At 40.3% G+C, this 60,948-nt stretch overlaps 1 protein-coding gene across 1 annotated transcript; it reads left to right on the top strand.

The window, feature by feature from the left end:
- The first annotated feature begins 5,733 nt into the window (after nucleotides 1–5,733).
- SIX6 (SIX homeobox 6) lies at nucleotides 5,734–15,580 on the top strand. Its single transcript, XM_070931624.1, has 2 exons — nucleotides 5,734–6,305; nucleotides 15,403–15,580. Exons 1-2 carry the CDS (start codon nucleotides 5,734–5,736, stop codon nucleotides 15,578–15,580), a joined length of 750 nt encoding a protein of 249 aa, XP_070787725.1.
- The last annotated feature ends 45,368 nt before the right edge of the window (nucleotides 15,581–60,948 follow it).

The raw sequence follows: 60,948 nt of genomic DNA, 5'->3' as shown, positions 1-60,948 counted from the left end.
GATCCATTACCATTGCTTTGGTAACCTTTCAGAAAAGGAGAGGTTGAAGAGCAGCCATGACTTACCTAGAACTTCAAGATCCAAAATTGGCCTCCTAGAAAGGGGCACACCCTTTCCAGTTTGCTGACAGTTTCCTCTCACACAGGGAGGTGTTAACAAATTCATATTCATGCAATGTAGTCTCTTTAACCGCACCATTTCTTTGAAATACAATGTCAACTAATTTTTTTTAGTTCTTCCCACCATGATCTAACCTATACCGATGGCAAATACAACCAGATAGGACCAGTCTTGTTTTTTGTTCTGTCAATGCCTACATGTTGGTATTACTTCTTTGTAAGGCATTCATGGAAAATGGGGCTATTCATGAATTGCTGACTGAAATATATTTGCAAGGCATTGTGTAGAAGGGTAATACAACAGGTACAAGCTTGCATTTACCAAACATCCCAATAAATGTCCGCTGAATCATTTCTCTGCTTCATTTAACAAATGTATAAGAAAAAGATCTTCCAGTTCCAGAAACAGTTAAAGAAAAAAATGGCTGCCAGTGCAGAAACTGATTTAAAGATGATATATGTATATCATCCTTGAGGAAGAGGTATGTCCGTGCACTCACCAGATATGAAGGGTGCCTTCCATACTATTAGTCAAATTTGGCATGCTATATTGAAATAGGCAAATTTATTAGACTGTATTATGCAAATACTTAATGCAACCACTAGGGTCTATTTAACCTAGATAAGGGTGGGGTCCTTGGTGCTCTTTGAGCTTGGTTGGTTTCTTGCAGATATTTCATTACCAAATTAGGTAATATCAACAGTGCTAGTAGGGAATGAGATTTGCCCTGGAAAGCCACTAAAATATAAAATGAGAGCAAACTTGAATAAATGTGCTCTGAAAAGAAATACTAGGTGGTTAAATTGCAACATTTTGAACAGGAGCTGAAAGTCTTTCAGTCAATCCACTGCCTCTTTGGTTGCTTTCATAGTGATTGAAAAAAATATAGCACTAAAAGGCTAGTTCCCAAAAATTAATCAGTCATTTTCCCCACATCATAGAAATAAATAGGATTTGAGATTACTGGCTCAAGGTAAGATCCATTTATTTTAACAGGAAATTTTTAAGATGAGTTTATTCTTTCATATAAATTAATGTACTGAAATGCTTATAGTGTAGTTGTGCACATGCCTACCCTGTGTAGTATATTAGAAAGAATTTATTTCTAGATAAATATGTATACACCTGCATCCTTAGGCTGAAATACTGTAAATATGATCAAGGTTTTATATCATCACTTGTCTTACTCTATGCAATGATAACTTTGCCTCTGTTTTCTGAATGATCAATGTTTACAGATAATTATCCATACCTCCAAATGTTTTGTTTCTTCTTAATCTGTTCCTGGTGTTCAGAGATAGATTACATCTTTTAATAGAGAACATTCAGTACATTTGATGAAACAAATCATAGTCCACCAAAGCTTATGCCAAAACTTTATGAATAAGATGTACCAAGGTTTTGTTTCTGCTACAACAGACTAACATGATTGAAGTGATATAGTATACACACAAACTGCCCACAGGGGGCTTTTCTCCTAGTCTTAAACTCATTTACTTCAAAGTCCAGTAAGTAAGGTTTAGCTAGTTCAATGGATCCAGTCCCAAAGGTGAGAGTAAATAAATAAATAAATTGTACTGGTATCACTTCTACTGAGGTATCTCTCAGTGCATTTCAGATTGAAATTAATTAAAATCTCCAGAGTAATATACTTTTTCAAAGTGGGAATTCTTATGGAAGAATTTACAATAGGCAGTATATTTTTCATGTCTCCCTTTTTATTCCTCCTGAAAATCACCAATATCTAATCCATTCACAATAAAACACAACATGAATTAGTTATCTGCATCTCTTAATTAAATTAACCCCAAGGATTGCAATTCTATGAATATTTGTGGGAGGTGGCAAAAGGCCATTAAAATGTTTAGTTTCTTCCTCTTTCTTGTAAATTCAGCTTTGACTATTCAATGGATGCCATGAGTTTACTATTGAAAAAAAAAAAACGTTTTATAAATCTTTTTAAGGCTGCAGCCCAATAGAACCAAAACCTGAGAATAAGCCTTCTTGCCCGCAGTTTGAGGTTTACCACAGAATCAATTAACATGCCCAGGACTGACATCTCTGTTTGTTTTAAATCCAAATACATCTGTTTTAAACGAATCGGATCAATGAACTGCCTAGCGTGGGTCTGGCGCTTCTGCCTCCAAGAAGACTTTTCCAAAGTATGGGTTAATCCCTCAATATGCACCCTTTCGTTCTTGACTTTTGCTCTAGCTCTCCTGACGGTGTTTATGAAAATGAGCGATACTGAAAGGCTTGCCATCCCGCTAGTTGCAAGCCTCGCATAAACGATGACAATGGCTCAGAGGGCTTTTCCCCCCGCAAGCGAACAGGGTAGATCTGTGAAAATAATATCAGGCTTATCCGTCAGAATGAACGTCGGCGCATAGCCAGGCGTGCAGTAATCTGACCCGACACCTCCAAACTATCTGCGCTATGTATCCGCCGCCTGATTTGCCAGAGCTTCCCGAGAAAAAAGTCGCCGTGTGCTTGATACCGAAGAAAAAGCGGCGGAAGAACCTCCCTCCAGCCTCAGATTTCTCTCTCCGGATAGAGATCGCTGCTCGCATCTCAAGCTGGAGGTTTTTTTTTTTTCACTGCAAAAGGAACGCGCCAAATGATCTGCACTAGGATTGTTTATAATTCGCATTTCTAAGGCCTTCCAACTCTTCCACGATGAAGAAAGAAATCTCCCCAAGTCTCCCGTTAAGAGAACATCCCTTTTGAGAATTGCCCCCTCCCACCGCTAAGGATTAATAATAACCAAGGCAACGTTGGAGGAAAAGTGTTGCTTAAAGGTTCTGCCTTGAGTTACTTACTATTCAATTCCTTTCCAAATATTAAGAGGTGGGTGTTAGTTTTTGAACGCTGTTCTTTAATGTTCTGGGCAGGGAAAAGAAGTGTCTTGGATTTGCCCTTCAGAAGAGCCTTCCCGCAACCTAAGGACGCTCGGATGTGCTGAAATACAAATCCTACGGTCCCAGCCAACTCCGTTAACCACCACCAATCTAGCGAGTACCAGCCTGGGGGAGGGTGTTCTGGAATAAATCGGACACCTTGGGCAGTTTTCCTGCACCATCTTCCTTCTCCTCCTAAAGTTGCAGCTCACATCCCTCTAGATAAGGAAAACACCGAATACAAAATGATAATTATTTTTCTTTTGAAAAACAACTTCCCTAAGCATTATAGGAAATGTGGTGGTTTTTTTTTTTTGTTTAGTTCAAGCGAGGGACTGTACCTAATACTTAATTTGTAGAGGGAGGAATTAACCTTTATCTCTAAGAACTACTCAATACTGAAAAAAAAATTGTGGAAGTTGCTTGTCCTGACCTACAAATGACTTCTCACTTCTTTCCCGGATTTTTCTGAGTGTTTATTCAAGGCTGCTGGAGCGCAAAAATGAGATCTGAAATGGTGGGGTTGGCGATTGGGTGCAAATTAAGGAAGCAAATGAATGGGGAGGGAAGATCCGCTAGCGGAGTCCTGGATGCCCGATAAAGAGAAAGAACGGAACTACGAAATATTATTTCGCAGTTTTAAAAATAGATTTTAATAATTGAATCCAGTCAGAAACCCCCAACTGGTCGGGAAGCGAATTTCAGTCTCCTGGACGGCTTCTATCTTCCTCACCCTTGGAAGTAAATCTCAGCGTCGATGAGGACTCTCAGTCATCCAGGCAAAGGTGTCTGAAGATTGAAACATCCTAACTGGACAACTTTTTGTTAGCTTCATCAAACAGAAATTTACACAACGCACATTTACACAATGCAGTTAACCCGGATACCGAATTAGCCGTTTTCTGTGTTCCCACTACAAAATCGAAGTATAAGGTAACTGGGTTTATACACTATGCTTTCACTACAAAAACCTAAATAACCTAAACAAACCAAGTTTAATATATTCACATATAGCCAGCAGACTTTTACTTGTCTTGTAATTCATGTTCTATAATATGAAGAAGACAGTACATTCATTGAATCTTAGGTCTAACTTTTGTTCAGCAAGAATTAGAATGATTTACATTGATGCCTTCCATAACTGATTTTTTTAAAAAAAAACTCTTGACCGAGGACCCTGTTGTAGGCAAGTGTGTGTGTGTGTGTGTGTGTGTGTGTGTGTGTGTATGTGTTCATTCATTACCTCCCCAGTATGGGGGGGGGGGGAAACGACCTTCTAATATTCCAGCGATCCGCCACAGGTTTCCAGTCCATTCCACGCCTGTTCATGCAGAACCAGGCGTTAGAATCGATGCCATTTACTCCCCAGTTCAGTACGAATGGGATTCCAGACCGAGAGAAAAGCTGAAAACGAAGAGAAAGAGTTTCATTGCCAGGACTTTCAGGATGTGTGTTCGTGTGCCCACTATGTTTGGAAACGGACCTGGGCACAGTTTTACACAGCCCTCGCTTTGGCATGCAGGAGTTTCAAATTCAGGTCCTGCCACTGGCAGGTGCAAGTATAAAGTGGTAAATTATGAAAAAGTACTTTTTCATCGCCGGGTACCCTGGAGAATGCTACTGGGCTAGAGTTCTCCTATACGGTTACACCCTTGTAGCGGGCAAGTTAACTGGCTGGGGAGCCTCGTCCTCTCTTGTTCTCACCTTTTCTCCTACGGGATCTGTGGTAGAAACCGCGGCTAACCCCGTTCCGGACTATTTCTTCCTTGTCCGCATGCCAACGCCCCGCTCGTTTCGCTCAGCCCGCAGACCCCTCTCCTCGTCCTTCGGTTCGACCTCGCACCCCGCGATCTTCTCTTCCCCCAATCTCCCCCCCCCCCCAGCGGAGCGCTCTCGACCGCGCTGGGAGAAACAGAAGGAACGAACGGGGGAAAGCCCATCCTTCTCTCCCAGCTCGGCCGGCGCTCCCATGTTGGCTTGTTTTACAGGCGTTTGATTGGCAGAAGGTTGACAGTGATGGGCAGGCGCCCTTTCCATGGAAACGGAGGGGCAGCCAATCTGGCGAGGCCAATAGCAGCAAATAAGAAGCAGAAAAGGCGACGACGGCGAAGAATGCGCGCAAGGAGGTGGGGGTGTCGTTGGTTGGGGGCATCTGGGGGCTTTCCCCATCCATCCATCCATCCTCCTTCCCTCCCTCCTCCTTCGCTTCTTTTCCTTCTCCTCCTCCTCACACACATTATCCTCCTCCCTCCCTCCCAAACTTCAGGCCGCCGCCGGAGCGCGGGCCATTCTGCTTCCAAGCGCCCGAGCGCAGCACGCGTGCGACGGCGGCGGCGGCGGCGCTGCAGCTGCTGCTGTTAAAGGTTCTCCAAGCGACCGTCTGAAGCGCGGCGGGAAGGGAAGGGAAGGGAAGGGCAGAATTAAAAAGAAACATAAAAAAGCAAGGCGGGAGCGGCGTTTGATTCCTCAGCTGGAGAGCCACGCCGCCGCCGCCGCCGCCTTGCCATCTCCGCGCTGGTCCTGGAGAAGAAGAACGAAGAATCGGCTCAGCTCCGCCGCAGCTCGAGATTAAGGGGACAAGAGGCGGGCGCCGAAGTCGAGGAGCCCGACACTGAGGGAGGCGAAGCTCTCGAATAGCCTGAGCCGCGGCTGACAAGAGGCGACTCGGCCCAGGAGCCCGCCCGCCCGGCCGACCCGGCCCCGCCCGCCCGTCTCCATGTTTCAGCTGCCGATCCTCAACTTCAGTCCTCAGCAAGTGGCCGGGGTGTGCGAGACCCTGGAGGAGAGCGGCGACGTGGAGCGCCTGGGGCGCTTCCTGTGGTCGCTGCCGGTGGCGCCGGCGGCGTGCGAGGCGCTCAACCGGAACGAGTCGGTCCTCCGCGCGCGCGCCATCGTGGCCTTCCACGGCGGCAACTACCGCGAGCTCTACCACATTCTGGAAAGCCACAAGTTCCCCAAGGAGTCGCACGCCAAGCTCCAGGCTCTCTGGCTCGAAGCGCACTACCAGGAGGCCGAGAAGCTCCGCGGCCGGCCCCTGGGCCCCGTCGACAAGTACCGCGTGCGCAAGAAGTTCCCCTTGCCCCGCACCATCTGGGACGGCGAGCAGAAGACGCACTGCTTCAAGGAGCGCACCCGGCACCTGCTCCGCGAATGGTACCTGCAGGACCCTTACCCCAACCCCAGCAAAAAGCGCGAGCTGGCCCAGGCCACGGGACTCACCTCCACGCAAGTGGGCAACTGGTTCAAAAACCGGCGCCAAAGGGACCGGGCCGCCGCCGCCAAGAACAGGTCAGTGAGTAGCTGAGAGCCGGGACGCAGGAGGAGGAAGGCGAACGGGGAAGGGAGGGTAGTTCAGCTCCGCCCAGGCTTTCTGCGCGCTGCGGCTGGCCGATTCACACGACAGCCACCTTCTAAACCTGGGTCAGCCGTGCGGTTGTTGAATGTCAAGGAACACGCCATACCCTGAAAAATAAATCTTATTGTGTCCTAACCTGATGGACTGCTTGGCACTGCTCCTTAAACCCACTGAATCTAAGCGTTTTCCGGCCTCATTTTAGGCTAGTCTCTCCTGTGACGGAGACCCCAGTGAGATCAGCCAAAACGATTTGATTTTGCAAATACGATCCGAGTTCTATTTACACGTTCGGTGAGGGTGTCCGGTTTCTGTGAGTCCTGCTCCAGAATACACATGTTTGGAACCCGGTTGTAATCCTAAACATATTTATCTGGAAGAAAGACCATGCTCCTAAATCTTAATCAGAGGTCAGAGGAATATTCTGCAGGCTTGTGATATTACTATGATTAAGGTTGCAAACTCAGTCAGTCGGTCAGATGTTTGGACTGGATTTTGCATTTTTGACCACCTATTCAGTCCTCCTTCAGGGCCTGGGATAGGCAGATTTTTGTTTAAATTATTATTGTTGTTATTATTTGCCAAAGGTCCTCAAAAGAGTTTTATTTGAAATCCTGTGTCAAAGATCTTAGCTGGTTCTACGGGAACAGGAAGCAAGGAGATGGATTAGGCTCCCTTCTATCATGCTCATAACATAGATTGATGTCTGTTTTGTTGGTGTCGAAGCTTAGCTTTTATGATATAGTTGTCAACATGGAATCAGAAAGTTTGACTTTTCAGGAATAGTTCCAATTCAAGGAAATATGGTTTGTGGTAGCCTCTGGGATTTTTATTTTACAGTCATTTTTTTTTTTTTGAGAATTGCAAAGGCAAATGTGCTTGACAATCACAGCTTTTCACTGTTGACATGTGTGCAGGAGTAACCATTCTACCTGCATCCAATTCATCTATTTTCAAAGTAAATTTTATTAATTTTAAATATCTTTATTTTCTACTGTACTAATTTAAGGAAGAATTTTTAAAAATAATTTTCAGGTGTACATAAATATTCCCCAATAGGGAGACATGAGTTACAGATTAACATATTGCTATCTGCTTACTTTTAACAATTAAATATCAACTATCCATAGGATGAATATAAAAAACTGAGAATTAATGAAATTCTAAGTAAGTATATAATCAGTTATTTTTATATATAATGTTTTAAGGCAATGATTTGACATAGTAGAATTCCATTCTGAAACATCTTTTAGCAGCAGGTGAAGAGATGCAGTTAAAAAACTGCAAAATGATTTTTTAAATTAATTGAAAATTCAAAGAAATTATGGCAATGGTGTAACATACAGTTTTAAAGTCCAATGAAACAAAACATTTACAATTATAATTTTTATAGTTATAATTTTCTTTGACATTTTTCATTTCGACTATTTATCCAAAATATACTTTGAATAAAAGTAAAAACTGAAATGTAAAACATATATGGGATTCCAACTTAACTTGATTTTATTAAAATGTGGCTTACTTAGGTTTAGGGTACAATTTTGCATTTTGTTAGACAAATAAAGCCTTATGATATACCATGTATATTCAACTGCAGCAAAATTGACTACCAACAGAATTAAAAAATAATTATATTGTACGTTTTAAAGTTTTTTATTTAAACGGCTTCAGTATAAGGCGTGCACCTTTCTTATGAAGCCAAATCATTATCCTTTGTTCCATTTCTGTGAAGATAGGTTGCAGCTAGGTCATATGCCCTTTTGGAAGAATATTAACTGTAATGGTTTATAGAATGTAGGTGAGAATTTATGTGGCTATATGATAAAACACTTTAAGGTATGCATGCCTTCATAGGAATAAATAAGGAATAAACCAAGAAGGAAAAATGTGTTTTAAAGGAAAGTCTTGCTCTAGTAGAAGAGAATTTCTGATCCATTTAGACATGTTAATTAGCACAAATGACCTCTATTTTTCAGGAGGCAAACAATGGCTCCCCATTCATGAGTCTGTTGTGTCAAAGTGCAGGAATGTAAAACAATTTGGTCTTATTGACTTCCACAATACTCATCTTAAATCCATGAGACATGATACGCAGCTAGGGGTTATACTAAACTACTATTTTTTTCCTATATATTTCCTGGAGAAATTCCCTTTTAATCAGAAGTTTACTTGTGCAATATGAATTTTTCCAGTATTCTTCCTTGGAATCAGGTTTAAGTGGAATGTGTTGTTCCTGACATGTAAGTGATCTCAAGGACAAAATGTATGGGAAAATTAATTTGGGGTAATACCATCATTTAAATTCCTGAATTTTCATTAAGATGATTAATAATTAGCTTATTAATTCATAACAGAACTGGGTAACCAAATATTGACTTTAGCATTTCCCTAAGTGCAGCCTTAAGTAGCAAGAAATGGTTTCCTTAAATCTTCTAAGACCACAAAAGTCAGTGAAGCAAAACTATAATGAAGGCTTAGATGTTTGGTGTGGTTAGGATAAAGTTAGGACAGAGATGAGGACAGACAAAGAATACAGCATACATTGCTTAGTTAAGTAATCATTTCCATAATTTGTCCTCACCTGTTTTTCAAAGTAATTAAAATAAAATATTTTCTGTTCTGTACGTTTGAAAGTAAAACTAAAATGGGTTATTTTCAGTCTGCCGTCTTGAAAGCTATGTTGAGAAAATAGTCTTTCTTTTTCTATGGGTGTTCAGATTTTATAAGTATAATGAATACAAATAAATGTTATGTAAAATAAGAGGGAGCATAACAATAAGGGTTTAGAAGGGTTATTTGTACAATTGATGAGCAAGATCATTTCATAGGAAGAGGTAATTGAATGATAGTATTTTTACAGTAGAAAAAAATGTCTTCTTAAACTCATATACACCCACGTCCAAGTTCAATTTTCATTTAAATAGTTGGAACTGGGAAGATAAACAATAGTTTGAAATAAAGAATGAAAAACATAATGACTTCAGATAAGATGATAAGACCTCCTTCAGATGCATACACGTATTTTTATTTATCCTTAGTACAAACTGGAATAGATTTGTAAAATGTAATTTCAGGAAGAAATTACCCAATCAAATCTTATTTGTAGTATTCTGTTATTATTTGACAGTATAAATGTGGATATTGTGTTCACTCTCATTGTCTACTTCTGCTAGATTCATATTGTTATCTTCTTCGTTCTAAAAGCAGTAGTCAGGCATAACAGCAATTATAGCTTGATAAAAGTGTGAGATAATAGTACTAGAAATGTATTTTACACATATATTTTATTTCAGCTCTGAATACTTTTCCCTAGAAACAATTTTTACACCATTTTCTTAAATACTTTTATAGGTATATTTTTTTAAAAGGTGTTTCATATTTTTTGAGGTAGCATACATATTCCTCAGACATATCTATAACTTGAAGTTTTGTTAATACTGAATTTACATGTGGAGTAACTGTTACTTGGAAAAGAAAAAGAAGGCATCTATATTTATATATCTTCTTGTGGGCCATGTGTAATTGGCATAACAAATAAAATGTCATATTGTAACAGGTCTGAAAATGTATTTTTAATATTTCTTCATGTATCCTATAATAAACCTTCTAGATATTCTAGATATTGCTGACTTTCAACCTTCTAGTATTATATAGGAATTATTTCCAATAAAAAGCAGATTCTTATATAAGATCTTAATTCAAATGAAAAACATAGTAAAACTATATAATTATATTCATATATAATTATAATCATATAATTATATTCATATAATTATATAATGAAAAAAGAAGAGGTTGTAAAACAAAGCATTTCTAGTAAAATCATTTCTATAAAGCGAGAAATGCCTTCTAAAAAGAAGCAGCCAAGATATTGTGACACTGCTATAAATACCAGTTCAATGCAACAATCAAAACTTACATCATTTGAAGATATAATATAAATATTTGGAGAGAATAATTTAATTCTTAAAATAGCATAACAGGGACTGTAAAATGGTTAGATGGGTGAAGTATTTGAAAATTAGGTGGGGAGAGCAAATTTAATTCTTTATCTGTGATGTGTTTTAACACATTTATAAAGATCTACATCCCCTGATATCTCCATTGATCCACAGGTCTAAAAAAGTGACATATAAACATTCTTCCCATCAGGTTCTCATATCCACATAAATCTCATTTACAAAGTAGACAACAGGGTAAGGCATAGAGAGTAACTTGGAGTTTACTGTTGATGGACAATTTAATCTGGGGGGATGTATGGGTTACATTTGCCTTCTTAATTATCTGCATATGGCACCTGGACCACAAATTGAGGGCAAGCATGGTATAGTAGTTAAAATATTGGAAAAGATTTGGGGACACTAGGTTCTAGTTTACTCTCAACCAAAGAGGCTGACTAGATGGATGACTTTGGGCTAATTGTTCTTTGTCTGCTATCTCAGAGAATTATTGTGGGGAAAGAAATAAGAGAAGGAAGATAGAAGTATGCTGCCTCGATCTCCTGAATAAAAGACAGAATATAAATCAAATATATAGCGTAGACTCTATAGTTTAAATCCACAGTTGTATCAACCATACTCTCTCTTCAACGCTCTCTAAGTTACTATAGCTTCTTATTTAGGACACTGTACCATCACTGATATTGAAATAAATTCAGCTATTATGCCAGTCATCTACATAGTGGAGGTGTACCATCTTCTCTCTCACCTTCAATGGCAAATTGATTTGACCCAGTCTCATGGGTAAATATCAAATGGTGGGGGAGGGCGTAGTTAATAGACTTCTATGCTCAGCAACGTATTTGTAATAGACGAGAGCTATACCTAGTCAGAAAAGCCTGCAAGAATATTCTCTATATTATTTATGCCCTTCCTCTGATTCTCAAACTCTAAATGAAGAAATTCTCTTTCGCTATCTTAGCCACAGATATATTTATTTTTCATATAATGATTCATTTTTGGTCTATTCGAAACTTACTATAGAAGGAGAGAAATAAGAGTTTAATATCTTCCTTATATAAGGAAGTGTGAATATGGTCTGTCTTGCTTTGAAGTTAAGAGGTACAGTAGACGTTAGCAAGGGTAGAGATTATAAGTGAGAAGGCAGAGAAAATGAACATTGATAATACACAGAACTCTATTGTGTAAGAGAAACTGGTGTGGGGAAAATGTGGCAGAATGTAAAGATATTTGTGATGCAAAGATAAGTTGATACATTGGTGAGATTTTTTTTGCAAATGAGGTCTGTAAGGAACATTAAGCACCTTAAGAAACTGTATGCATATGGGATTCCAATAATGACTGGCAAGTATTAGAAGTGTAGGAAAATCTCTCTTCCCAAAACAAACATCCAAGGAGCTTAGCTGGAAACACTATTTACTATGGGCCACTCCCCATCATTGAGTTAAAGTGCTATCCATCTACCCTTGAGCTGGCATTTAACAACATCAGAATAACAACAACTGACCCTGATGTCAATCCCTATTGTACTTTATTGTATCTGTTCCTAGGCGTTGCCAAATGATGCTCAAATCACCTGATTTGAGGGTGCCAGTCATAATAGGATTAGTGACTGGAATGTTCTGCTTTTGGTCCACTTTCAGCATGTCATCAGCTAGCGGGAGAACCATCCATCATTTAGGGCACTATAGCAAAAAACCATTCAGTCTTGTCCAACTCTGGCAATTTTATAGGCAATTGCACTCCGTGCTATCCTGTCAAGCACAACTTCTTTCAGTTGTTGAATGTTCATCTTTTTATCACAGCAAAGATATGTGGTGGCTTATTTCAGGATTCTGGATTGTTTTCTCTCCCACTCCCAACCAGTCATCCCATTTGATCATCCCATCCCCCCAATAAAATAAAATGAAGGATATGGGAAAACACCAGGGTGATATTAGTTGCAGAAGGAAGACACCAGATCCTGATATAATTCTTCAACTGGCTGGGACTGATAGAAAAAAATAATTAAAACCAACTAACTGCTGGGCAACCAAGGGTGGACAGAGGAGGAATTAAAATGGGCAGATACAGGGAAACTGCAAATAGGCAAACAAAACCCATTTCAACAGCCTTCATTCTTCTCTGGAGGAAGGAAATGCAGGGATGCTGCATCTTAAAGGTACATTTCAGGATATTACTGTAGTAAAATGAGTTCATGTAAATGAGGCATTCTTATTCCTGGATTAAAATAGGAGAACTCTGCTCTTCCTTATTTTTTGGGGTGCCAGGAGAGAAGTTAACTGTCAGAAATATGGAGGGAACTGACAGGTATGGGAACCTAGAAATAAAGTGATGATGGAGACTGGGAGTTGGGAGAGAAATGACTGTAGTAAAGTCATTTACTACAAAAAATGACCAGTGACGTAAGGTCAATCCTGATAGCTGTGCCTCCCAATGCTTACAGTGCAGACCTTCACTTCCACAAAACATTATCTTTGTCTCCAATGTCTCCAAAATCATTACAGGTTTAACACAACCGTGGTGGTGTAATGTTGGCTGCATGTACTACTAATGAAAATTTAAGACTTCCTGCTGATGAGGTTAATGTCATGAAGCCAAGGAGAACAACTGGTGTTGTCAAGCTATGATTGTGCCATTGTAAGGGCATGTGGGATTAAGGCCAAAAACAAATTAGGTGATTCATTAAAACATTTTATTTGGTCTTCAATCTGTTTTCCTTGACCTGGACTTTATCTTACCTCAGAGTGTGAGTATGCCTGTGGGGATGGGGGTGGGGGACGGCCAGGCATTTGAGTCACTATTGACTCCCGATGACTGTCTGGTCAAGTCCTCCGCAGTTTTCTTAGCAAGGTTTTTCAGAAATGTTTTTCAATGCCGGTTTCCTAGGGCTGAGAGACATGACTGACCTAGGATCACTTTGCACCTAAAAAGGGATTAGAACTCAGTCTCCTGATTTCTAGTCTGATGCCTTATTCACTACATCAAACTGACTCTCCTACTTATTATCAGGTATATTCTCAAACTATCCCTGAAAAATCATGTTGCAAATATATACTGAGAGCAACTGGAAATACTTCGTGAAAGATTTTCAAAGTGTGATCAAGAATTAAGATGTAAAAAAAAGGGTTTTGTTATGAAATACGGCTGTGATGTTAATATACAAAGTTGTTTTATACGGCTGTTTGCTGCCATGATGAGAAATGCTAGTATAAAACAACTTTGTATATTGTCATCACAGCCTCATTCCATAACAAAACCTTTTTTCTTATTTAGGGAATAAAATAGATTACATGTCGCTAGATATGTTGACACTTTTAAAAGTTTAATTATTATTAAACATCAAAGTATTTCTTATATTTTTTCAAATTCTTGAAACTTAATGTAGTTTTACAATGTTTACAATATTTTACTTTACTAAGATGATTATTGTTTTATGTGTAGCTATTTCTTTACAGCATTTTCTAAGCGGTTTAGAGAGTCAACATTTGTGTCCTCATTTTACAGGACCCAACAATCTGGGTCCTTATTTTACAGACCTTGGAAGGGTGGAATGCAGAGTCGACCTTGAGCTGGTCAGGATCGAACTCCTGGCAGTTGGCAGAGTTGGCAGAGTATTAGAATGTAATACTGCATTCTAACCACTGAGCCACCATAGCTGGAATTGTTATTTGGACTGCAATTGATTTCAAAAGGAATCAATATTTAGAATTCATAAATGGTTGCAATATTTGAAGTAAATTAATGATTAAAGTTTCATATTGAACAGGAAGAGATAAAAGGAAAAGCCGTCAAAATGTAGTTGTGTGGAATCTTAATATTTTACACTCTCTTTTGTTTATGTTTATTCCAAAATCCTATTGTGTTCAATACATCAGCGTCTAAGATAAATATAACATGCCAGCTTTTATTATACTTGTGCTCAGACTTAGTAACCCTAGGGCCATAGATATCTCCCATCGACTGGCCATGGTCCTTGCCCCATCTGATTTATGATTATTTTTTTAGGCACTGAAAAAAAGGGAAAGCACATATATTTCCTAATCAAAAGGCTTCCAGGATGTTAATTATCTCCAGGGCTAGTTGCTGAAAGGACCAAAAATATATCATGTTCATCTCTATCTCACTATGCCAAAAACCACTGTATAAATAGCAGTTCCAAGCCAGCCTTATCCCACCAATAATTAATCAGGCTTAGACCTAATTAATAGTGGGATAGGGACTATAGGAAATCTAGTAGGATCAAACAATGCTTTTTTTTAAAGAAATCTCCAAAGAAGCAGTGGCAAACTATTTTCTTAATGTTGTAAAGAAGGGTACTGGGAGTCATTGAGATTGACTGTAAAAATGCAGCCTATTTGATAATAAAAATATACATTTTTGTGTATAATCTCTGTATGTGAGACAAAAAATTCAGGGAAGGTGTTGGACCTTTGTGCTGGAAATAAGTTTCTGCAGCCTCCTCTCCGTAGCTGGGCCATGTTTGGGGTTATATTGTAGCTGTCATTAAGAGGGGAGATACTGTGGAGGCTTATCCTAAGGTGGGAGGGGGCTATGATTTGGTAGAAACCTTGAAGGCAGAATGCTAAGTGAGGGAAGGGAAGGGGAGGATGTGGCCTTTGGCTGAAAGGAAGCTGCTCTTTGGACTTTTCAACATGGAGGGATTGTTATCAAAATTATATCTGAGTCCTGAAATCAATAATGTTTCATTCAACCCAAAGTGATTAGTGAAGACATAATGGCGGAAGACAAAACAATATCTTAGTCTTTCCCATACAATCCATGCAGTTGACTTCAACGGAGAAACAACAATGGAGGTGGGGAACAATAACGTTGACATGGTATGAGTGGAATATATTCCAATGGGAGGTCTTAACTCGGCCCTGGATCCGAACACCGGCGCAGAATTCCGCGGGCCGGAAGAGGGGCAGAACCAACACTGGGGAGCGGGATTCGTAAGGCAGAAGCAGGGAAAGGCCGGGCGGCCAGAAGGGCCTGGCGGAGAGCGGGCTGCCCTTCGTAGCGACCGCCGCTTGAGTCACGACCGTTTGTCTTCTCCTTTCCCCCCTCGCAGGCTCCAGCAACAGGGACTCTCCTCGCAGGGTGCGGGGCGGTCGCTGCCGTCGGAGGAAGAGAGCGCGGGAGAGCCGCCGCTCGGCGCCGCCGCCAGCCCCGCCGCCAGCCTCTCCAGTAAAGCCGCCGCTTCCTCGGCCATCTCCATCACCTCCAGCGATAGCGAATGCGATCTGTGAGCAGCAGAAGGAAGGCCCCGCCGAACCTGCGTGGAGTACAGCGCCGAGTCTGCGGACGACGAGGGGGTGTGGGGGGGAAACCTAGCGAGGACACAGCGGTACCCGAAGGGCGGCTCTGGAGACGTTACACGGCCAGCTTCGTGGCTCGCCGCCTTCAGCCCTTTGCCTTGTCCGCAGTCCGGGGTCTCTGCGCCTGAGAAACTCCCGGCAACAGGACTCAGTCCGACAAGGCCCTGCCGAAAGAAAGGCTCCGAAGCCTTGAATTCTTCGAGCAGGAGCCATTGGAACGTGTGGAGTCAAACATCAGGCTGTAGAAAGAGTGACACCTGCCTCGCCTACTGCCATCTTTTATTTTCCCTCTGGAATATCGGATTGCAAAAACAGTGATTTTTGTTTATTTTGTTTTTAGTTTTGTTTTTATATATATCTATAAATATAAATATTTTATATAATGTTTATTGAGTTATTTAAATTGCTCCGTTGGTAGATTTGTCTTATTTGGTGACCATAATCAATATTAATATTATTGTTATATTATAATGGGGCGGTGCCTATGTGAATAACTGATACTGTATTTCATTTCCTCCATTTGTGGAGCATGTGCAGGATCTGGTATTGTATGGAAAAGAAGGGCAGCCAGAAAACGTAAGGAACAAATGAAACCAGTATAATAATATATTCGGTGAGCAAAATAAATTCTGCTATTCCCTTCATTGTGTTAAAAAATTCTTAATCTTGGAAAGAACACCTATTGAGAAGGGTGGGTAAGTAAAAATGTGAGAAAGGCAGCTAAGAACAATATCTGGCAAGAGGAGATTTGCAAAACAGTGGGCTGCAATTTACTTTACTCATGATTAATTGTCTCATTTGGGCTATTTAATTAATTCTATTATGGATTCATTCAATGCAAAATTATATACTAACCATAGGGATTGGCTTTGCAGAAAAACAACCATCCTACAGTGTGGAAGACCAGTTCATTCACTTGTTCTGTTGAGCACATAGCAGTAGATAGTAGGTCCTTTTCTCATTTAAGCAACACTTGTTCACTTCAGTTTGGTGGCTTATGGCTGGAAATTCATTTATAAAGAAAATTATTGCTCCATGCTCATTACTGAGCCCTCCCCGTCACTGCCTAGGATTTTATGATTTAGGGATAAAATGATCTTACCAGCCAGATTGAACCAGAGATAAAGGAAGGGAAGAAAAGAGAAGGAGGGGACAGAAATGCATTTACATTAAAAAAAAAAAACCAAAGCTAAGTAAATCTTTTAGCATCTTGGAAAGAGGCTACAATCCATTTTAGCACATTACTTGCAATAAGCCCCCTTAAGTCAATAGGATATTCAACTTCCAAGTAATCATGCCTAGGTTTGGACTATATATCTTTCTTTTTTTTTTTTGCAGAAAGGAAAGGGGTAGATGTGATGATAGTCTTTTCACTTTCAGATTCCTAAATCCCAATTATATGAAGTAGTCATTTAGAGCAGGGTTACAAAATTAATCCTTCTAAATACTATAAAATATAATCCTTTATCTTTTCAGTATGGAAAATGATACAGAATTGCAGCTGTACTTCATTTTCTATAATAACTTTATAATAACATGGCTATTGACAAAAAAATTAACCTGGTCAATACCAGGATCCGGGTATTATCTTAATATTTCAGGGTTTATATAAACCTGAAAAATGCATGGACCACTTTAAAAATATGCTGTAAAAATATGGTATACAATATGATTTACTGTATACTCCTATCTACTTAGCAAAATTAATATTATATTGTGTTTCATGCCTCAATAGTTTTTCTGTGTACTAACTGCAGTCCAGAGATGGGTACAATCCTATGACAATGTGATCCTAGGTATATGTACTCAAGAAAAGGAAATGCAACTCACCCTGAAATAGGTAAGTGTAGGATTGCAGCATTACTTGTGTCTTTGAACTATTATAACTTCCTTCCATGTAAGCATACACAAAATAGGGCTATACCATCAGATACAAAACATCAATTTTTAAAATCAAGCTTTTATTTTCATTCAAAGTTAAAGCATGTTGCTGCCCCCATTGCCCACCCCACAAATTATTCTGGCTAATGTTAAAAAGTGATGCTGATTTTATTGTATTTCTATTCTGTTTCTTTTCCTCTCCACCTTGGAATTAAAATTTCATTAGGCGGAACCTGAATGTCCCCACCCAGGCCATGTTCTGATGCTGTGCTTCTTTATTGGAACAAGGGGCAGATTCTATAACCCATACCAGAGTCTTTTAATAAAAGAGCATATTTGTGAGTTGCTAGATATTTACCTAGGTTCACAACTCCATTGAGAAAAACTCCATTTTTTTTTAACTCTGCTGTGGGTCAGACTGAGAGGGGCAGCCAGGTAAGAACCCTGCAAATGCTTTCCTGGCTTCTTGGGTGGATCCCCCCACTGCCTAACAGGCCCAAATTTGGTGGAAGAAAGCAAAAGGCCTTTAGCAGGAGTACCAGCTAAGCTGCTTTAGTGTGTGTGGGTTTTCTCCTTCCCCAGCCAAAGGGATTTTATACCATTACAGAGTTTGAGCACTGATCTTTAAATCACTTGAGCTGTGCTGTTTCAGTCTTGTTTTTCTGGTTTTTTTTTCTTTTTAAATAAGCTGATTGCTTGCAGTTTGATTTCTTTTTGCTGGGAAAAGAAAGGTTCTGTTTTAGGCATGAATTCTGTCTATGTTGCTGAATCATTCTACTATCCAAAGAGTCTAGTTGTAATTCAACAATTCAAATTAATTTATTGTAATGCTAAAGTAATTACTTTCTTTCGGTATATAATTCAGTTAGTATGTAATCCAGTTTGTTCTAATTCTGATCCAAAGCTGATAAATAAGAATGATCCAGTGAAATACATATATAATTCTGAATAGGATAACAATTCCTTGACTTGCCTTTTAATACAGTACATGCAGGATAATACACTGTTCAACCTAGCTGATCCTTTTGGTAAACGAATTGCTAAATGTAAAATCAACACACTCTCTGCGAAAATCTCATTGTGAGTGGGAAAATGTCTAGCAGATGTTGGATCCTAGCCAAGTGGCTTTGGCGTTAAGGTGAGTGTAGACTAATGTATTGATCTCTGCCTTTGCTACTTAAAGAACTCCTACTGAATCTGGGTTTGAAGATCAAGAACAGAGTATTTCTCACAAACATGGGAAGCAAGATACTGCCAAAAGCTTCCCTCTTTCCACTGTTCATAGCAGAGAAGGCAGTTTTGTCAACATTCTTTGTTGTATAGTCAAAACCAAGGAGTTGGAATCAGAGACACTGAAGTGCATATTAAGCCTGCCTCAAGATGTTGCAGCATGGAACACTTTTGTTTGGCATCCTATGACTTCTAGAACACCCGATAACAATCCCATCCCTCCCCTTTTTCAGGCTTCACTTCCCCAACATCAATCAGCATGTTTACCTATCCCTAAGGTGCATCTTCCTGATTTAAGATTCCTCATCCTAATAATTTGTTTATATTCCTGCCCTTGCTCCAAATTTTAAATGGCTCCCCTTTGTTTACAGTGGACACTCTTTGACTACACTAGAAATCCCATTGGTAGCTCCTAGTAGACCTTGACTGATCTCAGAACAGCTGAGCAGGTGAAAGTTTCCTTAGTGCTTGGATAAGAGAACATCAGAAAACTCCATTTTACTTTATATTTTATATATAAATTATATATAATTTATAATTTCATATTGTTTGCTAAACAGGGAAGCTGAAAAGATATTCCAGAATATGGCAGTAGAAACTCACTTCCATGTTGTTATCAAGAATACATGCCCATTAAGATATTGGGGAATTACTACTTACAGTAGATGCAGAGATAATTCTTTGCATAGCCCTTTACTGATACTTTCCCTGTCTTTGTGCACTTCAACAATAGTGGGACTGCAATTCTCAGAATTTCTACCCCATGCTAGCTACTTGTTCAGTGAGCTGCAGTCTCGGGATCTTTGAAAGAGACCAAGTTGGAAAAGCTACTCTGTTGCTTGGTATAAGAGAAGATTTTAAAGAGCCATTTGCTTCATCTGGAGGTAAGGAGTTGAAATGTACAATAACAAGGAGGTCAAAGACTGTTGCTGCTTTGACTGAAGGACTGGAGTATTAGGGGAGGACCTGCCCACTCTTTAACAACATTCCCCCTCCTGTTGTTTAGGAGGAAAAATAAATAAATTGCAGAAATTAACTGCCTTTATTTATCCTTGCCACTGAAGAATTTCCCATCTGTGAAGAGGTGTGTGTGTGGTGGGGGCTTTGCTTCCCTCATTCTTTGAATGAGGCACACGTTTGTCTGGGTTAAAATGATGGAGCACATTGACTTGATTTGAAATGGATTACCATGATCAATATATGATGCTAAAATTAACGTGAAACGATGAAATAGTCCATTCTGTCAGCCTAAAAACACCTGAATGCATGCATCAAGTTGCACAGGAAAATGCAGAGAGACCTTCCTTGAGCAGAAGGAAGACAGGGAATTGGTTATTTACATTAAACAAAGCAAGGCTTGCCAGAAGTCTGCCTTGACCTGTCTCTCTTTAGCCAAACAAAGAGGAAAATATTGTATCAAAAGTAACCTGAATAAGGAGGGAGGAGAAGTGAAACAGCTTTTCCCCTCTATTCAACCAGTTGAATACTTCCGTTTCTTTTGAGAAGGAGAGCAAGCTCTAGCCATGCTTGAATGGGAAAGTCTTGTAAGCTGGTAGGGAGGCTGTCAAACAGCTCAGGGTAATAAGCACTAATGAGAGGGTTTGCAGTTCTCCCTGGGACAAAAGGGGCCTGGGAGGGTTCTATCAGGACTGAATAGCCAGTACGTTTTGGGAAGAGATGGAGGGGGGGGGGCGGGTGAGTTAGCTGTCAATGGATAGATTTTGCAGGGAGCAAAGGAAAAAAAAAAGGGGAGACAGGAGTCTTGGCTTGGTGCAGCTGTGCACAGAAACTGTTCCCCTTAACAGGCAGCCTCTTAGCCCCTTTTACCTCCTGCAGGGCAGGGCTAAAGCAGACAAAAGCAAGCTTGGGACCACCAGATAAACAAAAGGGGAAATAAATTTGGGTTAAATACACACACACATGACACACATATGCACACAGCAGTGATCCTCAACGCAGTTAAGCAGAGACATGCAAAGGGAAAGTCAAATGAGCCCTATAGATTTAAACCAAGGTAGATTAATTTAGGAACAGAGGCCTGGATAATGCTCATATTAGAAAGCAGAGGGATGTCTGGAATACAAAAACTCATTTCTTTTTTTTTTCCTCTTATTCTTGTGTTGCTGTCACAAATTGATTCTGAAAGTGGTCCTAGAGAAGTGGCTGAGCCTGGACCAAAGATTCAGTATTTGAATCCCCGCTTGTTTTTCGTTGGAATTATTTGGGGCCAATCACAATTGCTCAAGCCATTCTACCTTTCATGGTCATTGTTACAACCATCACAGGAAGTAGGTCATATAGAAGGAAGGGCAGCTAGAACACTTGGGATAGGACAAGGCGTTTTCCTTTTGGATTCTAAAAGCTGCAATTCATGTTTGTTTCTTTGTCCTTCAAGGGCTTCAGGTGACTTGGCTGGTCACCTGATATTAGCACTAGAGTGACCAGGTTTAACATTTTAAACTATTTTTTATTTTGGTGTAGAAGTTAGGAAAATATACAAATAACTATGATTAAGCCAAAAATTGCACTTCAGAATTCAGATATGGCCATTTTGATTCCAGTGTTTAAGGTATGATCCAGGAAAGGCTGGGAAACTGCAAATGTAATCTGGGAGCAATGGATAGGATTAACTAAAATGCTCGAATTCTAGTAGATAAAATATAGTGTTATTGCCATAGAAATTAAAAGAACGTCCAATTGGAGTTTTTTTCAAAGTTGAGAAATATCAAACCAATTTCAGTGCTAATATACTGGGTGAATTACAATATTGTAGAAAACATCATTAAAAGCCCTCCCTACTCTCTAATAGTTTTATAACAGCTTATAATGGAGTGGAGGCGTAATGGAATACTCTATTTTATATTCTAATGCACATCCTGCTTATTCTGGCTTGAAATGAGCTTGAAATATCTTTTAATTTCAAAACTGCTCTATTTACATTGTGTGACTTGTATATGCTCCTTTCTGTTATGTTGGATGGAGACTAACCGTGGAAAAGAGAGTGGAGTGCCTATCTACTGGTTTGCATATTAAAATATTTTTATTTGCCTTTTAGGACAACTTAAACATTCCCATGCATTTGGAAAGTTAACATGGATTTTTCCTCTTGTTGGAAAATTGTCCAGAGGTGGGGCTAGGGATAGAGAATACGTCACCGCTGAGAATAGTAACAAGTATCACAAATGCATTGGTGTCAAAACAATGTTTCTTAACACAAAAACATCAATATTAAAAAAATGAATTGGTCAGCATCTTTTATTTTCTAGTGGTTGCAATAAACCCATTAACATATATTTTTAAGGATGCCTGCTGGAATTTGTGATGAAGAATCAAATAGAGTGCTTGCAATGTGCCTGTCTGATTGCAAAAGAAAACAGAGAGGAAAACAATTTCATGCAAGAAGTGATTGAAAGCATGCAAGAATTTTTTTTGATAAATAAAGAATAATCTTAATTCTGAACAGAAAAAGTTCTAGAACTTGTTTCAAAAAGTTTATTTTGATAGAAGCACAGGAGGGATTGACTGGAAATGAGTTGGGTATAAACTACAGTGTAAATCATCCATAGTATTCTACTAAAAAAAGCAAAGAAAATAGTTATCTAGTGAATCCAAGAAACTAGATAACCTTGACATCAATATCCTGAAAAATCCTGAAAAAGATAAGCAACAGATTTGTGAGCATCTAGAAATGGACAAAGTGATTACCAAAAGCCAGCATGGGTTTTGTTAAAAAACAGATCATGTCAGAGAAACCTTATTGTCTTCTTTGATAAATGACTAAATTAGTGGAATTGGGAAACACTGTGGATATAGTATACTTAGATATCAATAAGACATTTGACAAAGTAGACCAGAACCTACTTCTCAGTAAAATAGAACAATGTGGGATAGACAGTACCACCACCAGAAAGCTTTGCAGTTGGTTGACCAATTGCACTGGAATTATATTTACGTGAAGCAAAGCATGCAGTGGTGTGCCTCAAGCTTGTGTTTTCGGCCCAGTGCTCTTCAACATCTTCATAAATGGTCTAGAAATAGAAGAGCTTATCAAATTTGCACAAGACATCAACAGACTTTGTGGGGAATTGAGAATAAACTCAAGATTCAGAAGGATCTTGACCGATTTGAGCATTGGGCCTTAGCTTACAAGATGAAGTTCAGTGGTGAGAAAAATAATATCCTGCAGCTAGGCAGGAAAAATTAAATGCACAAGTATAGAATAGATAGCACCTGGTTCAACAGTAGTAACTGTGAGAGGGATCTAGGTGTCCTAGTGGACCCATACTTATGTATGAGCCAGCAGTGTATTGCAGCTGCCAAAAAAGCCAATGCATTCCTAAACTGCATCAACAGAGGAATAGCCTCAAGATCACAAGAGGTGATACTATCACTTTATACTGCACTAGTGAGACCATAATTGGAATACTTCATCCAATTCTGGTCATCATGGTACAAAAAAGATGCTGAGACCCTAGAAAGAATGCAGAGAAGAACAGCTAAGAAGATTAGGGCTCTGCAGAATAAATTTTATGAGGAATGGTTAAGAGAACTAGGTACGTCTAATCTAACAAAGAGAAGAATTAGGGTTACATGATAGCTGACTTCTGTTTCTTGAGGGGCTGCCACATGTGAGCGTCAATCTATTCTCCAAAGCTCCTGAGGGTAGGATAAGAAGCAATGGGTGAAAATTTGTTAAAGATAGATTCAACCTGCAACTAAGGAGAAACTTCATGACAGTGAAAACAGTTAACCAATGAACAGCTTGTCTCCTGGATTTGTGGGTGCAGCATCACTCTAGGTTTTCAAGAAAAGGTTGAACAGCCATTTGTCTCGGATGATATAAGGTCTCCTGCCGTGGGCAGTGGTTTGGACCATTCTACCATTTTTCTCCATTACACCAACTCGTGTGTTTTGCAAAAGTATAGTAACAGCACAGTAATCATAAAAATTCAAAATGCAACCTCCATCAGATAAAACTAAGCAAATTTTCAAGAAGGTTACACTTCAGAAATGTACTCCATGTTGCATGAACAGTCTAATATGAAGTATACATTTGAAATTGTTCATTCTTAAGGTTTCTCCTTTCCCAACCCAATCGTATTCTTTTTAAAAGTCATTATAATAATTACTACACAGTTAGCAATTTGCTGACCATTGGTAATTTGTATCAATTGCAAATAGGTAATTTATTCAGAAAACTAATCCAACACATGTATCCAATCTGGGCCTGATTATCTATGCCTCTAGTGTGATCTCTGTACTAAATTATTACATGACCCCTTATTTCATTTTGTTGGCTCTATAACATTCTCAGAGTCTTCTCTTAACACCAAAGTTCAAAAGCATCAATACCCTTTCTACCCTGTTTCTTGAAAACTCTTTAACTTTCACTTCTGGCTTCAAACATCTGTTTGCATAGAATGCTATTGTTCCCTACACAATTCTGATCATTATCGATATAGATGCATCATGGCTTCCCTGCAGAGTAGTCAAACTTACTTCAATGATAAACATCTGCTATTTAAAGCACCTGTTTCATGAGGCCTAAAGTGGCTCCTTGCACCATCCAGCAACCCAATTTGCATCACCCCAAAGACATGTTGAGAGACATTTTTTCCTGTTGTGAGTGGTTACAGCGTCTCCTTGCACCAATAGATCACCCCATAGAGAGATACTTAGGGTACATCTAGAGTTAGGGTACAGCTGTCATGTGCTTTAGGAGACAGAACTATGAGAGAAAGAGCATAGGAAGGAGTAACCAGGTGAAGTTGTCAGCTTCCTTTTTATCTAAAATGGCATGTATTCCTCATCCTAATATAATGGTTGTCATCTATCCAGCCTTCATCACAAATCCTTTGTAAAGTGTCTTATTCTACAAAGTACTGTTTCTGTATGGAAGCATTCATTACAGGTAGTCCTTGACTTACAACCACAATTGAGCCCAAAATTTCTGTTGCTAAATGAGACGGTTGTTAAACGAATGCCCCCATTTTACAACCTTTCTTTGCCACTGTTATTAAGTGAATCACTGCAGTGGTTAAGTTTGTAACATGGTTATTAAGTGAATCTGGCTTCCTCATTGACTTTGCTTGTCAGAAGGTCACATGAACCCAGGACAGTGCAATTGTCATAAATATGAATCAGTTGCCAAGCATCCAGATTTTGACCATGTGACCACGGGGATGCTGCAACAGTCATAAGTATGAAAAATGGTCATAGATCACTTTTTTCGGTGCCATTGTAGCTTTGAACAGACACTAAACAAATGGCTGCACATTGAGGACTACCTGAATTGGGTAAACTGACCAATTCTAAATTGACTTAAAAAATTTTTTTTTTTAAATCCCATCAACGAACTTGTCTGTCAGTTAGATATCCAGAAATGAAATGAAAACCTTGATTATGGTCAACGCACAGCAGCATTAAATATAGGACAGCCTGTAGCTATATCAAAATCACATATAAACAGACCCATTTTAAAAGGATATTACAAAGAACCCCTGTTATGTCAGGCTTTATATGCTGCTGAAGAGAATTTGGCTGCCATGTGTTGTAATGTGTATATGACTATCTGAGAGCTGGAAACAGAAATCTGGATGACCTGAATGTTTTGATAGAAAAGGTGAGATAAGCTTACTCTGTTTATCATGCTCACAATAAATTAGAACATGGCTAGCTGTTCTGACTGCACCTGACCCACATAGAGATGTTCATTCATTATTCACTAGAACCTTATTAAACTGGCCCACCAGCAAGACAGATGGCAATATATTAATGAAGGCCAGTGAGAAGACTCTCTGGAGAAGGCTCTAATGCTGGGAAAGGTGGAAGGAAAGATGAAGAGGGTGCCCAGTACAGACTCAGTTACTGTGGCAATGAGGGCACAGTTGGAAGACCTAAAAGACCAGGTTAGGGTCAGATAGTCATAGGGAAAATTGTATCAATGTGATTGCCAGGAATCTGAATTGATGGTACACAATCAATTGAGAAGCACTAGTTATTTATTTAGCAAAATTATATAGTTAACCATTAACTATGAACTTGAAATTATCTTGAGAGTTCTAAAGTGACTTGGTTGGTACTCTCCATACTACCTCCTATATCTAAAAACTACTGGTATCCAGATTGAGATTGTTTTGCACTTCCATAGCCACAGCTTTGTGTTGTAGAAGCCCTGTAGTTTGTTCCAGTTGAATTGACAACAAGATTTTTAACTCAAGTCCATTTGTCAGCAATTTGTCAAAGTAAGGATTAATCACGATTGTTGCTAAAGTTCTTTGGGTGCATTGAAGTTTTCAGGCATGTATATTTGATACTCACTTACTAATTATATTGTTGACTTTTTACTGTTTTATTAATGATTTTTTTTTCTCTGTTTGCTCTTTCTGTTTCCACTTTGGAAATATTTTATTGTCATTTAAGGTATTTTAATCGTATAATAATGTATATTTGTACACACGAAGTTTATATACAATGATACAGAGTATACAGTAAATATGTATGTAATCAGAAATGGATCAGGTTTAATTTATGGCTAAGATCCAGATCGTTATTTTTGGACAGATTCCTTCTTTCAAGGAATCTAATTACCAGATATTTCAAAACAGATGAAAGGAAAAACTTTATATGTTACAGTTACGGAATTCATTGCACTCTTCCATGTGCAGGCTGGTGATACCTACCAAGTTTGCATAGATTGCAAGAAGAGAGATTTAAGAAAAGGGAGAAATCTATGTTATCGAGGCAGGGGGCAAGCAGACAATGGGAAAATGATATTGCTCTCCTATTCTGCTGGGGGATGGATAAATTATTCAGATAGGTAAACTTTTCCTGACTTGGGTACCCTCCAGATGGGAGAACTAAAGCAACCCAGAATTCTTCAATCATCATGGCTGTGGCAGAAAATTCTGGGGAAGCCTGAAATATACTTTTAGTCTGATCCAATAAGCTACCGTATTCTGTTCTGATCTTTCAAAATCTATTTATACAAATTTTATTTATTGTGTTTCCATTCATATGATGGACAATATTTCTGGATACAAGGCTGTATCATTTGCCTATCATCAGCTGCACCTGTGCACCATGCATACATACAGTACATACACAAATACCTGAAATATGTTCCCTAGGCAACTGGTGGAAAGTTGAATTGTTTCGCTCATTTCCAGTGATTGAAGTGTGTCAAGCCTGTACGGAAAGTCTTCTGTTTTAGCTGAGGTAGCTATAATGCAGAAATGATTGTAGATCCCTTCCTCTTACTGGGTCAAACTATTAAAAGGGACTTTCCTATTACAGGTATGCTACTGAAGAAAAATATTTTCCCTTAACAGCTCACTCAGGATTGCAAACAGCCATATTCCATTCAGCTAAAATAGGTGTTACCTCCCCATAATCTGAGCCAGAGACACCTCTGAAAATAATGAAATAACACCAGAAGACCTTTGTTATTATTCAGATCTTTCCTTGCTGTTCATTGTTATCTCTCATACTGCTTTTCTAGCTGAAGTTAGCACCAGGTCAAGCCTGACTAAAGGTTTCCAGAATTCACATATTGATGGATGGACCAAACTATACCATACTCTCTAGCAAGATCAGGCCAGGACCCCAGCTCTGATATGGATAATGTAAAGCAACCAAATGGAAAAGTATAAGCGGGGTGGTGGATAGGGGATCACCTTCCAATAGCAGCTTAAAAAAAAGGGAAATAAGTGTCCTGCCATTTATCAGGCTCCTACTTTATACCAGGTTTGATTCCAAAACTGGAACAACTAGATAGAAATACCGGTAGCTCCTGAGTCCAGTGGTGCAGTCAAAGCATTTCTGATTAAACTTAATAGCCATTGAGATTTATTTTCCCCATCCCATGGGCCTGCAGAAGTACAGAATACCCAATTGAGAGAGATGGCAACTGCATAAAATATGTTTAGACAGCATTTGGGAATCCCTTTCAGTTACCTCTATTGAGGGGGACTCTGGATTTCCCTGAGAGAATTACTGTGTTTTTCTGCTGGCTTCTGAAAATGGTACATGAAAGTGCACTTGCTAATATGTTTTAGTGGTTAAACAGCTGGACTTGAGCAATAGGAATCCATATTCAAATCCCACCCAGCCTTTAAAATCACTGAACCTCTTGTCTTGAAATTTAGGATACAATCAGCTTTTTTTCCCCCTTTACACAAGTGTGAAGAAAACAAGAGCAAGCTACAACATTTTGCACTGTGGTTACTCAGTCCACTGACACCTGATTACTGTCTGCAGGAGGCCAGATAATAGCACCATATAACATCTTCCGTTCAAGAGACTCACAGATGTTGTTGTGCAGTGCATGGTTGACTGGTTCTGACTAGAGAGAAATATTTGATAAAAAAAAGCTAAAAGCATATGAAATTGACAAGCAGAATTTAAGTCATTTCTCAGATTTTCAAATATATGCAAAATTCTCCCTCCCTCCCTCCCTCCCTCTCTCCAGAAACACTAATGGAAATTCTAATAGGAATCCACATGTAATCATCAGTGAAAGACGTGATCCAGCCTCGGCTTGAATCACATCCAGTGAAGAGTCTTGCCAATTGCTTATCTAATTTGCTCATAATTGCTGTTTCATTACACAAGTCTTCAGTTACAGATGGACTAAAAAATTGACTTACAACTGGTGCTTGCATTTAACTGTTTGAATATACTTATAGTGCAGGAGTCTGCAACCTTAAACACTCAAAAGAGCCATTTGGACCCGTATCCCACAGAAAAAAAAAACACCGGGAGCCACAAAACTTGGGTGGGCATGGCCAACTCAATGTCACTCACTCCCAGTCACATGACCCCCCCCCAACCACGCCTACCCAACTGGTCATTAGGGCAGAGAACCAGGAACCACAAAACCCTTCTCTCTCTCTCTCTCTCTTTCTCCCCGCCCTCCCTCCCTCCCTCTCTCCAGAAACACCTGGAAATTCTAATAGAAATCCACATGTAATCATCAGTGAAAGATGTGATTCATCTTTCGGCTTGAATCACATCCAGTGAAGAGTCTTGCCAATTGCTTAATTAATTTGCTCATAATTGCAGTTTTATTACTTAAGTCTTCAGTTACAGATGCACTAAAAAATTGACTTACAACTGGTGCTTGCACTTAACTGTTTGAACATACTTATAGTGGGAGCATCCTGAAGTCATATGATCATCATTTGCAACCTTCTCAGCTGGCTTCCAACACGGAAACTCAATGGACCAAGCCAGATGTGCAGCATAATTCACTGCAGTGATTCACTGCCATGATTTGCTTAACACCCATGGCCAAAAAAAAAAAAAAGATATTAAAATTGGGCATGACTCACTTGACATTTTGTCCAGCTTAGCAATGATATTCTGGTCCCAGCTGTGGTTGTAAGTTGAGGATTATCTGTAGTCTTGTAGCTCCACATGTATTGCTTTGTTACAGAAAGTACTCATAAATGAATGAAGAACTTAAGTAAAATGGGGGAAGATACTGTTTTCAATAATGAGATTCCTGCTTTAAAATTGTTAAATATTTCTAAGATTGTTTGAATTACTAACGAAAAGCCAAATACTTTGTTTCAGGTGGCCAAGATCCTCTTGTTGTGGCTCCGTTGCCTGAGCCTGGGCTATCGACAGATGCAGACTCTGAGAGTGATGGAGAGGAGTTGGCAAGGCCTCCCTCTCCAGGACCCTCCTCTCTGGCAATGCCTCCGGAGGACACCGAAGGCCAAGAGATAGGCTCAAAGCCAAGCACGTCCCCGCAGCCACAGGTGGACAACAACGAAGTAGATAAGTGCTGGCTGGATCCTCGGCAGCGGCGCAGGGAGAAGCATGCGCAGCAGAGGGGAAGGCGTGCCAGAGATTAGCTGAGTCACTGGACCACACCCCACAGGGTATAAATGTGGGTGTGGTGGCCAGTTCAGTTTGTGACGAGCAAAAACTAGAAATAATCCATGATCTCTGTGTTACTGGACTTCTGCCTGCCTTGTCGGATTGCACTTGGACTAATCCTTGTATTGTTGAAACTTTGCCTGCTTTATCGGAATGCTTGCAGTCTAATCTTTGTTTTGTGTGAGTAAAGTCTGAATTGGCAGCTAGCCACTGGGTTGCTGCCAGATTGATCTTCAAAGATTTTGTCGTGTGGCTTATTAACTCCGGGCTGTCTGTGGGGGTGTGTATGTGAGACAGGGACAGAACACCTCTGTTAAAACTCAGGATACTTAGAAAATGAACCTGTCTAATAATAGGTAAATGCAACCAAGCTCATTGGGGCTTATTCTCAAGAAACCAAGCACAAAATTGGATTCAGAAACTTACAAAATCCCAGTAAGCAGTAAGCAGCGGGATACCCCAAGGTGCCATTTTGGGCCCAATACTCTTCAATATCTGCATAAACTACCTAAACAAGGGAATAGAAAGGAAACTTATCAAATTTGCAGACGACATTAAGCTGGCAGGAATAGCCAACACCCCAGAAGACAAGCTCAGGATCCAAAAAGATTTTGATAGACTTGAAAACTGGGCCCTATCTAACAAAATGAAATTCAACCTAGATAAAAGTAAGGTTTTATAGTTAGGCAAGGAAATTCAAGGTAAATCGCTTCAAACCCAATTGCAGAAAATACAACTTCAGCAACAGAGTGGTCAAGGCCTGGAATGCTCTACTGGACTCGGTTGTTACAGCCTCAAACCCTCACAGCTTCAATCTCAAACTGTCTACCGTGGACCTCAACCCATTCTTAAGAGATCCGTAAAGGGGGCGTGCATAAGTGTACCAGCATGCCTACCATCCCTGTCTTACTGTCCCCATTTATCTGTATTTATTTATTTATTTATTTATTTATTTATTTATTTATTTATTTATTTATTTATTTATTTATTAATAAAATTTATATGCTGTCCTATCTCCGAAGACTCAGAGCAGCTCACAACAATAAAACAATCAGTTAAAATTATAAAATACATAATGTACGTATATAAGTTATATTTAAACCCCAAAATTCTAAAAACCCTCTCAGTCCAGGCTGGGTGATGTAAACAACCATGTTTTTAATTCGCGGCGGAAGGTGCGAAAGTCAGGGGCCAACCGGAGCCCCAGGGGGAGTTGATTCCAGAGGGTGGGCGCGCTCACAGAGAAAGCTAGGATTGCATTGTTTTTTGGCTGCTACCGCACTCACTTGGCACATATTCCTCTTATAGTTACTGGCATTAAATCAAGTTTCACCTAGCCTGTTCCTATTCAGTTGGTTTTTATTTATTTATTTATTTTATTTATTTGTTTGTCAAACATGTACAAGATAACAAGTATATATATATGAACATAAACATGAACAAAGGAAGTAAATCTGCTGCCAGCAACAGCTGCCCATCGCCTGGTGCGCTCTCACAGGGAGGGCCTGCTCTGGGTGCCGTCGGCTAGACAGTGTCGGTTGGCAACCCTTAGGGAGGCTACATTAATAGAGGGATAGAATCAAGTTCATGTGAAGCTCTTGTCAGCACTTCAAGCTGCATTTACTGTAGTGCTGACATAAGAAGGAGAAGCGGAGGCGTCTGGAAAGGGACGTTTGACTTTTCATCTACTTATTTTCCCTCGAGATAATATCCCCTAGGAGATGGGATGGGAGGGGGGAAATTCCTTTGAGCTGGAGCAGTAGATTAGGGGTAGAGTGACTTGGAAGATGGCCAATGAGTGCAGGGGAGTGGGGAACGGAAAGGGAGGGTTTTAGGCCTGGAAGTCAGTGTTGGCTGCGATGCAGTCGGAGTTAGAATGTCGTGCCAAATAAATGGGAGTTTTCTTCAAAGACTTTGTTTGAAATGCAATTTATTTGAGACGACCTCGAAACCTGATAGCTCTAGTACCACTTTACAAAGCCTTAGTAAAACCACACTTGAAATACTGCATCCAGTTCTGGTCACCACAATATAAAAAAGATGCTGAGAATCTGGAAAGTGCAGAGAAGAACAATAAGAATGATTAGGGGGCTGGAGGCTAAAACATACAAAGAACTGTTACAGGAATTGGGTTTGTCTAATATAATGAAAAGAAGGACTGGGGAGACATGATAGCAGGCAAGAAACAATGGATGGAAACTAACCAAGGAAAGAAGCAACCTAGAACTAAGGAGAAATTTCCTAATGGTGAGAGCAATCAACCAAAGGAATTTGTGGGTGCTCTATCACTGAAGGCTTTCAAAAAAGACTAGACATTACAACCATTTATCTGAAATGGTATAGGATCTGACCCTGCTTGAGGAGGGGGTTGAACTAGAAGACCTCCAAGATCCCTTCCAACTCTATTTTTCTATGCTCTTATGACAGGGGTGTCAAACTTGCTGTGTCACGTTGCCATCACGTGATGTTTCACAACATTTTTCCCTTCATGGAGCTGGGGTGGGCGTGGCCTGCCTGTGATGCATCCGGCCCACAGGTCCGCCAGTTTGACACCCCTGTTCTATGATGTTCTAACTTAATTGTGAGTGTTTGTTCATTCTTTCTTTCATTCCTTTCGTTCATTCCTTTTATTTCGTTCATTTCGTTCATTCATTTTCTTTCATTTCGTTCATTCCTTTTATAGAAGAGCTTTAATCAGAATGTTATATCCTTTGCTAGGAAGAATCATAGATGCAAGATATATGGCTTATACAGATTATACAGTTTATACAGATTATGGATTCTCCTTGAAAAAAATGGCATAGGGCTATGATGTGTGTCTCCACCAAATGGACTTCCAATTCACTGTCTTTGTCTCTTTTATGTATGAATAATGTCATTTTGGTTCTAATCCCACATGTGATTAGGAAATATCAGAAATCAAGGAAATACTGGGCTACTTCAACAAGGAGACAAAGTGAAGCAGTATCTCATACAGTTAATTTCGAAATTTATGAAAAAAATAGCAAACAGATACTTGTAAGATTTTCTGCTTTGTGTGCCAAAATAACACAACTGTTTTTGAGACTGTGCATCTTGACTTGCACTGGGCAGGGAAGGTTGCCATTTAAAACTAGGATTTAAGACATCCCACAGGATGCCACAGATCCAGGAGCCACAGATTTTCTGCCAGAAGCTTGAATTCCTTAAAGTAGAAGTAGCTCTTCCACTTTTTGCATGCAAGTGTGTGTATGTGTATCTGTGTCTGTGTCTGTATGTGCAAGTAGGGAGGGTTAAGGAACAAAATTAAATATGTAGATGCAGGAGTGAATTCCAGCAGGTTCTGGAGAACTGGTAGTGGAAATTTTGAGCAGTTCAGAGAACCGGTAGTGGAAATTTTGAGTAGTTTGGAGAACCGGCAAATGCCACCTTTGGCTGGCCCTAGGATTGGGGAGGGAATGGGGATTTTGCAGTATCCTTCGCTTGGAGTGGGGTGGAAATGGAGATTTTGCAGTATCCTTCCTCTGCCAGGCCCACCAAGCCACGCCCACCAAGCCACACCCACAGAACTGGTCATAAAAAATTTTGGATTTCACCACTGTGTAAGATGCTTAGAGCACCTGTAGCATCTCTTAAACTGGAAACCTCACAAAAAGCACTTTCTCTGTCTTTTGGAGTGTGGACCACGACAATCAAAGCAAAGTTTAACTTCCTAAGATGGAAGTTGTCTCCTTGGAGAGCTCTCTCTATTTTCCTCTTTTAAAAATGGATGTGTTATTGAATATCTGTCAAAACCCACCTTTTTTCATTCTTTTATTATAAAATTCATTTCATTTTTTAATTTATCCCCCATCTTCCTACTCTAGAAAAAATTCAAAATTTGGATTGGCTAACAAAAATCTAAAAGAATACAAAAACCACACCAAAAGTGAAACATGAAGTTTAAATGGAACCCTACAACAGATGCTAAATTCATTTAACAATTAAAAGACTGGTGAAGGAGCTGCAGTTTTTCAGATGTTCTAAATGGTGAGAGGGAGTGTTTGAGCAATACAGAAGACCCTTTCCCATGGGGGCCTCTAAGAACATCTTCAAAAGGGACCCTCCTGCAAATCTTGACAGCTAGACAGATTTATAATAAGAAACAATCCCTTAATCAGTTAGGCCTTATGTTGTTTGGGGCTCTAAAAGACAGGACCAAATCCTTCTATTGTGCCTAATAAGCAGCAGACAAAGAATGCAAATTTTTCAGTGCAGGCATTTTATGATCCCTCTATCTTTCACCTGCATTTTGCACCACATCCAACTGCTAAATAATTTTCAAAGATAACATCGCATAGAATGCTTCACAGTACTGTAATCAAATCAGGATTAGATAGGAAGATGTGGATAACCAGAATAATCAAATCCAATTTGTCCCTCAGTCACTTTGGCAGCTAAACTCATCTTCTCTTTCCCTAGTCACTAGCACCACCATGTGGATGCTTTTGGAGTGGTTGCTCTTTTCACGTCAGATGGGAAACTTATTTCCCTGAAATCGGAATTGGAATTAAGAACAGGTATGAACATAAGAAGAAGCTTACTAGTTTAGATAAATGATCTAGACTGTATAGTCCAGAATTCCATGCTGACTGACAATGGTCAGTCAGATGCCTTTAGAATAGTCCCAAAGGTGCTTTTTTTCCCCACGAGCCAACTGGACTTTCTTGTTTTTTCTTTGAAGACATTTCGCTTCTCATCCAAGAAGCTTCTTCAGCTCTGACAGGATAGTGTGGAATGGAAGGATTTATATTCCTTGCAGACAGCTGGTCATTTGCATCCTTTTAAAGGGTTGTTGAAGTACTTGGAGGTTTATCTGTGTCACTGGTGGGTTTCAAAATTTTTTACTACCAGTTATGTGGGTGTGGCTCGGTGGGCGTGGCACGGCTTGGTGGGCATGGCTTGGCAGGAGAAGGATACTGTAAAATGTCCATTCCCACCCCAATCCAGGGAAAGGTTACTGCAAAATTCCCATTTCCTCCCGATCAGCTGGGACTCGGGAGGCAGAGAATAGATGGGGGTGGGGCCAGTCAGAGGTGGTATTTACCAGTTCTCCGAACTACTCAAAATTTCCGCTACCAGTTCTCTCAGAACCTGCTGAAACCCACCTCTGATCTGTGTCCTCAGGGTCACCTGAGTAGTGCTTCTGGTTCCTGTGGTCTGCAATTTTTTCTCTGGAAATCCATTCCTACTCTCACTCCATTCAAAGGGTGTTCATCCCAAATTGTATACAGGCACTTAGAATAGTGTTTTTCAACCTTGATGAAAGGAAGATGTGTAGACTTCAACTCCCAAAATTCCCCAGTCAGCATGAAGTCCCTACATCTTCAAGTTGCCAAGGCTGAGAAACACCGATCTATGAACTTTCAGGCTTGACAGAATCTGATATTTCATGCACAATAGACTGACTTCAGATTTTGGAGGTAGCATATTCAGTGGGTTTACAATCCTCCAAGAATTTGTTTGTATCTTTTCAACTACGTGTTGATTGCAACTGTGGTGCAATTTATTTATTATTAAAACTAATAAACGAAATAGTAAAAAAAATGCCTCTTTGTCCTTCAAGTACCAATTGTTATGTTTATGTTATTTTTTTTGTGTTGCAACACTGATCTTCAGATGGCTCAAACTCTTATTGCTGTGATTTCATTGTGATTAGAAACCACCTCAAAACTGCTGGCAATAATGCAACCCTAGGGAACCTAATTCAGCTGATGCCTGCTGAACCATTGTACAACTCCCACATCACTCATTATTGACCATACTGACAAGGATTATAAAGACTGATAATAGTTCAGCAACATCTGGAAGGTCACGGGTTCTCATATTTACAATAAAATGAAATCTAATAAAATAGAAAATTAGAGGTTGCAAAAGAAAAGAGAAAGAAATCTGTTGTTGTCTAAGTGAATGTTTGTTGAGCTCAGTATGTTCCAAATATTGATTTTTCTTCAGATAGGCCTCTAACATTGTTGCCTAAGAACTAGGTTGTACATGTGTGAGACTTGTTCAAAGTAGTCTCTAACTGTGAGGCAGGTGGCATATAAATTTAATAAATAAATAAAAATAAAGAGACCCAATAATTTCTGTTTACCACTATTAATTTTCTCTTAATAGTATACAGATTAGTGTATTTATTATATATTAACTACTTAAATTTGCTAAATAACTCCATTTCAAGCTATATCAACTGTGATTTTAAACTATGGGGAACAGCTTGACGTTGGCTAATCTTTTTTTTTTTTTTTTTTTAGAATGGAACTCAGAGCATAAGAATGTTGACATAATTAGAATGACATCTACCTATCTGCTAAATCTCAAAACTAAGAAGGATCTCTGTTCTTGAATTATGAGTACTGTAGGAAGATTATGAAAGGCCTTAATGAAATTCAGACATCTCACCATCCCTCTTCGCCTTCCAGTTTTAGCCACGTCATTCCCACCTGCAGATTTTGGCATGCTTCTGAGCAGTAAGTCAGTCCAATGGAATTCAAGGGCACAAGCACAGAATTGTTGAGTAAGCAGAACAGCAAAAGGGGTTTTCACAAGGGATGATCAGGTGAGAGATCTTCTGCCTACTTTCCTGTATTTTAAGCACCAGATTCTGGAATTAAATAAAGTATTAGTTCAATGTGTCAACCAGCTCCTTCCTTCCTTCCTTTCTATTTTTTTTTTTAATAAAATGAAAAATCCCTGGTACAAGCACAAATGTGTAACTGGAGCAGCAGAGGCTATTGAAAGAGCTCTAAGAGACTGCATGCAATGGCTGGATTTACACAATATGAATATGTTTATCTCAGTGAAAGTTTAATTGGCTGCATGGTTACACGCTGGATTGGGTTAATTTAAACATTGGTTAGTTTCACATTTTGTGACTTAGACTGATGTGTGGTCATTTTATGGCTCAAAATATTATTTGAACTTTTTTGAAATTTAGTATGTTGTGTGAGCATCAATTTTGTGTCATTATGATGATATCACCAATTATGTTCCATTCCAGTCTTCATGAATTCTGTGCTGATAATAATAGATAAACCGTTCAATACAAAAAAGTAAACAAAATAAAATACTTCTGGAAGGAATACATTTCCCAACAAATGCGAGAAAGAGAACAAGTCTTCTTCAGATAGATATTCTGGAGCTGGGAACTGGAAGTTGAAGCCCCAATATCTCAGGGGAACGCTGGACTGGAGAAAAGTTGCTGGGGTCAAATTACATTCTTTTGTGGGGAATGAAAGCAATAACTTTACATTTTATTCTAACTAGCCTTCCAACATTTCTATTCCTTAAATTATTAGAAGGAAGATCTCCTCTCTGGCTAAAGAATTGGGGATATTTTGATTCTCTGATGCCTTGGATGTATTCTGGTAAAGTGGATTTTCCTCCTTTGATTATTTTCAGTTTTGGAAAATGGCTAGTTAGGCTTTCCTTTGGTTGCAAATGTGGATGAGTCCTCTTAAAGACAAATTGCTTGTCCAATTTCATGGATGTCTTGCATCCTGACCCCTTTACAATAGACTAGGAGTTTCCGTGCTTTCCACGCTGCATTAACTAGAAATTCATTCTTCCAAGTGTCTCTTCTTTACTCAGTCCAATCTGGACATGTACTGATAAAGACGTTTGTGGCCTTGGATTTGCAGATCTACAATTAATATTTAAGGGAAGAACAGAACAGAACAGTTCAGTGAGTACGCCCAGTCACTCAGGCACTCGTCACTTCCCGCCTGGACTACTGCAATGCTCTCTACGTGGGGCTCCCCTTGAGGAGCACCCGGAGGCTCCAACTGGTGCAGAATGCAGCCACGCGGGGGATTATGGGAGCGATGGGGCACTCTCATGTGACACCCCTCCTGCGCGAGCTGCATTGGCTTCCGGTGGTCTTCCGGGTGCGCTTCAAGATGTTGGTTACCACCTTTAAAGCGCTCCATGGCATAGGGCCTGGGTACTTACGGGACCGCCTTCTGCCGCCAATAGCCTCCAACCAGCCAGTTCGTTCCCACAGAGAAGGACTCCTCAGGGTGCTGTCAGCCAGGCAATGTCGGCTGGCAACCCCCAGGGGGAGGGCCTTCCCTGTGGCAGCACCTGCCCTCTGGAACGACCTCCCCCCGGAGATACGTAGGATACCAGATCTCCGTGCTTTTTGCCGTGCCCTCAAAACTTTTTTATTTCATCAAGCTGGGCTGGCGTAACCCCCTCCTCATCAAACTACAGTCCCATGGTCCTCCAGAATAGGATTTTTCAAACTGGGCTCCAGGCAGTTCTAGTTTCCAAGAGTACTCAATGGGTCATGTGAAACTAAGGTTTTTTTAAAAAAGGTTTATTTATCCACAGCCAATTTTCTGTCACTAGAGCTTCGCTTCTTGTTCAGGGGTTTCAGGAATTTTCTCTTTTTTTAAACTAACAGGTTCTGTATCTGTAGCCTGAAAAAGTTTGAAAACCTGTGCTTTAGAGCAGGGGTCTCCAATCTTGGCAACTTTAAGACTTGTGGACTTCAACTCCCAGAATTCCTCAGCCAGCAAAGCAAAGCTGACTGAGGAATTCTGGGAGTTGAAGTCCACAAGTCTTAAAGTTGCCAAGGTTGGAGACCCCTGCTTTAGAGTAAGTTGTGATGGCAAGTTTATGTGTGTCTGTGTGTGCTCATACCTATATTTAAAATATTAAAATTAGTGATTTTATTGTCTAGGAATGCTTGCTTAGGAATACTGGATAGTCTTTGAGAATATCAAGACAAAAAAGATTTGTCTACTTCTACACACTGATGGGAGATATTTTTTCATGTCATTGTACAAATTGAATGCCTGTTCCTGGGGTGGGAAACCCATAAAGCAAAGCATGGGCTTCATCGCCCCTGTCATCTAAGCCCCATGAGTTGAGCTTTAACTCATATATCCCCATGAATTCTAGTTTCCTGCTTGGTGGTTGCCAAAATCTTTTGTTTTTGATCAGTTTGAACATCTGGCATGGGCACGAAAAAGGCCGAGCTCTCTTCTGAAAGAGGGCTTTGTTTGGAGGGCAAGGACACCTAGAAGATTGCCAGCTGGCCAGCTCTGAGTTGGCCTCTGGGACAGGGGCAGGTTGCCAGCTGACGCCTCTGAACTGGTTTTTATTCTCTGAGTTTTTACTGTGTTTATAGTCAGAAGGATCTTTGTTTTTGCAAGAATTTCAAGGAATGATCAGTAGCTGGATTTTTTCCCACTGGGAAAGCTGGGAAATTTGGCCAGGCTCAAATTGCATACTGAAAGAGTAACCTAATGCCCATGGCACTAATGTAGCCAAGAATGCGTTATTTGGCACCTGCCATCTTCCCTGCTTCACCTGATCAAGAGAAAGAGGGAAAAGTGGCATCTGTAAAATTAAGAGCCAACCTAGCATATCTACTTTTACTTAATTGTCCCTTAATTCCACATAGATCCAAAAATGGAAATTGGCTGTCTCCCAATGGTATGGATATTGCCCATTTGCTCAGAAGTAATACTAAGATGAAGATGTTATCTTGAAAAACTGAAAGAGGTGATAGGAAACCAAACCACCAGTTCACCTTCTTTTAAATTTGTGATTGACGGTGTCCACCATGGCAGCCACATTGTTAATGCTCAACCTAACCATTGGTACTTATTTCAGCCAGCCACACATAAAATGCTCTCCAAATGCTAACTATTCTTGTTGGCTGAAAAAGGTTGTTCCTGCCTGCTTAGCTAACCAGTTTTTACATTACTGAAAGCAGAAGCAATACAGAATGTGATTCCTAGAAACACCAAGTTGCATCCCATCAACAGCCTACCACAAAGGCTAGAGATAGCAATAGCAATGAGACTTATATACTGCTTTACAGCCCACTCTAAGCAGTTTACAGTGTCAGCATATTGCCCCCAACAATCTGGGTCCTCATTTTACTGACCTCGGAAGGATGGAAGGCTGAGTCAACCTTGAGCCAGTGAGACTCGAACTGCCGAACACCAACAGTCAGCAGAAGTACCCTGCAGTACTGCATTCTAACCACTGCACCACCATGGCTCTTAGAGATAAGAGCTTTAAACCAACACTTGATAGTAAGAGCCTTGATAGTACAGGGGTTTAGTGCACCCTGTTATTAACACAGCTGCCTGCAATTTCTGCTGGTTCGAATCTCTCCAAGGCTCAAGGTTGACTCAGCCTTCCATCCTTTCTAAGGTAGGTGAAATGAGGACCCAGTTTGTGGGGGCAATAAGCTGACTTTGTATAAAATATACAAAAGAATGAAGGCTATTGCTTAACGCATTGTAAGCCGCCCTGAGTCTCCGGAGAAGGACGGCATATAAATCAAATTAAAAAAAAAAAAACACTTTAAGAAGTCAGTGATGGAAAATGCTAGTTTACCTGAGTATAAAGGTGACAACTTGAATCTTAAATTAAAAATTTGGGGGGCAGGGGGAGGAACCTCAACATAATTATATTTTCTTCTTGTGTGAACAATGCAACCTAAATGGCAATAGATTTAGTTACTGTATATATGGAGGCAAAGAAGTTTCGATGGAAAAAAATGAAAAAAGATTGTTATCTAGTTTCTTGGCTGGTATGTCTGCTGAGCCTTTCGGGTCATAAGGATTCTATATGTTCAATAAGATCTTTGGAGAGACCTTACTGATCTTTGTCAATTGCAAGTGCAGGTGAGCTGCCAATTACATCCACACTATTGGTGCTTAAGACACGAAACATGTCCCGGTTCTGTCCGGTTCTTGCGAACCGGTAGTAAAACTGACGGGAGGCTCCACCCACCCGCCCAGACATCATAATGGACGATCTGCACATGTGCAGAAGCTTCTGCGCATGCACAGAAGCGTGCACGCTCCCATTGCGAACCGGTAGTAAAGGTAAGTAGAACCCACCCCTGCTTCCGAGGTCAGTAAAATAAGGACTCAAGATTGTTGGGGGCAATATGCTGACTCTGTAAGTCGCTTAGAGAGGGGTGTAAAGCACTGTGAAGCGGTATATAAGTCTAAGTGCTATTTCAGACAAGCAGATTCAACGGGGAAGTCAGCAGAAAGTTGCAAATCACAGTCACATGATGCTGTGCTTAACAACAGCCATAGCTTAAGGGAGATTTAAAGAGGGAGCAGGAAAAATAATTTTTCAGGAATTAGAGAGAAGAAAGCTCATTTTGACATAGGATTCCACTTCCTGAAAGTCAAGACTAGCACCTTAGCCATAAGGAGTCATTACTTTGTGCAATGTATCATACAATTTCCCCCAATAAATTGGTCCAGTTTCTATTATTGCCATCCAACTTGGCTATTGGGGTTGCAACCCACCCTTTATCTGGGGAGGACCAGACAGGGGAAAACTTACTGAAAGAATCGTCCTATGTGCTAGGATGGTGATATAGCATTTCACTATTTTTTACTATGCAATCCCAACTAATAATCCAGTCAATAAACTCATGCAAGAATGATGTTAATATGACATCATGTGTAACAGGGATTCATAAATGCGACCCCTAAAATTGCAAAAAACAATAATAGGATGAAGGAGAAAGTGACCTATGCAGTACTACTTAAAACCCTTCCTTCCTTCCTTCCTTCCTTCCTTCCTTCCTTCCTTCCTTCCTTCCTTCCTTCCTTCCTTCCCTCCCTCCCTCCCTCCCTCCCTCCCTCCTTCCATAAAACATGCATTTCGTCTTACTTTTTGATACCTATTTGAGATTCTAAATATTTTAGGGTTAGTCTGGCTTGTAAATTCCATTATGGGCAACAATGAAACTTCTAAAAGAAATCTAGTCCCGTTTTAAAATAAAATGGTTCATTACTGGTAGATGACAATCCTCCGTCCCTTTATTTTTAAGTCCTAAAGCTAAGATACAAATGAGACTCTGCAGCCAGCAGAGGTCACTCAAACACCAGACAAGGATTATTTTCATTGAATGATTGAAGTGAAAACTGCAGCCTTGCTGCAGTTCAAAACAGGAAATATTATAAAAGAAAATTCCAGTTTGTCTGCTGATCTCAATTGTAGCATTTGGGAAGTAACATGTCCTGTATATCAAACCTCCTCTTCTACTATCAAACACCTTCTCTGCTGTATTTGAATCCTGTACGATTCCTAATGTAGGTGGGTCTAAATCAGGGGCTGTTTTAGAGAGCTTCAATTCAATGCCTGATTTGGAACTAGATTCTCAGAAAGCGGTGTCAGAAGAAATATCCTGTGGGGATATTTCTCCAAGTGGTTTTCCCCACTTTTCCAGACACTGGAAACATGGAGACTGCTTGGAAAGATGGTTTTAATGGTGGACAGGATCACATGGTTTGAGTTCCTGAACAGAAAAAGAGCCGAGATGCTGCGAGTCCCCGGGTTTTATACCCTCTCTGGCTTTGAACTTCCTGGGGCCCAGAAAGAGTATCCTGATTGGTTGTCAGACTCCCAGGGGGAGGGGGTCTTAGCTAGCCTTGCTGGCTGATGTAATCTTCCCAGGTGCCATGTGGTGAGTTTCTGTTGCTAAATGGGTCCTATTGTGTTAGTTTCTGTTTCTAGATGGGTCCTATTGTGTTGCAGATGATGGTCCATTGACAAAGATGGGAGGGAATTGAGTTTCTGCCTCTGGCCCATTGACAAAGGATGGGAGGGGCAAGAAGGTGGGAGCTGCTTTGTCTTTAAAACATGCTTCTCCATTTCTCATCCAGGGAAACATAATATTCTGCCTTTTTAATATTTCCTAAAATATTTCATTCTTCTAGGAAAGGGGTGGGTGCTAACTTCCTACAGCGGTATATACTCTCTATAAGTGGTCCTCTAGAGCGCCAATCTGGTGTAGTGGGGTTGGAAGAAATGTCCATCTGGGTTCAGTTCCAAGTGGGAAGAAAGACACTGGAAACATGGAGACTGCTTGGAAAAGATGGTTGAATGGTTTGAGGTCCTGGGCAAAAAGAGCACATGGGTAAGATATCTATCTATCTATCTATCTATATCTATATCTATATCTATATCTATATCTATATCTATATCTATATCTATATCTATATCTATATCTATATCTATATCTATATCTATATCTATCTATCTATCTATATTCTTAGTAAATACTTTGTTCATTACATAGTTGAATGTGCTGACAACAAAATCACACAAAAATTATCAATGGAAATCAAATTTATCAACCCATGGAGGTCTGGATGTGGAGTTACACTCAAAATTAAAGTGGAAAAAAACACTACAGGCTGATCCAACTTTGATGTAATGTCCTTAAAACAAGTCAAAACGAGGCTCAGTAGTGTGTGTGGCCTCCACGTGCCTGTATGACCTCCCTACAATGCCTGGGCATGCTCCTGATGAGGTGGCAGATGGTCTCCTGAGGGATCTCCTCCCACCCTGGACTAAAGCATCCCCCAACTCCTGGACAGTCTGTGGTGCAATGTGGTGTTGGTGGATGGAGCGAGACATGATGTCCCAGATGTGCTCAATTGGATTCAGGCAGGGCCGGATTTTCCTATAGGCTAACTAGGCTTCAGCCTAGGGCCTCAAGATCAAGAGGGGCCTACATTCAAATTGTTAGCAAAATTAAAATTACACTTTCACTATAGGTGAAAGGGCCTCATAAGTGGAATAGCCTAGGGCCTCTTTTCATCTAAATCCGGCCCTGGATCCAGGTCTGGGGAACGGGCGGGCCAGTCCATAGCATCAATGCCTTCATCTTGCAGGAACTGCTGACACACTCCAGCCACATGAGGTCTAGCATTTGCGTGCATTAGGAGGAACCCAGGGCCAACCACACCAGCATATGATCTCACAAGGGGTCTGAGGACCTCATCTTGGTACCTAATGGCAGTCAGGCTACCTCTGGTGAGCACATGGAGGGCTGTGCGGCCCCCCAAAGAAATGCCACCCCACACCATTACTGAACCACTGCCAAACCGGTTATGCTGGAGGATGTTTCAGGCAGCAGAACGTTCTCCACGGCGTCTCCAGACCCTGTCACATCTGTCACATGTGTTCAGTGTGAACCTGCTTTCATCTGTGAAGAGCACAGGGCGCCAGTGGCGAAGTTGCCAATCTTGGTGTTCTCTGGCAAATGCCAAACGTCCTGCACGGTGTTGGGCTGTAAGCACAACCCCCACCTTTGGATGTCGGGCCCTCATACCACCCTCATGGAGTCTGTTTCTGACCATTTGAGCAGCCACATGCACATTTGTGGCCCGCTGAGGTCATTTTGCAGGGCTCCGGCAGTGCTTCTCCTGTCCCTCCTTACACAAAGGCGGAGGTAGCGGTCCTGATGCTGGGTTGTTGCCCTCCTACGGCCTCCTCCACATCCCCTGATATACTGGCCTGTCTCCTGGTAGCGCCTCCATGCTCTGGACACTATGCTGACAGACACAGAAAACCTTCTTGCCACAGCTCGCATTGACGTGCCATCCTGGATGAGCTGCACTACCTGAGCCACTTGTGTGGGTTGTAGACTCCGTCTCATGCTACCACTAGAGTGATAGCACCGCCAGCATTCAAAAGTGACCAAACCATCAGCCAGAAAGCATAGGAACTGAGAAATTGTCTGTGGTCACCACCTGCAGAACCACTCCTTTATTGGGGATGTCTTGCTCACTGCCTATGTTTTCCACCTGTTGTCTATTCTATTTGCACAACAGCATGTGAAATTGATTGTCAATCAGTGTTGCTACCTAAGTGGACAGTTTGATTTCACAGAAGTATGATTGACTTGGAGTAACATTGTACACCTTTATTTTTTTGAGCAGTGTATATTTATACCTTCTCTTGGGCCCCGTCTTAGAGCTTCCTGTTCCTGTGTAAGGGCAGGTATCCTGATTGGTTGTCAGACTCCCATGGGGCCATGCAGGGGTAACTTTGTAGGTTGTCTTGAGTCTCAGGCTTGGTTGAATCTTGGTTGATGATGTAATGAAGAGGGTTTTGGGCAATTCCTATTATGGCTGAGGGCTAATCCTACTTTTGTTGGATCTTGGGTGAGGGTATTTGCTTATGAATAGACCTAGCCATCTCTTTATCTCTTAAGTGCTGACATCTGCTGTGGGCTATTGAGGAAGGTGGGGGCTATTGAGTCTGCTTCCTGCCTTAAAAAAACATTTTTCTCCATTTCTCATCCAGGGAAATATAATATTCTGCCTTTTTAATGTTTCCTAGAATATTTCATCCTTCTAGGAGAGGGGTGGGTGCTAACTTCCTACAGTGGTAAAGGAACCAGGCTAGAAATTGGGAGACCTTGAATTCTACTATTCCATTTGCTATTCCAATGGTGGCCAAAGCATTTCAGTGTCACTGTTCAGCAGCAGTCTAAACCTGGATACAAATGGAACAGTGACACTGTCTTTGTTTTTTTTCTTGCACAATCGAATTGCTCCATTTAATTGTTCCAAAAAATTAATTCAAGGTAGCCTAAGCACCAGAGAGGATTGTAACTGGCAAGTTAGTTGGAAACAGATGGGAAACAATGGCCATATAGAAAAGAAAAAAGGAAGGAAAAGAAAAGAAAGAATAAAGGGGAGAGGAGAGGAGAGGAGACCTGAGGGTATAATTTGAAACCTAGGAAGAGAAATAATATGTTGTTGGCAGGCAGAAAATGAATTAATTTCTAGCCAGGGAAATGAGGGGCCAGGCTGGCCAAGGTGATGTGCTTCAAACAGATTTGCAGCTAAAAGTGTGATTGTAGGTTATATATAAACAGAATCCCTGCTAGATGAGATGAAAGGCCTTTCTACATGAAGTCCAACATTATTTGTCCTTTAAAGTTGATCAGGTGGCTCAAAGAAGTCCTGGCAGGCAGAACATAGCAATTACCACTTGAAGAACAATGATGTAAGAACAATAAACTTAGCTTTTGTTCTCTATCAGCAACAGGTTCTCAAAAACATATTCCTTCCGATCCAGCAGGTAACATATAGCCATCCAAGCTGGGACGCATTCAAAATGCTTTCCTTCATACATTTATCTGCTCCTCTTTGAAAGCCTTTGAAGTTGATGACCTCCTCTATCATCAATGCACTGGATGAGTTAGCGCTTCCATTTATTTCTACTGAAGTTCTAGCACACAATCATTTTTATTTTGTTTGGTTTTGTTCATATGCATACATCAGAGGTTGCCTTTGTCTACTTCTCCATGATCTTTCCTACAATTCCTAGGTAGAGATGTCTGAAAAGACTGAAAGTGCATGAATTATAACCCTCCAGATTGATAGATGATAGATGATAGATAGATGATAGATGATAGATGATAGATAGATAGATAGATAGATAGATAGATAGATAGATAGATAGATAGAAAGAAGACAGACAGACAGATAGATATGATAGATAGATAGATGAAAGAGAGAGAGAGATGAAATGTACAGGCTGTTCCAATCTGTAGCTCCAATCAGAGAAAGCACTCAGAATGTGTACATATGTTTTGTTCTATAAGTGCAAACCTGGTAGATAATTTATGATTTTGTACATTTATTACACAAGGCTACCATATATGCAGAAGGAAGCATGACATAAATCCTCTACTGATGATGCCACGTCCTTTTCCTTGCTCTTACAGCAATATAACCCAAACATCTGCATCTGTATTCATACTTTTCACTGTCCATTCACAGGGCAGAAATAAAGGGAGAACCTTCACTGGGCCCTGGAGTGCGCTATTTCTTCAACAAACAGCCAGAGAGAAAAGTACTGCCTTGCAATTCTGGGTCCATTTTCATGGGGCTATAAGCAACAGGCATTATGAGATCCACTAAGAATAATTCCCTCGCTATTTTAAAATAGCCCTTCCTTCTGGGAAGAAGGGGAGGGGAGGGGAGGGGAGGGGAGGAAGGAAGGAAGGAAGGAAGGAAGGAAGGAAGGAAGGAAGGAAGGAAGGAAGGGATTGTTAAAAGTTTCAGTAGACTTGTATTTACCGCTGAGAAGTTTAAAAAATTGATTGCCTTTTGCTACTAGGGAAAATCTTCCTGGTAAATTTTATTTCTTCACAACATTTTGATTCTTCACTTCTCAGAAAGCTCTGTGATATAATCAGATGCTGCACATTTATGAAGTTAAATAAATGGATCCACGAGTTCATTGGGAGTTTATTGGAGAAAGGCATAAAGTACAGTTCATGTTTGATGACTTGTCCATTTTTAAAAAATAATAATCCAGGGTTTGGGAGAGAGTAACATGTAACAAATCAATAGGCTTCTGAGAACATAATTCAAATATTTCTTTATCTTTCTTGATTCGTCTCTTGCAGCCTTAATTCTCCCCCTTTTTTTTTTTAAAAAATGTAATTTCTTGATACTTTGGCACAGCTGCTTAGACTTTGGGGGAAGGGCACAGAAGGGTAATTATCTCACACCTACCCATGTAGAGGGCTCTATCCAAAAATTTGAATGGCCCACCAAATTATTCTAATATGTTTTGATGCTGAATTTTCAGCATAATTCCCACACACACTCCTTATTTATTAGGCCATGCTGTTGGCTTCAATGAATGAAATCAATGGAGAAAAAAATTACACTGTTATGAGATGCAGAGTGAAGGAGGTGAATGCACAGAATTCCAGTCACATTCTGCTCTCCCCCCACCCCAGATTTCTCATATCCTTTTGCAGACTCCCCAACCTTGAATTGAGAATTCTGGGAACTGCAATCCCTAAACACTCCATTTATTTCTGCTTTGGAACTAGAAAAAAAACACATATTGCTTCTCTTTTTATTTCCTACTTCCTGCTTCTTCAGACGTTTCCCTAGTGTCAAATTTTAGATCATAAACTGGTCTGGGCAAGGTGTAAAATGACACCATGGGGATGGTGCTATATAACAATTCATAAATATTGTAATAAATTCAGTTTTCAGTCTAAAAAGCACCATCCAAGTACAAGAGGGGGCTCTGCAGAAATAACTTCTTTAAAAAATGAGAAGAGAGAGGGAGTTCGCTGAAACCTCCCACTTAGGTCCAAGCCGGCAAAGGGATTTAAATATTGGCTTGTTATAAGGAAGAAATAATCATGTTCATTGGGTTGGAATGGAATGGAAAAGGACAAGACTGGTTGGTTGACTGTCTAGCTTAGGATACAGTACTTCTCTACACCATAATGTTTTGTTGCCAATTCAGTTACATACCTAAATTTATCTTTTAGGGAGTGTTCTTGTACCATTCAGCACGGTGTGGTGCCAAATTGTACCCGCTCTTTCTCATGTTTGGCAAGCAACTGTACTCAGCCAATGAAAATACGTTTCTTGCTTATACATTAATAAAGCCTGGCTTTCTAAACAATAGGCAGAAAATTATATTGAGTACAGAGTTGGGCATGGGATGCCAGGTTTGATGGGGTGGGCATGTAAGCAAAAGGAAGTCCTGCAAAAATAATGTCATGTAACCTGCGCCCACCTGGTCCCAAAGATTAATATTCAATTGTTCTCACCAGGAAATCCAAACCACAAGGCTCTTTCAGTGGTTGCCCTTGAGAGAATCGTATCACCCATGTAAAAAGAAAGAGAAGAAAGCACATTCTTTCTTGTGAGAAAATGCCTACTCTATATTTCACAGAAACAACCGCATTTTCTTTTCCTTAAAAAATGTAGTAAAACCATAGCTCTTCTCTAGTTAGTAGCTTTGCCAATCTTGTTAGCAATTTTTGCAAGTTCTACGTAGACACATTTGAAGGTGAAAATAAAACATAACTGCACTTATATCTTGGGTAAGGTGCAAGAGTTTTCCTTGGTGTCTTCCAGAGATGTTGTAAATAAATTGAAAGAAATTGCAGCAGATATAATGGAGTAAAGTCATGGACATATAATTGAAACAGATTTAAGAAAGTTATTCTAAAATCAAATTATCCTTTTTTTTTGGGGGGGGGGACTTCTAATTTAATTTAGACTCACCCAAAATTCATAATTAGCTGATTATGCTGATAATAATAATAATAATGTAGGAACAATGTAAGAATTAGGATTCAGCTGTATTTTCACTGCCCAACTTTGACTCATTACAGAAATGGCTCTGAAGATAGAATTGAAAAGGGAAATTTGCCATCATTAACCAGTTAAAAAGCCATGTTTGCTAAAAGAGCTAAGAAGGATCAAAGATGTGCATCACCATTCTTACGCAGCTGCCAGGAGTCCCAGGAATGGCCACTCTGATACCTAGGTCTATATATAAAAATTGGTTCTGGGCTAGTGCTCTGAGCAGCTTCTGGATGGCTGAAGCCATCTACTTTTTATATTTCCATAATGCTTTAGAGCAGTCTTCCCAGCTGTAATCCCCAACATATCTGAGGACTTCAATTTCCAGAATTAGCTTTCCTTTTTTTCACCAAGTTGTTTTACTGCATTATAGAACATTACATTATAGAATATAGGTAGTAGCTGAGCACAGCACTGTAGTATTTATACAATGCTACAGAAATACTACAGAAACTAAAGACTCTTTACACTGTGAGGATTTAGATAAATTAAACTATAGGTATCAAACCTTTTGGCTTACTGTGGTGGCTCAGTGGTTTAGAATGCAGAACTAAAGGCTACTTCTCCTGACTGCTGGCTGCCAGCAGTTCGGCAGTTCGAATCTCACGGGCTCAAGGTTGACTCAGCCTTCCATCTTTCTGAGGTCAGTAAAATGAGGACCCAGATTGTTGGGGGCAAGATGCTGACACTATAAACTTTTTAGAGAGGGCTGTAAAGCACTATGAAGCTAAGTGCTATTGCTATTGCCTGGGCCTCATTGAGTGAAGAGTGATAGAGGAATTGTCTTGGGCCCCATATAAAATATATAATATAGTTAATGTATATAAATAACAGGCTTCCTTTATTTTTTATACTTTTATTATAATCTTGTGGGGGTTCATTACTAGCTCTCCAGGGCCTCATGTGAGCTATGGGCTGGACACACCTGAACTAAACTCTTAAATATAAGTATTTATATCAAAAATATGATTTCTAATAAATCATTCTTAGGATTTCTAACAACCTAAAATGTGAATGAACACAAGGTTGCTTAAAATGCACTACTAATGCTAAGTACGACATTGATAAACAGTTGCAAAATGCATTTAATTAGTTTATAATAGGAGAAATGTTTCAATCTTTGAGCTAGTCATTTAATGCATAATATTAAAATTTCCACTGTATTATTTGTAAATGTTTAAAAGGAGAAAAAGAAAAAAAAGAAAAAAGGGTGCTGCTTGGAAAAAGTGAACAGGTATTCACTCCACCTTCTTTATACTGTGATTCACAGTGTTTATAAACATTTAGACCTCCTTAAAAACCATATTGTAAGTATTTGTGTTTGCCTTGCTACATGATGTGTTGTGTATATGGAAACCATTCTTGCTTGAATTTGATTAAAATTGTATTGTGGATTTATGTTGTTAGTTTTGCCATTGCTGCGTATTTTCCAAGTTTAAGTTTTCAATCAGAAATTGTCAGTGTTGTATCTTTCTTCCAATGTTGTGCAAAGTTTATCCTCACAATCATAAGCATGAATCTCAGTAAATTATGGTGTTTCTTGCTAATATATTCTGAGATAAAACCCGTAAAAATGTGATTTCATTTCAAATGTAATTTCTAAAATGCTCCAGGTGATACAATATCCAATACTTTTGACTTGTTTACATGTCCAGCACATATAGTAAAATGTTCCTTCTATTATGGCATTTCCAACTTTTCTTACTGTAAGCTTTGTCTATTTTGGAAATTATTGAGTTGTGTACCGTCTTAAAACATTTTATACCAATTTTCTTTTATATTATAATTTAGGGTAAAATTTATGGATTTGGCCCATAATTCTTCCCATGTTGTGTTGTGGAAATTTTTAAAAAGTTTCTCACCATTTTTATCAAGCAATTTTTAAAAATTTGTTCTGTCCCTGTTGGCTGAAGAATTTTAGAAGTTGAAGTCACATCTTCACCAGGATTGTGGAAAGCTGTTTCAAAGCAACAATATATCAGGAGCACTGTGGGAAATTTACAGGGCAACAAAATCCGGTCAACATGCACTGTTTGAAACATCTTATGAGCACCATTGTTAGTGTCACTCATTAGAGAGGGCCAAAAATAAATGGATTTGTAATGGATTTGTTTCAAGATCAGAAGTCACTTCTTTATTATCTTACTTTTCCTTTTTTAAAATTGTCCTTTTCTCTTTCTCTTTTTCTCTTTCTTATTCTATTTTCTTTGTTCACTGTTTACTATTTTTATTAGCTTTATTTTCTTTTATGGTTTTTTAAAAAAATAGTTCAATAAAGGTTATCATATCTGGATTGCAAAAATCCAGGTGATCACTAGATGGCAGCAAGGAGATACAAAAAAAACCCCTCCTATCTTATTTCAAATGTTAGCCCCCACTTACAATAGAATATTTTACACCCAGCCACCGGATCCTTCTATAGAACCTTCTGCCTATCACATTAAGGCAGAAGTCTTCAAACTTGGTAGCTTTAAGATTTGTGGATTTCAACTCCCAGAATTCTCCAGCTAGCTATGCTGGCTGGAGAATTCTGGAAGCTGACGTCCATAAGTCTTAAAGCTGCCAAGTTTGAAGATCTCTGCATGATGGAGTCAAATGGAGTGCTTCAGAATTGATATTTCTAAGAACCAGGAGTCCAGCAAACAAGGAGGCTCTGCGTCTGCCATTTCCAAATTTCTCAGCCTCCCCTTCTCTTTCTTTCCATCATCTCTCATCTGAATTGAATCTACATCCATTTCTTTGAGCTTTCTGTGTCTCTCTGTGCACTGGCTGCTGGGAGATGTCGACCGAGGATCTTGTTACAACTTTCATTTCCTGAAATGTTTGGTGGGGAAGCACACATTCAGGGTTTTTTTATCCACACCATCAGGCTAAGCAGGGAGCTTAGGTTTCAGGCCTTGTCACTCAGCTGTCACCAAACAAATGAGCCTCTCAGAGCTGGAGACAGAGCCGGCTACCTACTATTTGTGACCCCTTTAAGCAGGTGATTGCTGGGAAGAGGGGGAGGAAGCAGGTAGAATTAATCTCTTGGCTGTTCTCTGTTTCCTCCCTTGCTCCTTCTTTGGATGAACAACACAGTGTGAAATCTGTCAGGGAGAGGAAGGCAGGAGGGAGGTAATGAAATAAGCTTTCTGTCCTCCCCCCCACTCCTTTGTGGGAGAGGAAAGATATTAAGTTTTTTAAAGAGAGAACAAACTGGGGAAAGAAAAGTTCTCAGGTGACTTTCAAGTTATCCCCAAAGGTAACTTACCTACATCCTTCAGGTGAGGTCTTTAGTGATGAGAAGAAATGAGCTGGAAATTGCACAATATAAGCAGCTCCTCCTTGGATGGAAATTGAACCTGACTGGGATTTGAATATTCTCAAATATATAATAATAATAACTTTATTGTCATTGTATGTGTATACACAGTATACCCATAAAACAAAATTCACTTAACACCCAAAGACCAGGTCCAACATACATAACAATCCCCAAACACACTCCCACCCAGCACAATTCCCCACCCCTAAACCACCCAAACATCCACACAACAGACCAAGTAATACTGTCCAACAGCTCACTGATGGTGGCCCTTTAGTTTGTTGTTGAGTGCAATTAAGGGGCTACCCTTGAAAAGTGTTCGGAGACTACAGTTGGTCCAGAATGCAGCCGCGCAAGTTATAGTGGGTGCGCCTAGATACACCCACATTACACCAATTCTCCGTGAGCTGCACTGGCTCCCTATTGATCTCCGCAAAACGGTGAAGACCTGGCTCTTCCGGCAGGCCTGGGGCCGTTGATCTCATTATAATGATCTTGCGAGACCCGGCCACGAATTGGAGTGCATGTGTTTTAACGTTTTTAAAGTTTTTAATGTTTTAATGTTTTTCTTTTTAACATTTTTTATGGAATTGTTCGCATTGTTTTATTCTTTGTTGTAAGCTGCCCAGAGTCCCTTGGGAGTTGGGCGGCATAGAAATGCAACAAAATAAAATAAATAAAATAAATAAATAAATTATAGCTCTGGGATAAAAACTATCCAGAAAAGGTGTGGTCCGAGTTTTATTTGAGTTTTATACGGAGCACTTTTCTGTCCCGCTCGTTATGTTTATCTTCCTCAATTGAATCTTCCATGTCAGGCGCAGCTGAGGTTCTGTTGAAGTAAATTTAATAAAGCTACAATCTTAAGGTCATTAAGTGGGGTAGGGAGGAATGGTAAGCCATTCTGAATTCATCAGACTTTTGCATAAGAATGATCAGTCGTTGCACAAGTAAGTTCCCTTTATCATCATAGAATGTCCCCCTTCCAAACAAATATTCCAAGAAGCTATTCGTATTTGAAACAATGTTTGAAAGGAGACCATGTTAAGATTGCCTACAGCTGAAACCACTAGAGTAGAGAGAATAAACAGTAACAGTAATAGAGTCGGAAGGGACCTTGGAGGTCATCTAGTCCAACCCCCTGGTCACGCAGGAGACCTATACTAGGGATTCGAACCAGCAAACTGCCGACTTTTTTGATCGACAAGCTCTTAGCCACTGATCCACTATCCAGACCTCCTTTGCAAAAAATTGAGTTGTAAATATGTCTTTATACTTTTCAAATTCTTGGTCTTCAATTTCAGGTGCTATTGGGATTGCAGAGCTAAATTTTGAATCAAGTCTGCTCTGAAGCAGGTTGAAAATATATGTCTACATATATGAAAAATTGCATGGATGATGTTAAAAATCTCATCCTGGACAAACAAGACCAGCAACTGAGGCATACCATCTCCAATAATGGAGATAATAATTAGCCATCACGACCAGTATCTAGTGATAGTTCCATGGTTGGCGGTAACATGGCCTTGCCCAATCTGGCACACCCACCCACACCATTTGTGTTGAACTGCAGCCAGCATGGTAATGGGATTCTAGCAATCCCATCTCAACATCTGAAAAAATGACAGGTTAAAAAACTTGTCTAGGAATTAATTTGTAATATAAAGTATGTTTTTATTCTACATATCTTTAAACACATCCATGCTATAGATGGAGTGGTTTAATGAAATTTACCTTGTATTTACTTTGAATTCAGTTTTTGCACATGCAAAAATAGCAATAAACAAAGAATCCTCTGTCCCCGGATAAGCCTGCTTGAAATGAAAGTTGGGGAGAATTAAGGAGAGAACTTACACGTGTCAGGAAATGTGAGCTCAGTTCTGGGATTAATAAATACATTTGCATAATGCATACATATTAATATATGTGTTTGACTCCTAGGTCAGTATTAATTTATTTTTGGTCCAATTTCATTCACCTTATCAGAGAATATTCTGTCATCTTGAAGCTCCCACCTTGGAAAGGTTGAATGGCCCTTGGTCAGGAATATTCTAGTTTATATTTTGCATTTCAAATTTGCTTTAGAGAACCTCAAAAAGAAAAACAACCACTTCCCATTATGGGATGGTAACCTAGTATAAAAAAAGCAGAGACATCACCCTGCCAACAAAAGTGCGTATAGTCAAGGCTATGGTTTTCCCAGTTGCAATGTATGACTGTGAAAGTTGGACCATAAGGAAGACTGAGCGCCAAAGAATTGAGGCCTTTGAACTATGGTGCTGGAGAAGACTCCTGCGAGTCCCTTGGATTGCGAGGTGATCAAACCAGTCAGTCCTAGAAGGGATCAACCCTGACTGCTCTTTAGAAGGCCAGATCCTAAAGATGAAACTCAAATACTTTGCCCACCTAATGAGAAGGAAGGACTCCCTGGAGAAGAGCCTAGTGCTGGGAAAGATTGAGGGCAAAAGAAGAAAGGGATGACAGAGAATGAGGTGGCTGGATGGAGTCACTGAAGCAGTCAGTGTGAGCTTAAATGGTCTCTGGGGAATGTTGAGGACAGGAAGACCTGGAGGAACATTGTCCATGGGGTCGCAATGGGTCGGACACGACCTGGTGACTAACAAAAACAACAACAAACCCAGTATTTTCTACTTGCTGTAGACTTTGTCTTCAATATGTCTGGTAGGAGAAAGATGTCACCCTTAACATCCTTAAAAAGGTCTTTTTAAATTTCAGATGCCAAATATATTTGCTAAACTCCAGAACATATAAATTACAGTCCTTCTTTTCTTTTCTATTTGAATAGAGTTCAAATAAACTCTATTTGCTGAAAAAAATACTTTTTGTCCCCGTTTTAAAAAAATCTAATATTAAAGATTTGAAAAATAACTGTTCCAAGTAGTAGTTTTAATGGGGAAAATCTTTGTCTTTTGCTATTCAAAGGAGCATTAAAGGGTTTTTTGAAACATAGCAAGTTTTTTTTTAAATCCCCTTCTTTCCAGAGAAACCACCAATTGAGTATTCTGCATCAACATGCAAATGAGCGCTCTTCAATCTCAAAGGTATCGTTGAAATCTGTTTTGTGATCTAGGACCATAAAATGTGTGAGTTAGAAGGGACCCTAGATTAGCACTAGAATCTGTGAAGCCATCCCAAATAGCTAGTTATTCAGAGCTTATTTGAACACCTCCACCAGGAGAGTTATCCATTTGAGGTATTATCTCTAGATCATGTACTTAAGTGATCACAGGTTTCCACATATTTCTAATTCTTGAGTTGCATTTGCCAAGCCTTGTATCAGACCATTTCCTTCAAGTTGAGGAAAATTGTGATCCTGCTTAGACTATGCAATATTTTAGATTTGAAGGGGAAAGACTGCACTTCTTGGCACCTTTTTAAACGAAATGCTTCCTTTTCCTGGGATCCTGCAACCATGTTATCACCGGGAACAGCCGTATCTTTTTTTTTTTTTTTAAAGAACATCAACAAGAACTATAAGTGTGCATTTCTTTTCCTTTCTGCCTCTGAAGTCCTAATTCTGAGAGTAAATTACTTCTTTGAGAAAACTTCTTTCTTATGTTTGAATTCCCCCGCTGACTGGGAATTCTTACAAAGAAGATTCAAACTTTAGTAGTGCAGTCCTACATATGTCTGCTTGGAGGAAAGATCCATTAATTTTGAGGTGACTCACATGCAAGAAGGCCAATGTAGGATTGCTGCCTATCCAAAGGGCTGTTGGGGGAAGGAGGTACGACATTTTGCCTGTCATTTTTTGCCTGCAGGTTGCCACCCTGTCTTAAAACATTATATTCAGTTAGGTGGCAGCAGTGAGCAGGTCTCAAAAAATTAAGACAGATCATCCTGATTAGTGTCTGAAGAGGAGACCACAAGGAAATCCAAACCTGTGGGAAGGAACTGGGGAAAGGCTCCCAGAAGACAGCAGTGGTGAACTACTTCTGTTGCCAGGAAAAATACACGGAGGCTCTGTTTCTCTATTGCAAGGAGCTGAACTCGGATTTTATCTTTAAACTGCTGTGAGATGAGGCCTTCTGCAGAGGTACAGAACGGGGGCAGGGGGGAAAGTCAGGAAAACAAGTTGCTCATCGGTACCATTACTTAAGCCACAGTTTCCAGAATCAATTCTGCCATGTAGGAAGTAGGCTATTTAGTATTTTTTTTTCCGCCTGGAGGGTGGAAATAAAAGAATGGGATCCGAGAAGGAAGGGCAGACAAAATGCAGGAGGTGGAGGGAAGGGTGTAAGGCGATCCCTTTGTTTTTGGAATAAAATGAGCAATGGTATGTTTACTTTCCAAACAGCCACAGGACAATGCCCCTTCCCCTCGCTGATTTGTGGAGACCAGCTGTTTGGGCAGGGTTGCAGGAACCCAAGCGGCAGAGCTTTGCATTTTAAACCGCAGTCTGAAGACTGAAAGCAAACACAACTAAAAGAAGAATCAACCCTCCCTACCCTTTGTAAAGCCAGCTCGACCCTTCATTTGGGCAGAATCTCTGGCCACTGAATCTTACTCCTGGCATAGAAATGAACTCCATACTACAGGAATAGGAATGAACTCCACAGAAGAGAGCATAGAGAACTGATATCAGGGAAAGGAAGAGAATATTAGATTGCAGCCTGGTTTGTAAGATTTCTTTGAGGTTTGTTCTCAATAATGCCATTAAATCAATGGTGGGTTACTACCGGTTCGCCCCGGATTGGGCGAACCGGTAGTGGTGGCAGCAGGAGGCTCCACCCATCCGCCCGGACATCTCTGTGCATGCCCACGAGCGAACCGGTAGCAGCCGAAAGTGAAACCCACTACTGCATTAAATGTCATAAATTCACATCCTTGGAGAATCTGAAGCATGCTTCAACTGACAGCTATTCCCATTTAATGAGATGGGCATTTCAAAATTATCCTTGGTTTTAAAAAATGTCTTTACTGGTGTCTTGTTTTCAGACCTTGTCATGGCAAAAGAAAATAATAATAATAATAATAATAATTTTATTTCTATACCGCCCTTCTCCCGAAGGACTCAGGGCGGTGTACAGCCTATTTAAAAACACAAACAAAACAATGATATAAAATTTAAAATAATTAAATAAATGGCTCAAATTTAAAACCCCAATAAATTTAAATACCCCAATTTAAAACTATTGTATTGATAGTCCGGCCTGGCGGAACAACAGGGTCTTCAATGCGCAGCGAAACACCCGGAGGTCAGATATCTTACGAATTTCCGGGGGCAGTTCATTCCACAGGGCTGGGGCTCCCACAGAGAAGGCCCTCCCCCTGGGCGTCGCCAGCCGACATAACTTGGCTGACGGCACCCTGAGGAGACCCTCTCTGTGGGAACGAACTGGTCGGTGGGAGGCTATTGGTGGCAGAAGACGGTCTCGTCTTCTGAAATTGCTTTTGCTTTAATAAAGAAATTGCTCAGCATGCTACTTAGATTACACTTGTTTGAGCCTCCCTTCTCATTTTTCAGTATACCCAAAGCTGGTTTAATCAGGACTGTTCTTAATAACCTGAATGACTTTTTGTTACATAGATCCACTAACTCACTCCAAATCTGAAAACCAGAATAGATGGAACTCAACCCTTGCCCAGAAGATATGCCAAGAACTTCAGCAGAGATGAGAAGATTCAGAACTTTGAATTTCTCAGGAGCAATTGAACTGCACCCTTCTTAGTCCTCCCCATTTCCTGCTTTTGTTTTTTTTTTAAAAGTCCTCCTTCTCAGGAGCCCCCAGTCACCTAGATTTTCTGACCTAATTAAACGAAACTGGGTTTATTTTGATTGGGAAACTTTCAGGTGCCTTATGGACTCATTGGCCATTGCTCTGTGGACCAGCATTGGTCTGCTTGTGGCTGGACTTAATTGGGACAGTTTGGGGTTTTGGTGAAGGGAGTTGTGAGGGAATATTAATAAACCACAGTTGCAGGTGTGTGTGAGCAGGACACAGGGATAGCTAATCAAATTAATGGCAGCAAGAGTGAAGAAAGTTAACCAAAGATAGGAAAGTAGGAAAGGAAAAGTATCAGGCACAGAACAGCTTACGGGTTGCAAGGAGGCTTTCAATGACGGAAATATTCAAGCACACAAGGATGTAAATTAGGACCAATTTGGTCTAGTGGTTAAAACACCAGGCTAGAAAGCCAGAGAGAGTGAATTCTAGTCCTGCCTTAGCCTTGAAAACCAGCTGGTTGACCTTGGGCCAGCCTAACTTACCTCTCAAGGTTGTTGCTGTGGGGAAAAATAGGAAGAAGATGTGTTGTACAGTAAATGTTCATCTTCTTGAATTAATTGTAAAAATAAAGGCAGGAAACAAACAAGTAAAAAATAAATGAAGGGCAGATGGTTGAGTCACAGAGCAATTAACTCAGCTAAGCTATTAACTAAGCTATTGAGATAAACAACTGTAAAAATCCTTATTTAAAAAGGGTTAAAAGTAGAAAGCCAACAGGAATGTGAACTGTCACACTTACCTGCTCTCTAAAAAGTACCATATTTTTCGGAGTATAAGATGCACCTTTTTCCCCCCCAAAAGGGGGTGAAAATTTGGGTGCGTCTTATACACCAAATGTAGCCCTGCTGGCCCCCACCCTTTGGCCTCTGCCTCCCAGCAATTTACCTCTTTGCAGCAAGCAGCAAGAAGAAACAGCCCGTTTCAGCTTCAACACAGCCTAATTACACAAGTTGATTGTCCATTGGATCAGCCTCCTGACTTTCAGCTGTTTCAGGCTGCAGAGATTGCCATTGCCTATTGCTGCGCGGGCCTCTGCTGCTTGCTGCAAGGAGGTTATTGCTGGAAGCAGATTTTTTTTTTCTTGTGCTAATCAAGCTATGCTGAAAACGAAAATGAAAGTAAAGCAGGCTATTTGCTGTTTGCTGTAAGAGGCAAAATTGCTGGGAGATAGGCAGATTTCTTTTTCTTGTTTTCCTCACCAAAAAAGGTTGGTGCGTCTTAGAGTCTGGTGCATCTTATACTCCGAAAAATACATTAGTTTGTATCCTTGGATTCCAGTAGTAGATGATAGTAGTATATTTCTGGTCTCCTAAGAGTCACTACAGGATAAGCAATAACATCATCATGGCACCACTGGAGTTCCCAAGGCCATTTTGTTTAATCCCACAAAATATTGAGGGCTTTAAGGCCCCAATTGCTTTTGTAAACTCCCATAGGGGAACAGTATAGCCTTGTGAATTGGAAACCACAACCCAGGGATACAACCTTGATGATATGATAGTTTCCCATTCCTAGGATGACAATTTCTCCACTGTCTTTGGGATGTCCATTGTTGAGGAAGCAGGCAGTCATTAGAAGAATATCTTGGAAGGGTTGAATATTTACACCTCCATGGAGAATTAGACTTATCCACATGGACAACTGAAATGGACCTTTAGGCTTGTTGGGGGCATGTAAACGACATGATAACCTACCTCTAGTCTCTGATATAACTTCTTCTACTAGACAGATTACTAGACACTGCTAGAGCAGTCGGCACTTGTGAGATGCATCAGTACTAGAAAATGTACAAGTTGGCAGTTGTGAAGTTTTGGAACCAAATTTAAATTGCTGGGTAGAAATTTGGAAGCCAATAATGTTGACGTGGGGGAGAGGAGTTGGTGGCATCTTCAACCAGGCAGAGAAATGCTCTTGCAATTTTTTATAATGGTTCTGATCCAATCTGACAAAAGAAATGTTGCTTTGCAATTATTTCCAAAGAGAAGCATATTTCAGTGAAATTCACATGGATAGAACTGGTTAGTTTGAGGTGCCTGAGAATGTCTTGGCTTTCACTGTGTAATTCTCTCTTCACTGATCTGCATCCTCCCTCACTTCCCACACTTTGATTATAACCGAAAAGAAGATACATAAAGGAACAATTCCCCATTGGGCTTTTTCACCAGCAATCACGATTAAGGGAGGGTCCTACCTTCGAGGACTTAATGAAAAAAGCCTCTCTCCCTGGAGTTATTTGAAGAACACATGTGTGATAATTTGTATAAGTTCTAGGGCCGTGATGGCGAACCTATGGCATGGGTGCCACAGGTGGCACACGGAGTCATATTGGTGGGCATGCGAGCTCAGCTCTGGCATGCATGCGTGCGCCAGGCAGCTGATTTTCGGGCCTTCCGGGGCCACCAGAAGTCAGGAAACACACTGTTTCCGGCCTCCGGAGGGCCTCAGGGGGGGAGGCCGTTTTTGCCCTCCCCAGGCTTCTAGAAAGGCTCTGGAGCCTGGGAAGAGCAAAAAACGGGCCTACCATGCCCACTGTGCCATCGCGTGCCAAAAGTGGGGGGGAGCACGGGGGGGGCTCATAGAATTATGGATGTGGGCATGCGTGCGTGTGACCCCACCGCACTCCCCCCGCTTTTGGCACGCGATGGCAAAAAGGTTAGCCATCACTGTTCTAGGGTCTCCTGCTTGGGCAGGGGGTTGGACTAGATCAGGGGTCTCCAACCATGGCAACTTTAAGACTTGTGGACTTCAACTCCTAGAGTTGAATTCTGGGAGTTGAAGTCTACAAGTCTTAAAGTTGCCATGGTTGGAGACCCCTGGACTAGATGACCTGCAAGGTCCCTTGAACTCCCTTCCATCTCTGTTAATCTGTTAATCCTCCGTCCTTTAGTTGCCAGGAGGCCCTCGAGCAAGGAATATTTTCATTCCCTGAATTCAAAAGGATACTGCAGTGAAGATTCCATCCATCTGAACTGATGTCTTTTATAATTCATAAAAAAACTTGTGATAGACTTTGGAGCCTTTGTTATTTATAAAATGCATCTACCTTGGGGAGTAGGCCTGTGTAGTGTTTTGTTTTCTTTTCCAAATAAACACATTGAAATACACAGGTCTGCAAACATAGGACTTGTCTTGTTCACAATTGTTAAACACAGTCCCACATTTTCTGGGATCATGTGACAGCTGAAAAGAACAGCCTCGTGATCCCAGGATAAGCTCTAGCTGGTTTAAAGAGTTGCAGACAGGCGCTATATTTACACTTTCCAATTATTTCCAAAACACTTCCCGGAAGAAGGCATTAGCCAACCATTTCCATAT

Source organism: Pituophis catenifer, unplaced genomic scaffold (assembly GCF_029215685.1).
Source record: "Pituophis catenifer annectens isolate HBS135680 unplaced genomic scaffold, rPitCat1.0.hap2 SCAF_1, whole genome shotgun sequence".
NCBI lineage: Eukaryota > Metazoa > Chordata > Lepidosauria > Squamata > Colubridae > Pituophis > Pituophis catenifer.
The sequence above is the reverse complement of the archived record's forward strand: the minus strand, read 5'-3'. Positions and strand labels throughout refer to the sequence as shown.

What these genes read in the sequence shown, in the direction of transcription:
- SIX6 (XM_070931624.1), top strand. Translation starts at nt 5,734, where the DNA reads ATGTTTCAGCTGCCGATCCTCAACTTCAGTCCTCAGCAAGTGGCCGGG. An exon ending in GCCGCCGCCGCCAAGAACAG is followed by an intron (nt 6,306 to 15,402) that starts GTCAGTGAGTAG and finishes CCCCCCTCGCAG; the next exon opens with GCTCCAGCAACAGGGACTCT.